This window comes from Phyllobates terribilis, unplaced genomic scaffold, assembly GCF_046119375.1.
Source record: "Phyllobates terribilis strain yellow unplaced genomic scaffold, ASM4611937v1 Scaffold_1__5_contigs__length_1240528914, whole genome shotgun sequence".
Classification (NCBI taxonomy): Eukaryota; Metazoa; Chordata; class Amphibia; order Anura; family Dendrobatidae; genus Phyllobates; species Phyllobates terribilis.
In genome coordinates, this window is record NW_027362761.1 from 1,096,105,140 (window position 1) to 1,096,177,228 (window position 72,089).

General features: G+C 44.9%; 1 protein-coding gene across 1 annotated transcript; it reads left to right on the forward strand.

The window, feature by feature from the left end:
* Positions 1 to 2,456: 2,456 nt before the first annotated feature.
* Positions 2,457 to 43,055, forward strand: KLB (klotho beta). The gene is made up of 5 exons (XM_073646005.1): positions 2,457 to 3,380; positions 31,686 to 32,196; positions 34,100 to 34,368; positions 36,615 to 37,758; positions 41,055 to 43,055. Exons 1-5 carry the CDS (start codon positions 2,649 to 2,651, stop codon positions 41,459 to 41,461), a joined length of 3,063 nt encoding a protein of 1,020 aa, XP_073502106.1. The 5' UTR covers positions 2,457 to 2,648; the 3' UTR covers positions 41,462 to 43,055.
* The last annotated feature ends 29,034 nt before the right edge of the window (positions 43,056 to 72,089 follow it).

Below are 72,089 nucleotides of genomic sequence, written 5' to 3' on the forward strand. Positions count from 1 at the left end.
AAAACTTTTGGCCATGACTGTACACCCCTAGATGAATTGCTCAAGAGGTATAGTTTCCAAAATGGGGTCATTTGTGGGGGTTTCTGCTGTTTGGGCAAATAAAGGACTCTTGAAATATGACATGGCATCCACTATCTATTGCAGCCAAAACTGCGCTTCAGAATTCAATTGGCGCTTCTTCCCTTCTGAGCCCTGCCATGTGCCTAAACAGTAGTTTTCCACCACATATGGGGTATCGTTATACTCAGGAGAAGTTGCACAACAATTTGTATGGTCCATTTTCTCCTTTTATCCTTCTGAAAATAAAAAATTTGGGTGTAAAGCAACATTTTTGTTGGAAAAAAAAAAGTTCAAATCACCCCCCCTTTCACCCCATTCAAAATAAAACAATAAAAAATACATATATTTGGTATCACTGCATTCAGAATTGCCTGATCAATATATAAATAGAATTAATCAGATCGGTAAATGGCGTAACGAGAAAAAAAATATCAAAATGCCAGAATTACGTTTTTTTGTTGCTGCAATGCAGTAAAATGCAATAACGGGCGATCAAAACATCGTATCTATCCCAAAATGGTATCAATAAAAACGTCAGCTCAGCTCGCAAAAAAACAAGCCCTCAACCGGCTCAAGATCCTGAAAAATGGAGACGCTACAGGTCTCTTAAAATGGTGCCATAAAAAATAAATAAATAAAATTAAACAAACTGTTTTTTTTTTCACCACATAAATTTAAAAAAACCTATACATGTTTGGTATCTATGAACTCGTAATGACCTGGAAAATCATAATGGCAGGTCAGTTTTAGCATTTAGTGAACATGGTAAAAAAAAAAAAGCAATTGTGGAATTGTACGTTTTTGCAATTTCACCGCACTTGGAATTTTTCTCCCCATTTTCCAGCACGCTATACGGTAAAATCAATGGTGTTGTTCAAAAGTACAACTTGTCCCACAAAAAACAGGCCTTCACATGGACATATTTACGGAAAAATAAAGAATTATGGCCCTGGGAAAAAGAGGAGTAAAAAACTAAAACGCAAAAACGGAAACACCCAAGGTGGTGAAGGGGTTAAAAATTAAGGGCTTTGATGGCTGCAGTTACTTATTGTGTCATTTGGAAAAGATAGATATCTAAAAAAATTAATTGACAGACGAGGAAAGTCCAAGGAACATAGTAGATTTTTTTTATAAATGGTAGGAATAAGATTCAGGCATAATCAAGCACTTCAAATATCCTTATAAAACCATTTCACCGGATTGTCGAGTGATAACTTCATGATCGGTGGGGGTCCGACCACTGGGACCCTCATCGATTGTCAGAACGGGGAAATTTATTCCTTGTTAGCATGGAGTAGTAGTGCACATGCTCGACCATGGACCACTCCTTATGGAGCTGCCTACTGCTGGGCTTGGCTTTTTCTGGCATAATAGAGAATGAATGAAGCAATCGGTTGAGCGTCCTAGCTACTGATTCATTTTGTACCAGGAATGAAAGTTCCTCATTGGGAATAGAGGTCTAAGTAACGTTTCTCCTTTTGGAGAGTGACATACCAGCTCTGGCATGTCAAGGTAAGGAGGCTTATTCGCCATGCAATGCTCCTCTGGGAAATTTTATATGCAAATTGCCTCTACAGAGAAAAAGAGGACTTGAACTCTATAGCGCCACCTGCCAGAGCAGGTATGTCACTCTCCACAAGGAGAAACGTTAAATTTCCCAGAGGAGCATTGCACGGCGAATAAGCCTCCTTACCTTGGCATGCTAGAGCCGGTATGTCACTCTCCACAAGGAGAAACGTTACCCCTTAGACCTCAGTTCAGAGCCTCTCATCTAGCCAAATCAGTTCTCATACTTTGCACTGATGAGGGCCAACAGCCCGAAACACGGTGTCTGCAAATTGAGATTCTGATTTGGCTTTTATCCTAAGTCTTATTGCACGACCCTTTAAAAGGTTGAATCATGTCTTGTAGGATTGCTGCTTCCAATAGGTGGCGCTATACAGTTCAAGTCTTCATTGGGGATAAAAATTGGGTCAACCACTGACCAGCAAGTTATTTCTCATGCTATTAAAAACAACTCCTTTAGGTCAAAAATGGCACATAATTAACAAAGTTAAAATCCCCCAAAACACCACTGTGTTTCTGGTGGCTATACCACTCTTACTCTTGGCATAATTGGTGGGAATGCGATCAGCATAAAGCAGTGGCTGTTCCGTGCAGAATGCACACTATGTATACCTTGAATTGTGTGCACAGTCTCATTCAGTCAGTTTTGCCTATGGCTTTTTATGCTGTTGTAGTCTTTTGGCATGTATAAGGTTAAGCGTATGTAGATATAGGAATAGCTCAGTGCAATGTAAGAAACATGTTCCCCAGAATTATGAAAGCAAATGAGGTTCTGAATAGCTGGTGCAAGGACACACCACCCCCTCTTTCAGCGACCCCTCCTGAGCTCACAGTTCAAGCTAATCATTGACAGGACTTTTACAATCCAGTTCTATAGAGCAGCTGAGATAAGACAGTCCTGCGCTGGGAGCAGAAGACAGCAGAGGGATCTCAACTATTCTCTGCAGCAACTGAATGGAAGTCTCTCCATCCCTACACATGAAAGGAGCCTCATAATAACCAGGAGATCTGGAGGGGACACAATGGCTGAATTTTGGCTGAAGTGCTACTACTGGATCTTATTAGTTTTGACTAAAGAAGCCATTGGAAATCCTGGAGAAGGCATGCAAGTCTGGGAAAGACTGAGTCAAGTAAACCCTTTAAATGAAAGTCAGCTTTTCACCCATGGAACATTCCCTCCTGACTTTCTTTGGGGTGTTGGAAGCTCTTCATTGCAGATAGAAGATGACCACTCCAGCAGGGGACCTTCTGTATGGGACCATTTTATGAAGACCCATCAGTCTTCAAGAGGCATGCCTTCCATGGACCAGCCTGCCACTTCAGGCAACTTCTCAAGAAAAGAGATGCCAGCTCTGGAGTTTTTAGGGGTGAATTTTTACCATTTTTCAATTTCTTGGCCAAGACTGTTCCCACAAGGAAATGATGTCCCAAGTGAGCAGGGTGTGCGCTACTACAACAGCACCATAAGTTTGCTGATCAGAAAGGGCATTCAACCAGTGATCACCCTTTACCACTGGGACTTACCTGTACCCATACAGGAAAAATATGGGGGCTGGGCAAATGAGAGTGTCATCCACCTATTTAAGGACTATGCCACGTTTTGCTTCCTAAAGTTTGGCGATCGGGTCAAGTATTGGATCACTATGCACAACCCTTATCTGATTGCCTGGCATGGGTATGGCACAGGGATGAATGCCCCTTGGATTACAGGAGGCGATGTAGCTGTGTCTGCAGTGGCACATAACCTCATCAAGGTAAATCCCTGTATAAACCCCTGTATAAATGCAATCGTTCAATGTTTCTGTGCTTGTTACTGATGTCTACAGAGATGCTGGATTATAATAGTAATAAAATTATATATCATCGGGTGATATGGGATAATGGAATAATATTCACTTGAAGCTGTGTCCAGAACACAACTAAAATTTCCATAGCTGGTCATTTTACATTCCTGCTATCTAGCGCACTTGTAAGACCAAATTATGGGAAAATAAGTTCTCCCAAAATAGTTTAAGAAATGGTGCAGAATTTTTTTTATATATCTTTAGAAATAATCCAAAATTAAAAAAGGATGATTTACTGGATTTACCAAATTCTATGTCATATTCATTGCATGTTTGTATATACACGTCTTTCTGGTGAAATATTTAGTAAGGCAACATGATGACCAACTGCAAATGTGCATTTTATAATTACGGTCTATTATCGTTTATTAGTAACCCCAAACAGTAATTTGCATAAGGGTATGTTCACACATGACGGATACGCTGTGAAGTTTCTGGATTTGTTAGCAGAAAGTCTGCAACAGTAGCAGCAAATGTGGATGACATTTTACCAAGTCTCTTGCACACACAGCTAAAGAATCTGCAGTGAAAAGCTGCTGAGATCTATAGTCAAAACTCAAAGCAAAGCCACAATAAGAAGAATTAAAATTACCCCAATATTCAAGAAAAAAACACAGCAAAAGTGTTTACCTGCCAGAACTCAGAACTAGTGCACTACCAGGATGCAGCAAGCCCATATAATAAAGATGGCGGCAACACAGGTGCAAAATACTGATGAGACAATCACTCACAACCTACCATTTCATGGAGGGGGTGATTGCTTAGTATTAAAATTGCACACAAAAAGGCTTGTATAGGGTGATGTTCACACATGGGTGGTGCACAGTATCTGGCTTACAGCCTATTAGTTACGCCCATACTATATCTAATATTAGAAACTGACAAGTCCACATCATGTCAGTTTATGGAAAGGATTCTCAGCTGATTTATGAGGGTAAAACATACGCAAATCCTCATTACAATCTGTGACAGATGAGAATCTGTGGCAAAATCTGCTGTGGAAAATTAATTAGTTTGAAAGTATCCTAAAATTTACTATGTACTCACTTATAGCAATTGAATAACATATACTCACATTAATCAGTAGGTTTCCCAGGGTTACATTCTATATTGATATGTAAACTGCTCAAAAAAAATTAAGGGAACACTTAAACAACAGAATATAACTCCAAGTAAATCAAACTTCTGTGAAATCAAACTGTCCACTTAGGAAGCAACACTGATTGACAATCAATTTCACATGCTGTTGTGCAAATGGAATAGTCAATAGATGGAAATTATTGGCAATTATCAAGACACACTCAATAAAGGAGTGGTTCTGCAGGTGGGGACCACAGACCACATCTCAGTACCAATACTTTCTGATGTTTTGGTCACTTTTGAATGTTGGTTGTGCTTTCACACTCGTGGTAGCATGAGACGGACTCTACAACCCAGAGAAGTTGCTCAGGAAGTGCAGCTCATCCAGGATGGCACATCAATGCGAGCTGTGGCAAGAAGGTTTGCTGTGTCTGTTAGCGTAGTGTTCAGAGGCTGGAGGCGCTACCAGGAGACAGGCCAGTACACCAGGAGATGTGGAGGGGGCCGTAGGAGGGCAACAACCCAGCAGCAGGACCGCTACCCCCGCCTTTGTGCAAGGGGGAACAGGAGGAGCACGGCCAGAATCCTGCAAAATGACCTCCAGCAGGCCACAAATGTGCATGTGTCTGCACAAACGGTTAGAAACCGACTCCATGACGGTGGTATAAGGGCCCGATGTCCACACATGGGGGTTGTGCTCACAGCCCAACACCGTGCAGGACACTTGGCATTTGCCACAGAACACCAGGATTGGCAAAGTCGCCACTGGCGCCCTGTGCTCTTCACAGATGAAAGCAGGTTCACACTGAGCACATGTGACAGATGTGACAGAGTCTGGAGACGTCGTGGAGAGTGATCTGCTGCCTGCAACATCCTTCAGCATGACCGGTTGGCAGTGGGTCAGTAATGGTGTGGGGTGGCATTTCTTTGGAGGGACGCACAGCCCTCCATGTGCTCGCCAGAGGTAGCCTGACTGCCATTAGGTACTGAGATGAGATCCTCAGACCCCTTGTGAGACCATATGCTGGTGCAGTTGGCCCTGGGTTCCTCCTAATGCAGGACAATGCCAGACCTCATGTGGCTGGAGTGTGTCAGCAGTTCCTGCAAGATGAAGGCATTGAAGCTATGGACTGGCCCGCCCGTTCCCCAGACCTGAATCCGATTGAGCACATCTGGGACATCATGTCTCGCTCCATCCACCAACGTCACGTTGCACCACAGACTGTCCAGGAGTTGGCGGATGCTTTAGTCCAGGTCTGGGAGGAGATCCCACAGGAGACCATCCGCAATCAGGAGCATGGCCAGGCGTTGTAGGGAGGTCATACAGGCACATGGAGGCCACACACAATACTGAGCCTCATTTTGACTTGCTTTAAGGACATTACATCAAAGTTGGATCAGCCTGTAGTGTGTTTTTCCTCTTTAATTTTGGGGGTGACTCCAAATCCAGGCCTCCATTGGTTAATAAATTTGATTTCCATTGATGATTTTTGTGTGATTTTGTTGTCAGCACATTCAACTTTGTACAGAACAAAGTATTCAATGAGAATATTTCATTCATTCAGATCTAGGATGTGTTATTTGAATGTTCCCTTTATTTTTTTGAGCAGTGTATATACCTATATACAAATGGGATCAATGTGGATGTTTAATCCTTTACCCCGGGAAACCTTCTTATCTAAAACATTGAATATATTGCATATTCTCACAAGCACTAATTTAAAGGAGGAATAATAAAATCAATCATGTAATTTTTTGCATGTAAATTGTGTGATTGAAAATGGATGATGGTTGAGAATACTAAAAATATTACTGTCTATCATTTTTTAATCACTAAAGATAATTGTTTTCCGTTTCATATTCAGATGTATAATAAAAATTTATATTGTGGTATTGTGTTAGCCCAAAAAATTTATGTAAGTGCTTTTATGAAAAAAAAAAAATATTCATTGAGTGATTCTTTTATTTATCAGCCAGAAATATTAAATAGAAATATAAATTTTGTGGTTTGCCAAAAAAGGTATATCTCATAGAATGCTTTTGTCTGTTTTGGCTTAAAATTATTTATATACCCTCTTATTCAAAATTAATGGCTATAACTGTTTGAATCTTTTGAAATTCAAATTTGCCTGGTTTGACAAACTTTTCTGCTAAATTGTTTTTCATCAAATCAGTTTGCCATGAATCTCAATATTGCAAAGCCTGAAATTTCCCATAAAAGACATGTGTAACACTCTCAGGTCTCATAGGACTGTATCCAACCTCGTTCAAATTCCTTAACACAAACACAGGCTTAGTATTGTCAAAGTGACCTCATCATACAAACAGATGACAACCCAGTTGTAACCAACATCCCATTTAATAAGTCAATGAAGTTCCAGACATTTCATGATTTTTACAAATTAAAAAGCAAATTGTCTCTTCAGAGAGGAAGAGGACCAGAACACTAGGACCACCTACAGGAAGTAGCAATCCTAAAAGTCAATAGTGACCCTTTAATGAGCCTTATCACATGACTTAGGATAAAAGCCAGAACCAGAAACTCAATTTGCAGACAAATTAAAAAGAAATGGTCTAAAAATTATCACTCTTAGTCATTTGTAATCAGGCAGACCATTACATACAGAAAACTGATTCAAACTGACAGTGTTGCTGGCAGAGGTAACATCATCCTGCTGTGAATCAGACGAGTGATGTGCCACGTAGTTCATAATACCCAGACGCAAAGGAGAACTACTGTGACCTTTGGTTGGTAGTACTGCTGTCTGGATGGCTGGTGCCAATTGTAGTTGTTGTGATTCTGCTGCTCATAGTGGCTCCCACATTTTTAGTCGTCATGTATTTTTTTCTTTTACCATACATATTGGTCTGGCATTTTCAGATGCAAAATAGATATGCAAAAACAAAATTGTTTGTAACACACACACACTTTGTGAGGTAGACAGTCACAGTTAAATGTCTGGGTTATGGGAAATTTTCTTTTGTATTTAAAAATAACCCAAACAATTATTATTTCACAAAAAAAAATTGAAAATATAATGCAAAAACTTGGTGCAGTCACTTGTGAAAAGCTATTTTTTTATGTAAAAAATATTCTACTGCCCCACTGCTGCTTTCCAAAACATTAAGAACTAAGAAAAAAATGTGTAATTGTAATTTAAATATAAGAGGACAGATGCCAGCTATACAATATAACTGATCAATCACACTGAATCTAGAACTGAAATTAGCACCTCTCCCCCTTTCAATATGTGTATTATTCACAGGCTAAAACACTTATCTGCAGTTGGAGAACACATTATTGTCTGGAGTATTTGTCCAGTATTTTAGACCTTTCTCTTTCTATCTCTTGCTGAGCTGTGAGCTCTGCTCTTTTCTCACTAACCTAAAGCACCCTAAATGGCTGCTGCATTCCTTGCCTCCGCTTTTATACAAGCTATGATAGTCCCTCCTGTTGGTTGCTATGCCATATGATGTGATAGCTGCAAAGCTTTATGGGGAAGCCTGCACGGTTGTTCCTGAGGTCATGTGAACTTTCTGTGGCTGATGCAATCTTCTGCATTGTGTAAAATGGAATTTGTTTTTGGTGATTCGAGCAAATCAAATCACAAATTGTTTGAATTCGATGGGGCATGTGAATTTCATAAAATTCAACACAAATTCTATTCACGTCCAATTGAATCGCTCATATTTAGCTGTAACAATTGAAATCCGCTTTATTATCTAGAGCACACATTAGTCATTCTTCAAAATTCTTCATAGCATTTATCTTAGCAACTGAGAAAAACACAGATGAGATCTTTTCTATATGCCCATTAGAAGTTCGAAGAGGGTTGGCAGGTCTTGTTCTCCAGGAGCTGCACTTTATATTTTCCTAAAAGAATGTACAAAATAAAAACGACAAGACTTTAAAGATACTGTACGTCTTATGCGCTCAGTGTATATTACATCTATCTAGAGGTGTCCTTGATGCTATGTAGCGCCACATAATCAAAGCAATACTTCAACTGCAGTGCAATCACCCAGTTTTGATTTACATCTATCATTGAGGTCACTGATGAATGATCAGATCCAACTATAAATCAGTCACGCGGAAGATATCACATACTTTATTGTCTCTCCCTTTATTGTTGCATCCATTGTCCGTGTGGGCAATATGGAGTGGCTGTCGCAAGATCATCCATCTCTAAGACACATATGGCCATTATTTCCATACGATGTTTAACATGAATGCCGGATAGAAACTTGTCCGGTGTATCAGTTGTGTTGCTGGATAGGTGCAGGTACCGATCCAGAGGCTGGATCACAATATTTCATGTAACATTTATGATCCATTGGGGAGTAAATAGGGAAAAAGTGTTATTTTTGCATAAGTTGTTTTCTGATTTGAGTTGCATTAGGCTAAAAAACTGAGCCTGATGCATCGGATAAATGTGAACTCCGCCTAACAGGTATTTTTTACAGCTGTGCAGGTAGGTAAACTGCTTTGATCATGTCTGTCTGACTGTGTCTATTCAATTTTTGGGGGGGAGATAATATTTATTCCCTGCGTTACCCCATAGCTTATTTAGAGCTTATACATCCAGTATTATTACAGCTTTGTGGCTGTGCGCATTAACCTAAATACATATACATTGCTTATTTGCAAAGCTTAATATTTGCATATGCAAAGTCCATTTTTGCAGAATGACTAACTTTTAATGAGGGAATTATAGCAATATTTATTATCTGTATATTAGTAATACTGAGACTAGAAGAGCGTCCTGATAGAAGAGATCTAAGTACATTATTGTTACTATTATTCTTATTATTTTTTATTAATCACAGCTCTCAGATCACTAGTTGGTGTTGGCCTTCATTGCACATAGGGTTCTCCCAAAGAAATCTTGGTTGTTGTAATGAATCGGCATAGGATGAGCTTTCTGCAGTTGACTGATGGTAATTTTCTTGTTATTTTATTATTATTATTATTATTATATAATATATTATCATTTTTTTATTATTATATTATCATTTTATTATTACTACTATAATATATATTATTATTATATTTATTATCATATTATTATTATTACCAATCAGCCATAAAATTAAAACAAAAAAAAAATTAGAAAAATTGATAAATGTAAAAATCTGAGCAATTTTGACAAAGGCCAAATTGTGATCTTTAGATGACTGGGTCAGAGCATCTCCAAAATGACAGATCTTTTGGGTGTTTCCAGGTCGGTACCTACCAAAAGGGATTCTAGTAGGGACAGCAGATGAACTTGCAACAGAGACATGAGCGGGCAACATCGTTGCTAACTGCCCAGAAATCCCAGGACAGTCCGTAAAAATAGGACACTTTTTTGACTGTAATTATGATTTTACAGTCCACATTGAATGCAGTGGATATCGTCATATCAGAATTATCGTCTGCAAACACGTATCACCTGTAATCATAATGATCCATTATGGTATTTCAATGCGTCCATAAAAAATATGGACGCATTGATTTTTTGATAAGTTGTCCAGAAAAATTAAAGTCAACTTGGCAAATCTGGCAGCCAAGGCTCATTGATACACGAGGGGAGTTAGGGGAAGCCAGTGTGCTCCAATCCCGTAGAAGAACTTTCATGCCAAAATCTGGAGTGGACGTAAGGAAGAGCAGAAGTTTGACTTTCCATTATATTTCCGTTGAGTCTAGGAGCCACTCCTGAAGCAAATACTGATCAAATCTGCAATGTATGATGAGGTTGTGATCTCTGCTTACAGTGCAACTGATTATTAATCTTTGTAATACCCGCGGACTGTTGTATCCTTGACTTTTGGATCTTGTGTGCGTTGTGCTTACTTCAGATTCTCCATGTTGACTTTGTTAGGGCCAGCACTGACCAGTCTCACCGGGTAGTAATGGAGATATAAAGTAAGCAAGATTTGTTTTTTTTCATCATAACGCTAACCAGTTTCTTCTAAGAATTGATGACCATCCAATATACTGTATATCAGTGATCTGCAAAATGTGACTCTCCAGCCCTTGCAATGCTGGGAGTTGTAGTTTCACAACTATGACACTGGCTTTTTTTCCAGCATTTAGTATGTTTGAAGACTTCTTTCTCTGCTCCATTTCTTCTTATCTCCACTGTTTACACGTAAAGACAAAGATCTTGTTTGTTATGATCAGGAGAGGAGTTACAAAATTGTTCATCCTGATTTTCCTGGTTAATCAATAGAAGGGCAGAGCCACAGCAGAGAGGCAGGAAAATAGGAAAGAGAAGAAAGAGGGGCTGTTTGTAACTCCGTAAATCAAAGTACATGCATACGATGTTCATGGACTGTGGAAAGCATGGTGCCAACCAGTGTGGCTACTGCAATGACTGCCAATATTGGTCGTTCCCCAGGATAACTATTCAATAGGATATTTAAAATATATCAAATTATGATGCCAGAATTTTTTTTTTATTTAAGCTGAAATTAAATACATTTATTTAATGTATTACTTTGAACTGATCATTATAGTTTACTGGGTTCATGCACTATCTGTCACGGGTATGTCGCCCTGCAGTTGGTTGCAGGAGATCTCTACGTTTGACATTACAGACATCTTCTTAGAGGCTGTCTCTAGGACCCAGCAGCTACCTCCCTCTGGCTAATTAACTCCCTGGCCTGGGTATATAAATATCTGTTCTAGAGGGAGGTGCCGGCGATATTAATTACTTGTGAAGGCTTTAGCAAGAGCAGTACTTTGTCCTCTCTGGAGCTTGAGGCCGAGTTTGCATTTGTCTGGAGTCATCTAAAGCTAAGCAATTTCCCCCTGTTTGTCCTTCCTTGTTTCTAAAGTGATTAGTGGAGATCGACTAGTGCTCATCTCCTCCCTTCCCTAGCCTGAGCCAAACGCCAGGGAATGACAGGGCGAGGCATGCGTGCAGTGATTGGTGAAGAGCCAATACAGGGAAGTTAGGGGAGACAGGGTGACGCTAGATCAAGCTAGGAGGTCTCCACTTCCCCCTTTCCCTAGAGTCTGGGCTCCCTTTCCCTCTTCCCTTTGTGTTGCAATAAGTCTTTCCCACACCTTGCGTGACACTATCACTGCTATAATTTTTCCGACTTCTATTTTAATCTGTAGATAACAAATTTCTAATGCCTACCCTTGTTATAGGTCACCAATATCAGATCGGTGGGGGTTTGACCCCTGGCACCCCTACCCAATTAGACAGAGGCTGGATGTGAACGGAGAATGGAGTGAAACACCGCTGCACCGTCACACTGTTTAGTGGCCACTGCCGGTACTGCAGCTCAAATAAAAATGTAATCCGGCACTCTTTGCATGATTTTATTCAGATTCTAGTATAGCTAAAAATAACATTTCTGTCAAGTCGACCTTCTTCAGGTTGTACACTAGTGATCTATATACACGTATGTGGAATAGCGATTCCGGCTATTTCAGAATTCAAAAAGCTGTCCACTGATTCCAGGATACGGGGGCATAGCTTCAGGTGCTGCTGTGCAGCTATTATGAGGAATACGGTACGTAGTTGTCCCATGTGTGGAACCAGGCGTCTGTGCTGTGGGGTGACCTCAGTTGTTATGAATGTCCACGTGGACAGACAGCAGAGGAACATCCTTGCAAGTCATATACCTAAACATGGTTCTCTGTTATCCCTCATAGCATCCACAGGGAGCCCTATACACGGATATTGCTGCATTGCTAAAGTCAAGTATCTAACCACCTGTGTACATGAGCCAACTAGGATGCTACTGAGTAGTTGTACATATTACTTTGGATTTTTTATTGCTTTAGTTCCATGATTTATGAAAATGGTTTGTTAAGCTATAGACAGAACAAACATCAGGTTAAAAACTCCCTCTTGAGACATCACATGGGCGGCAAGCAAGATATCGCCTATCGGTGAACCTTGAGTGCACACCTGTTGTGTAAGAGCAGTTCTCATTATAGTAAGCCCTACTCCTAACCAGGAGCTTATCCCTTTGGCTCTAGAGGACAATATCTCCTAACTTCATCTACTTTAGGTTTCATGATTAAACTGATTTTAATTAGGTGAATGTTCTGGACGGGCTGTTTTGATGCAGTGTTCAGCTTAAAAGGTTGTTCTCTTCATGATAAAAAGATACATTTCAAAGTGGTTGTAAAACAAACAACTTTGCAATTTTACTTTTAATTAAAAATCCTCTCCATTCTCAAGAACAGACCCCCACTGCAATCGGTGGCAAGTATCTTAGGCTTGCAGTGCAGCACTTACAAGCTCTTTGCTATAGAGCATGCAAGTGCCGCCGCTATGAAGCTGGCTAGATATCTGTACTAGTGCCCTTGCAGTCCTCCAATGCTACAGAGACTAAATTGATTCTGCTTGTAGCTTTGGAGAGTGCACTGTTTTGGCCAGCGGCACAACCGTGGTACTGGTCTGAACTGTCAATCAATCAGTACTGCAATGACATGCAGAGAAGAGGAAGCTGGGAGGCATGGGAGCGATATGCTCCTGAAGAATGTCCTTTGTGTCCAAACCATGCCGTTTGAGCCTATGACTCTGTCTCTAGACTCTTTGCAGTGTTCGACAATTCTGGCTTTCTTTGTGCTGAATCTGTGTCCCCAAGATGATACATATGAAATACAAATAGTTTTCATCAGGCCATAAACATTATATTTTTTTTCATGCCAATCTCATTGATTCCAATAGGTTTCAATGAGTATTGGGCCCCTGAAAAAAGAATGAGGAAAGTTAGGGTTTTTTTTTTTATTTCTATATCTGGAAGTGTGAGTGAGAGTTTTTGAAAAAATGATCATTTATTTAACAGCTCTCTAAAAAAAGAGATTTTTTTTTACAACAGATCTATTTCTACTGGATAAGTGATTAATGTCTGATCAGTGATCCCTGAATGGCCCACGACTGAGAATGGAGAGGCTGTCGAGCAGACACCGATTGAGCAAAAATGGCCAGTTATACATTTATAAAAGTATTTCGTACTCTTGTATATCATATATCCTGTACATAGATCATGCCAGGTTTGATACATTTAGTGTTCCATAAAGATAGATCAATAGTACCATTTTCATTACTAATCATCATTATTATTGCATACCAGTAACATTATTATTATGTTACTATACAATTTGTCTCTTCAAGAAAGGAAGAGGACTTGAACTCAAGTGCCACTTATTGAAAGTGCAATCCTAAAAGTCAATATTGACCCTTTAACAAGCCTTGCCATATAACAAGCCTTGCCATATCAATTTGCAGACACATGTTTCGGTGTGTTGCTCCTCCTCAGTTCAAAGCATAAGATCTCATTTGGCTGTATGAGAAGTCTCAGACTGGGGCCTAAGGGGTAACGTTTCTCCTTGTGGAGAGTGACATGCCTGATATGCGAGTGTATGGAGACTAAGGCCGAGTTCACACGATGCGTTTTTAATGCGCTTCCGCGGCGTTTTTGCAGTTGCGTAAATGCCGCAGAAACGCATTAAAAACGCATGGTAGAAGGGCAGCAATGTTCCCCAATTGAAATCCGCATGTGCTGTGCCCATGATGCGGATTTTTCCGCAGCGTAAACGCTGCGCTCAAAAATACGCAGCATGTCAATTAATTTAGCGTAAACGTGGCATTTTCGCCGCCATTGACTTGCATTAGACCGCGCCAATTCCGCAAGACTGCATCTGTACTTGCCTTATTGGCGCGTTCTAATGTGCGGATGGTACCCGGGTGTAGATGAGAGGAGAGTCTCCTCCACACCCAGGTACCATTAAAAAAGCTGTAAAACAAGAATAAAATAAAAAATAAATGTATACTTACCTTCTGTCGGCCCGCGCACCGCTCCTGCTTGGTTCCCTGCACTTTGCAGTGAAGTTCCTGCGCTGACGTCAGAGTCATGTGACGGGTCACGTGACGCTGACGTCGGCAGGTCTTTCAATTCAAAGTTGCCGGCGAGGGAGAACGGATTGAGCAGGACAGCGCGGGCCATCAGAGGGTAAAGTATACATTTATTTTTTATTTTTACCATTCTCTTGGGTCACACTATATAAATCCATGCCGGTTGCATGGATTTATATAGTGTGACCTAGTTGTCAAGCACTTTCCAAGTGATGCTAAAATCGGTTGGAAAGCGCTTGTCAACCCGCATGCGGAAATGCATGTGAATCCGCATGTATTCCGCAGGAAAAACGCATGCACAATCTGCATGTGTTTTTTCTGCCAGGGAGATGCAGAAATGATGCAGAAATTTTCTGCTTCATTTCTGCATCGTGTGCACATACCCTAAGGCTATGTGCCCACGTTGTGGAAATGAAGCAGAACATTTCTGCTTCATTTCCGCATGTGCTCTCCCGGAAAAACGCATGCGGAATTCCGCAAGCGTTCATCGCGCTTTTATCGTGCGTTTTTCACGCGTTTTCGACATGCGAAATTGCCTTGCGTTTTTTCATGCATTAAATAAGGCAATTCCGCATGCGGAAACGCAAAATTAATGAACATGCTGCGGATTTTTGAACGCAGCATAAACGCTGTTGAAAAATCCGCAGCATGTGCATAGAACTTGCGGATTCTCATTGGGGACCATGGGGTGCGGCTTACCAAGCGTTTTACAAGCGTTTCCGGTGCGGAAATTCCGCATCAAAAACGCTTGTAATCCGCAACGTGGGCACCCTTATAGGCCATGCAATGCTCCTATGTTATGTTTCTATATTATGTTACTATAATTCATCTTAAGCACTTCAGTATAGTATAGACCAAACTTAAGGTCCATTTACACTGTGCAGTGGTGTGCAGCCTTTCACAGCCTCTGACCGGCAACATGTTTTTTTATTTTAATAACCTTTTTTCAGAAGCGTATGCTGCTTCAGATGCTCACTGAATGATCAGTAATAAATCATTCAATTCTCATATACTACCATTGTTCACATAGCCTGCTGAGAACATTACTTTTGTGCAAACCAAAAGTTCATTTCACCTAACGAACAAGCATTATGCTCGTTCTTCGATTGATTGGCAGCTTTTTTACACTGCGTAATAATCGTTAAATGAGCGTTCCATGGAATACTCAATCAAGGTAATCGTGCAAGGTTAATAATATGTTAAAAAAAAAACATAAAAATAGGGTATGTACTTTCAAAAACAATGTGCATTGGCAGAAAGCATTACCTAACAGAGTTTACATTTATAGGGCTTTCCTATTTGTCTATAGACCAGGCTTGATATGTGATTGTTAGCTGCAGTTTTTTATTCCTTATCTGAAGAAAGCTGTTATTTTTCATTGTAATTAGCAGCAGGAACAAAGTGCAGATAACAAACTGTGAGGGTTTTGGTGTAAGAATTTACAACTTGTGCCCCATTGAAGTTCATTTTGCCAGAGTTTACCAGAGATAAGACACCACATTTTCTTTGCTCTGTTTTGTTTCCTGACCTGCATAGACCTTCCAGGCTCCCAGCTGTCAGATCCATGCATCAATGTCGCCATATCTAGAAGCTTGTCAATGAGCAATGGGCTTCCATAGCTGGCCTTTCCCTTGCAGCTATGTTTGACAGATACATGACTGAGGCAGTGAGTAGATTTAAGCTGGGTTTATACAAACTGCATACACTGGTTTACATACGATCCGCGACTAAAAATGACCGCCAATCGGCTAAATGTTTGCCAGTTGGCGGTTGTTAATAACCTCTTTGAATGGGCCGACCACGATTACGATGTGCACAGAGTGATCTGTAATGGATCGTTCTGTGCACGTTAACTATCATTGTTCTCGGTAGCGCATCCTGGTTACACAGGACAATGTGCTGCCGAGAACAATGCTCTTTAAGCAAGCTGATTTGTCGGGTGATCGGCAGCCTGTTTTTACTGGCTGATTATCAGTAAGCGCACATTCATAGGAACACTCGGTCACAACAATCAGCTAGTGTAAATACACCCCTAGTGCACGCTTTAGAACATTGCCAATCCGGGCCTGCCTAGAACATTTCTGTATTACTAGAATTTCATGCTATACTATATCACCCACAGTGTCTATGCAAACACAAGGAGAAATTTATTCAGATTTCTGGATATTTCAAAGGGCATTTAGACCGCAATTATAGAATAGCAAATAAAAAAATTAAGTTGTAATTGATTTATCATCTGTAACATACCTGGCGGCGTCCTTGCATGGTGGTCCATCTCCCACTGTGCAAGAGCGCGCACTTGATCTCCAGTCCAGAATGTCTCTCTGGCTTCCCTCCTTGCTGTCTGTTTGTCTGTTTTGGCTGCATAGGGCGACGCCCGCTGAACTTCCTGTTTCTTGTACCTGCTGCGGACACGCCCCTGTTGCACCTTCAGCCTATTGCTGTCCATCTTTGGGTATTTATACCACCTTCTTCCTCAAGATGGCGCCTGAGCATTGTGTCCTGTCAGTCGGCTTTTTGTCTCTGACATGCCAGGTCCTATCCTGTTTTCCAGTTCTGTGTCTGAACTGTGGTCTGTTCTTGTGAACACGCTTCTTGCCTGTTCTTTTGCCTTCTAGGGGCCGTATTCCTAGATCTGCCTGTCTGTGCCTTGTGGTATCTGTTCCCGTCTGAACAGAGTCCTGTTTGTGTCCCTGCCTTGTGGTATCTGTTCCTGTCTGAACTGAGTCCTGTCTATTTCTCCTGTCTTGCAGTATCTGTTCCCGTGTCTGAACTGAGTCCTGTCTATGTCTCCTGCCTTGCGGTATCAGTTCCCGTGTCTGAACTGAGTCCTGTCTGTGTACTCTTGCCTGCTGCCTTTCCTGGAGGCTGTATTTCCAGGCCTGTCTGAACACGCTCCTAGCCTGTTCCTCCCGCCTTCTAGGGGCTGATTACCTAGATCCGTTCCTGTATCTTGTCTGTCCTGTCTGAACACGCTCCTTGCTTGTTCGTCCCGCCTCTCTGGGGGCCGTATTCCCAGACCCGCTCCTGTATCCCGCTGCAGTGTCGGTCTCTTCCGTACACTCAGTTCCAGTCTGAACTCTCTCCTATCCTTTACCTGTTTTGCCTCTATGTCCGTTCCTTTCCTTTTTCTGCAGAGTCTGAACTCGTACCTAACTCCTGCTTGTTGTCTCTGTACTCCCGTTTGTGAGCTTGTGGTCCCCTCGCTACTTCACTGCAAGTACCCTGTGGGTATCTGGCTCTGCCTTTCCCTTCCTGTCTGTTCCGTGTGAACAGAGCCCTGTCCGTCCTGCTCTGACTCCTTGCTCACTGCTCCGGCAGTCCTGTCCTGCCCTGCTTCTGCCCGCTGCTCCGGCAGTCCTGTCCTGCCCTGCTTCTGCCCGCTGCTCCGGCAGTCCTGTCCTGCCCTGCTTCTGCCCGCTGCTCCGGCAGTCCTGTCCTGCCCTGCTTCTGCCCGCTGCTCCGGCAGTCCTGTCCTGTCCTGTCCTGCTTCTGCCCGCTGCTCCGGCAGTCCTGTCCTGCCCTGCTTCTGCTCGCTGCTCCTGCAGCCCCGTCCTGCTCTGTTCTTGCCCACCGCTTTGGGCGTTCCCTCTCTGCTGTGGTTGTCTACCGCATCTGCGGTTCTGTGACCCAGTCTGTACTGGGTCTTAACCTTTCTGTGCTCCAGCCCGTCCTTTCGGCCAGTACCTCCCTGCCTGCATACTCGCCTGTATCCACCCATCTGCATACCTGCCGTGTTTGCTTACATCCACCAGTCTGTGCCAGCCTAACCTGCCTGTTCCAGTAATCCCAGTGTGGGTCAACCCCCGTGTCCGGAGTTTGACCTGGAGTAGCACCTGGTCCCTCTGCCCGGTTTCTCCCTGGTGCACTGGCGTCGTATGCCGTCGTGCCACCTTGGTCGGATCGGCCAGATACTTAGTCACGCCCCTCCAGGCACTCTCCGGTCCATGGTCCAGTGGAACCACAACACCCGCACACGCCAGTCAGTCCGGGCGTGTGCATAACATCATCTACTATGACTACTATGAAGTTGCCTGATTCTTGGTTAAACTTGCTGTATAACTTACAAACAAAGTAGCACTCTGCAACGCTAAGTATGCAAACATGAAATATATGAAATTTGGATAGCATTACTGCTGTAGAAAATAGGAATAAATGAGAAATCTTAGTGCATAAATTGGCCAATTCATGTGTACCTGGTAGCCAGGTTAAGGCGTCTCTCAAAATACCAGGACCCTATCAATGTGAATACCTCTCTAAGAGACACCAGTCTGCTTATGTGTGGGATAATAAGATCCTGCTGTAATTAAAACCACCTGCAGCATAGAGGCGGAGTGCTCAGTCAAAGCTTATACATAGAAACAGAAAAAACTGTCCGGCACTTCCAAAACAAGAAATAGGTGCGAACAGGTGCTTACTAGGAGCAGCTACCTCCATATACAACTAACAAACAAAGCAGCATACTGTAAATTTGCTGTATAGTAATTCCATTATGATTTAAAGGGGTTGTCCAATCAAAAGCAATAAGTCTGCAGTCACTCTTTGTGACTGCAGACTTATGAATCTCCCCAGCACATGCACTGTGCGCTGCGGGGATTCGCTGGTTTCAGACCCGGTAATGGAGGGTATGTGTGAGCTATACATACTCCGGGACAGTGGGCGCGACCTCGCTCTCCATACACTTGTATGGAGCAAGGTCACGCTCACTGGCCGGGTGTATACACACCCTCCGGTCATGGGTCAGAAACCGGCGAATCCCTGCAGCGCACATTGCGTGCACTGTGGAGATTCATAAGTCTTCAGTCACACAGAGTGACTGCAGACTTATCGGTTTTGACCGGACAACCCCTTTAAATTTTGCTGCTTATGAAAGCATTTTGCTTGCTTGGGTCTAAAAACTCTGGATGGCTTTTTTTTATATATCTTATTTATTGGGGGAGGAATTCCCCTAATAATGATTACATATCCTTTTACATACAGAACATGATCAGTGTGTAATACACGTCTTCATGGTTTTAAATAAGTCATAAAACTCATTGGCCCAACCAGTGTACAGCAGGGAAAATGTCAGCTGTAATTTAATGTGACAAGAGATCCGGTTTCTTTGAGAAAAGTAAACATTTAGCTTTGATAAAGAAAAAAAAATGATACGGTTGTCTGAAGAGCTGATTATATGTAGCATTTACTTTTTTTTTTTACATTTTGTTTAAAAAAGCAAAAAGAATGTATTTACAGAAACACGTGTGCTAGATGTAAAACTTGTTATGAGATGTTATAATAGTGTAGCTGCTCACTCGGGAAATATAGGTAACACACTAAAAACTGCAACTGACCCTGCCGATTCCTGTACAGAATAGAGATCCTGACCCCGCAGTCTCTAGTGGTTCCTGCGTGAGCTGGGTTAGCGCTAACCACAGACTAAACGATGGCAACTCGGATCTATGCTGCCTGAAAGGCCGTCGAGTGCTTTGACTCGCCCCCTGGGCGTGGGGCACCTGGAACCGGGCTTCAGTGCGATGCTGGGAGTAGTAGTGGCAACCTGATCCCGTGGCTCAGGGTGGTCAGACCAAATGCTGTGGCAGTCTATTTGTAGAGCTATGAATGTCCGACTACCAGGGGCGTACATAGGAATCAGGGGGCCCCATAGCAGAAGCTCTAATTGGGCCCCCCCCCCCCCCCCCAAAAAAAAAAATGTAAATAATTGTCGGGGTCACCAAAGATCAGATCTCACAACTTTCCATCCTTTACATAGTCATTTTCCTCCTGCTGACGTCCTAGATCTCTCTTTCATTGCCCCATAAAGTGTGATGCCAATAAAAGGGCCCCCCAAACACAGTATGAAACCCCCATGGTGAATTCCTCCACATGCACAGTATGATGACCCTACTGTACTCCATCTCAACTCCCAGGGTAAAGTATGCTGACCCCAATACAGTATGATCCCCCAACTGTGAGCCGCTAGAGAGGATGGTAGATAACAAGGGTGTTATACATAATAAAAGAGGAAACTATATAACTAAGGATGGCGCTATACATAATAAGTGAGTACACTATATACTAAGGGACTGTGCTATACATAATAAGGCTACATTCCTGCATCTGTGTGCAGTGTCGGTGTGCTGCCCTGTTTTACTGACGCATTGAGCATGTCCTATTCTGATCCTCAATATTGGATCAGAACAGGACATTCTCTGACCCTCTTAGATCTCATTCTCAGATCCGTGATTTTCATGGATGTGTGAATGGATCTATAAAACTCTACGAGTCCGTGGATCATCTGATAAAAAGATCTGGCAGCACACGGACATTTCACACAAATGTGAGAATGTGGCCTAAGGGATTTTACAGAATAATTATCACTCCAAGTCACACAGTGCAGATATAGAATAATATTTACATCCAGGCACTTACCGCTGACGTCTAATATGATCAGAGTCGGTTTCTGCTGCTTCTTCTCCATCTGGTCAGACCTTCATGTCGACATCTCCCAGCCACGAATTGTCTTGTCACGATGATCTCCAGCCTAGAAAATAACAAGGTCACATATATTGTATGCATACATGTGTCTCCCCCGCTCTGCGTCCTCGAATACAGATATGTAACCCCTCAATTAATATACTATTAGCCACTTAGTAATCAAAATATAAAGTGATAAGCAGCACTGTGCCCCCAATTAACTATAATCTGCACCGGCCAATAATATAAATTATTCAGTCTCTGTGACTCTCCCCAATTAACTGTAAGGCTATGTGCACACGGAAAACATACAAGGCTTCACAGTACAAGCAAAGTGAAACCCCCATAATTGCTCTCTCCCAGCACCCCCATCATTGCTCTCTCCCAGCACCCTCGTCATTGCTCTCTCCCAGCACCCCCATCATTACTCTCTCCCAGCACCCCCGTCATTGCTCTGTCCCAGCACCCCCATCATTGCTCTGTCCCAGCACCCCCGTCGTTGCTCTGTCCCAGTACCCCCATCATTGCTCTCTCCCAGCACCCGCATCATTGCTCTCTCCCAGCACCCGCATCATTGCTCTCTCCCAGCACCCGCATCATTGCTCTCTCCCAGCACCCGCATCATTGCTCTCTCTAAGCACCCGCATCATTGCTCTGTCCCGCCACCCCCATCATTGCTCTCTCCCAGCCCCCATCATTGCTCTGTCCCAGCACCCCCATCATTGCTCTGTCCCAGCACCTCCATCATTGCTCTCTCCCAGCCCCCCATCATTGCTCTGTCCCAGCACCTCCATCATTGCTTCTCCCAGTACTCCCATCATTGCTCTCTCCCAGCACCCCCATCATTGCGCTCTCCCAGTACCCCCATCATTTCCTCTCAGCACGCCCATCATTACTCTGTCCCAGCACCTCCATCATTGCTCTCTCCCAGCCCCACATCATTGCTCTCTCCCAGCCCCCCACCATTGCTCTGTCCCAGCACCCCCATCATTGCTCTCTCCCAGCACCCCCATCATTGCTCTCTCCCAGCAACACGTCATTGCTCTCCCCTTCCCCACCATCCCCATCATTGCTCTCCCCAGCCCTATCAGCCCCATTATTGCTCTTCCCAGCACCATCATTCCTCTCCCCAGCCCCATCAGCCCCATTATTGCTCTTCCCAGCCCCATCATTCCTCTCCCCAGCTCCATCAGCCCCATTATTGCTCTCCCCAGCCCCATCATCCCATCATTCCTCTCCCCAGCCCCATCAACTCCATTATTCCTCTCCCCAGCCCCATGAGCCCCATTATTGCTCACCTCAGCCCCATCAACCCCATTATTCCTCTCCCCAGCCCCATCAGCCCTCTCTCCAGCCCCAATATTTCTCTCCCCAGCCCCATCATTGTTCTCCCCAATCCCATCAGCCCCATTATTGCTCTTCCCAGCCCCATCATTCCACCATTGCTCTCCCCCCACCTCCCCTCCCCAGCATTTCAGTAAAAAAAGCAAAAAAAAAACAACTTACCTCAGCTCGCTCCCCTGCAGCAGCATCCTCCTGGTTGCCGGCAGCTTTCTTCCTGACCTAGTCGCGCGCTGCATGATGACGTCATCAAGCTGCGCTCGCCTTGGTCAGGGAGGAAGCAGAAGATGAACCCTCCAGCTCCGCTGCTATTCTCCTGCTGACAGCAGCGGAGCTGCAGGGATCGCTCCCTGACCGCCGCGTGCAGGGAGCAGCTGCACCTTGCGGGCCCCTTGGTGCAGCTGAATAGTGGGGACCTGGCGCAGCTGCACCGGCGGCGGTATGTCCACCCCTGGACTGCTATGGGGCCCCCGCGGCTCATGGGCCCCATAGCAGTCGCGTGGTCTGCCGCCATTGGCGGTACGCCACTGCCGACTACACCACCCGTGGATGGTGGTCAGGGATAACCGCCGCTGCAAGGCCGACCGCTGAGGCTGGTGTTGGTGTTCAGCACAGGGATAGGATAACTCCCCACGGGAAGAGTGTAGCCTCAGGGTAATGTAGGTGGATGCTGGGGGTGATGGTGTAGGCCGCAGTAATAAGAGTTCCGAGTCCGCTTCAAACAGTCCAGGGTCTTTATTGTAGGTATTACTACTGACCCAACAGGAGTACCGGGCAGGAATGGGCCTGGGTGTCTGAGGGCATTCGGGCGAGCCCCACTGGTCAGGGTGAGTGTGAAGGCCTACCGTTCTCTCTCTGCCCTTGCTGACTATCCCCCTTTTCGTGGTGTAATAGCCCACGTCCCTGTGCTGGCCGTGTACTTCGCCTGTATGGCTTGCGACTCGGGCCTTAGATACCTTTTGCTTTTCCGTGCTGTACCGGTCCCTCTGTGTGGCGGAGCCTCCAGGCTTCTTAGGCCAAGGAACCTGAAATCCCTTGCGGGTTGGTTATCTGCTGCAGGGCTTGCAACCCTGACAGCCTCGGACCCCAATGTCCGGTGGTGATTCTCTCAGCCAGGACCGGCTCTCGTCGCCTCTGTCCCTGGCTCGCAGCTTCTCCTCTGCCTCACGGACTCCTTGGCTACAGCTCAACTGTCCCTCCTTCTCTGGGACTAGTCTCAGTCCTGAGCTAGGTCGTCAGTTCTCTCTAACCCTGCCCTCAGCTCCAGCTTTTATAGGGGCAGCCTGCTCCCCCTACTGGCCTGGGACAGGAGGTGCTGTATGCTAATTGTCCCTGACCAGGGAACCTCCCTCCTGCTCTCAGACACCGCCTTTAATATTTGTGGCATCCAGGCCTAGGGTGACACAGCTTCAAGTTCCTTCTAAAGAACCTGAGGGTAGAGCAGAGTGCGAATTACCTACAGAAGGGAAAGTGTGCTGAAATGGAAAGAGATCCCAGAGTGAGAGAAACAAACCACAAAATACAAAATAAAGGATTAAGTATGGACAGATAGAGAATATGCTGCCTATGTTCTAAAAAGAAATAGAAGAGAAGTGCAGGGTAAAGAACATAAGCAGCAGAGAGATAAACCCTAGCTGGTCTTTCACTTACTGGCTTAAACCACAGCAATATGGCTGGACATCCAAATGAGACTATCACCTTTCGGAAATACCAGCAGGGGGAAAGTATAAAAAGCCACACCTGAAAAGTGATAGGGCAGACAATTGAGTAAATGAAAACACCTGTTGTCCTTGCTTCAGTCTTTTTAGGGTAACATATACTAAACACCCAGAAAAAAAGGTGTATCTGCTGTGGCTCGGCGGACAGAGAAGCCGATCACAAATCACACGATCAAGAGTTCAAACCCAGCATGACAGCAGATATACAGGATAGGACAAAAGAGGGGTGGATAGCTGTAAAGCAAAATATATGGACCACTTGTGCAAATACTATACATTGATCTTCTGCAGCTAAGCAAAATGTTTCAAAATTGAACTCGAGGTTCTTAGTTAACAATTTGATCAAAGTGTATAAGCCCATTGCCACTTCATGATGACCTCTTTTTAAGCTGATGCACTGAGGCAGTGTAGCACTGAGGGTGGGTGCCAGAAGGTCCTTTTGGCTCATATGAGAAGACCAATACTATCACAGATCTGTAAAAATGGTGGGTTCTGTTTGAAGTTTTCCACTGAGGCCCATAAGTTTCAAGTTATGTCACTGACTGCTGCCGCATGTCAATCACCGTGTGGAGGATGGAGTTAGGCTGTGTGCCCACTATGCATTTTTTAAGCGTTTCCGCAGTGGCAATTCCGCTGCGGAAACGCTTAAACGCTTGGTAGAAGGTCTGCAATGCTGTGCACATGCTGCGGAAAAATCCACAGCACTAATATTAATTGTGCGGAATCGCGGCGTTTTAGCCGCCATTGACTTGCATTGGACCGCATAACATCCGCATGACTACACGTGCACATGCGGATATTATGCGGTTCAATGTGCGGATGGTACCCGGGTCTGGAGAATTGGAGACTCTCCTCCAGACCCGGGTACCATAGTACCTGTAGTTAAAAAAGAATTAAAATAAAAAAAACCCTTCTACTCACCTTTCCGGCGCCCCCCAGTCTCCTCTGAGCGGCACTGCTGTCTCCTTGGCTTCCGACGGTGGTCTGCAAGGACCTTCCGTGACGTCATTTAGTCATGCGACGGTCACGCGACTGCTGACGTCAGCAGTCAGGTAATGGTCGCGTGACCATCACATGACTAAATAACGTCATGGAAGGTCCTTTTTAGAGCACCGCGACACGCCGAAGATACCAGACGCATCGCTGAGAAGACCGGGGGCCATCTGAAGGTGAGTATAATGTTTTTTTTTATTTTTTTTTACTATTGATTCTGCATTTGCCGGTTGCATGGATTTATATAGTGTGACCAAGTTGTCAAGCACCCTTTCCAAGTGATGCTAAAAAAGCGCTTGACAACCCGCATGCGGAAATGCATGTGAAAAAACGCTTCACTTATGCTTGTCCCTGGCAGGAAAAAAGCATGTAAAATCCGTATGCGTTTTTTCTGCCAGGGAGATGCAAAAACGCTCAGGAAAAATCCGGAGCATTTCTGCATCGTGGGCACATAGCCTTAGGCTGAGACTGGTGCTGGGAGCCAAGGCAGTTTTTGATTTTGTCTCAATTCATTATAAATGAGTATTGGCCCAGAGAAGACAGCCGTTTTTCTGGATTGAGGTCACATATTTCTTTTTCTTTGCATGATGGCTTTTTACCTTGCATTTGTGGATTGCACGATGAACTGTGTTCACATAAGTGAAGTATTCCTGAACCCATGCATTGATTTGCATATCCAAATCTTGCCTATTTTTAATGCAGTGCTGCCTGAGGACCCGTAGATCCTGTCGGCCTTGACCCTTGTGCATATGGATTTCTCCCGAATTTCTGAATCTTTTGATGATATTATGTTCTGTAGATGGTGGGATACGCAAAGTTTTTCCATTTTTACATTGAGGATCATTTTTTCTGAAATTCTTTCACAATTTTTCGACTCAGTTGTAAAATTGATTTGATAAAATTTGCTTTAGGGAGGCTCTGCCTCTCTAACGTGCTCTTTTTATAGACAGTCATTTTAGTTGAAAATTTACTCTCCAGCTGTTTTTCATTATTACCACTTTATTTTCCAGCCTTTTGTTAACCCAGTCCCAACTTTTTGTAAGTTGTGCTGCTGCTATCAATTTCTAAATAATATTTTTAAATGAAATTGAAAAATGTCTAACTTTCACCTTCTGATCTATGTTCTATTGTGAATAAAATATGGATAGCTATATTCACCTCCGGTGTGGGCATAGTTCCAGAAATGTCAGTGCCTACTATCTTGGGGCTCATATGACATTGCTATGTCAAGTGAGCCCTGCAGCTAATGTCATGCGAGCCCCGGGAGGCTAGGTGCTGACATTGTCTGCATAGTAGCGGAGTATAAGTGTTATTGTTTTACGTGGGGGAAATATAGTGATTGAGAAGGGGTTGTCTGAGTAGTGGACAACCCCATTATGGTATGATTACATAATCTATATGTATAAAACTCAAGTATATTTGAGAGGATCAGTGAACAGCCAAGTGCACTGATCCTGCATGGCATCACACAAACTTCATGTTTCTCAATTATAGAGTTGTCGCTATATTGGGTGTTCATATGGCAATGTATTATAGGGATATTCACCCTTAGAAGCAATACTTTTAAGGGACAGTAATGCATCTAATGGATGAAGCTCCAATCTTTTTTTATGTAGGAATACAATTTTATATCTATAGAATAGCTCCTTAGACTTCTAGGGGTTTTGTGATACAATTATGCATTACCAGTGCGTGGCGATTATTCGGTCATCAGCATACAATATTAATAGATATAAGCCTCTTACAAAAAATGCCTTCCTTACTAGTACATTACATTGTTAAATCATGTGATTTTAATCTCCCAAGTTTTTTAACATAAGTAATGTAACAATGCAAAATTAAGTCAAAGTCTTATTTTCCATTCGTTAAAGCAACACAGCGGTTTGCTGATAAGCCGTTTCTAATGACCAGCACGGAAGGTAATCTACTTCCTTAATTAAGCCTAGTGATTGTTGTTTTTTTCCTGGAACAATAAAAATCTGATTTATCATAATGCCGTACCACCATGACATTTGCCAAATATTTTGGTTGTTATTTCTTTCTCTTTTACAACACAGGTCTCATTTTCTTCTTTAGATTCATCATTAAAGACGTATGCAAATATACTCCCATTCATCTGTGTATACACCTGAATTAGCCCAGTAATATGCACACCGCTGTATTACAGATACTTGGTGTATAGATCCATAATTTGCAGCAGCGCACTGTATGTGCCAAGATATATACAAACCTTGAATATGTGAAATGGAAGCTGCTTAACTGCTATATATAGATTATACTTATAAAACGAAGGTACTGAGAGCACAAATTGGCCAATTCATGAGACCCCACCAGCCACGACACTGCAAAGTTTCTCTGATGGGACTCTAACTATCTATCAGATTTGGTCAGCTTGTCATGGCCGGTGAGAACACACGAATTGGCCAGTTTGTGTGCGAAGGAACTTCATTTTAGGCTGTGTGCCCACTATGCGGTTTTTATGTGTTTACGTGGCGGTATTTCCACCGCGGAAACGCATTAAAATCGCTTGATAAGAGGTCATGGTTACCAATGATAATCCACATGTGCTGTGCACATGATACGTAAATATCCGCAGCAGATTATCATTGCAGAAAAATCCGCAGCGCAGCCAATTTAGGCGCGATTTTGCGGCAAAATCGCACCCATTTATTTGCATTGAATCGCAGCAAACCCGCATGTATAATATCTATACATGCGGATTTGCTGCTTTTCAATGTAAATCAATAGGCACAAAATCTCGCCGGAATCGCGTCGTGGCTTGTACCCAGGTCGGGAGAGGAGGCTGCTACTCCTCTCATCCGACCGCTGCTCTGGCTGATAACAGCGAGAGCAGCGTGGATTGGAGAACCGTCAGCCTGCTTCTACCAGCCCACGTGCCAGCGCCAGTAAAAAAAAGAATCAAAAAGTAAAAATAATAAAATAAACCTTCATACTCACCTCTCCAGCGGCCCCCGGTGTCCTCCTGGGGGTTTCCGTCCCGTCGTCGGCTTGCTGCACACTGTGGTCACACGACCATCAGGTGATCAGTAACATCACCGATCAGCTGATGGTCGCGTGACCATCAGGTGATCAATGCTGCAGCAATCAGCTGATGGTCACGTGACCATCAGCTGATTGCTAAAGCCAGTAATTAGCTGATTGGTCTCATGACCAATCAGCTGATGCTGAGCATGGGAAGATTCACAAGAATTTTCCCATGCTCTCTATCTCACTGGGGTTCATCATCTGATCTTCAGCTGATGAACCCCAGTGACCCCCTGCAGCAGTGTATACTGACAGGGGGTGATTTTACACCCCTGTCAGTATACAGTGCTGTATTCTACAGCTGTGACATCAGTGATTGCTGATGTCACAGCTGTAGAAATTATTTGGATCGTCGTGGGACCTTGGCGTTACGTGGATTACGTCGTTGATGGTGGACAGGTGAGGAATATTGTTGTTTGTTTTTTTATGTTTTTTTTCAGGAAATCGAGGGCTTCGCGGAGGCGTGTAATAAAAAAATTGTAGAACCGTGTCTGTTTTATTTCCTTAAAATTCTTTATTCTCGTCGTATCTTTTATTGAAAATGCGCCAACCATTTCAATAGATTACAGGGGGATTAGATTGCAGGGGGACACCACGTCAATTTTTTTCTGGGGTCCCCCTGTAATCTAGCCAGTAAAGGCTAAACAAACAGCTGTGGGCTGATATTAATAGCCATGGAACATTGTTGGCTAATGGCCCCTTCCGCGGCTACTAATATCAGCCCCCCGCAGTCGGCTTTCCCTGTGCTGGTTATAAAAATTACACGGGAGCCCACGCCATTTTTTTTTATTTTAGGCTTTGTGCCCATAATTCAGACATAGCACCGCTTTGGATGCAAATTTTTGCTGTGTCCAAAATGTTGTATTCTATTGAACGCAGGTAAATCCAGATGTGTTCACTGAACCATATGGATTTACTGCATTCAATACTTTCTAGTGGTCAAATTTCTGTTGTGGAGACTAGCGACTCCACAAGAAAATTTTACATGTTGCTGTGCTGAAAGATGCACCGCATGACAGTGTCCACGGGTGATCCGCAGCCTCTGATGCATGCATAGTGTACATGGGATTTCTAGAGAGGCCATCCACTATGCTGTAACATCTGGATGCTGCTGGTTTGACGCTGTATATTCACGCAGAGTCAAACCTGCAGCGGCTCCTGACCGTGGCCACGTACCCAAACTCACCCACAGCATGTCAATTTCTGTAGCGGACACGCTAGTCTCTGCTGCAGATTTTGACCGCTTGAAGTGTCATTATATGCGGTGGATTCACATTTACCGACAACAAAAGTGCGGCATTAGAACACCGCGTTTTGGACGCAACATAAATGCATTGTGTCCAAAGCGCTGCTGAGTGCTGATCGGGGAGGGGAGACGTAGGAGCTAAGGAACCAGCTGTGAGATGTTAATTATGGCTAGGGAAAATGTTTGCCTAGTGGCACATTCCCAGGCTAAAAAAAACAGCTCACAGCAGTCGCATAAATTACGTGAATAGAAATGCTAATGAAGATTGGGTGAATGGGACTAGCTAACACCCAGCTCTTTTGTTTGGTGATGTCAAGGTGTCAATCAGACTTTTTCATGACCAAACAAAGTAAAGAAACACACAGACACAGTGTAAACACTGTATTTGAAATACAACAGACCCATTCTTTAATCATTTAAATGAACCAATATACTCACCCCAGTGGTAATCCAATGGCTTAAGCAATGCCCCACCAACTTTATTTAGCTCCAAAAATAATTCATTGATGCTCAAAAACGCTTAAAAAAAACAGTTAAAAGAACACATGTAAAAACGCGTCAAAAACGCATAGAAAAACCGCATGCGTTTTTTTCTGGCAAGGAGAGACAAAAATGCTCAGGAAATTTCTGCTTCATATCTGCATCATGGGCACATAGCCTTATAAGTATATTCCATGTAGTAGTTATGCAGTTTAAATGTCACATATTCAATGTTTGCATAAACCTTAGCGCATACAGTGTGCTGCTGCACACTTTGGTTTGTATATATTTTATAGTCACAGAAGCTTGCGCCTGTTCACACTTGCTTCATCCTGTTTGATCTGTGCTGGTCATTTTTTTCTGCAGATCTATAATTTAGCACCCGGAAAAATCTATGGGTCCATACATCTATTTGCCTCCAATTTCATATATAGGTTTTAAAACCTGCCTTTAGGGAGTAATACAGCTTGCTTTGCATGGAACACCACAGGTAACTCATTGATAGCTCTGAGCACAGAAAATGTTCTAGATGTCAGGGTCAATATACACTTCAAGATTATCATGAACCAGTGTTCCTAGGAATGTTTGTTTTACCATATTCCTGACGTCTAAACAGGCAGCCGATCACCCAATGAATGAGGATGAAACGATCTTTTGTGCACAACAGATAAATGTTCTCGGCAGCGCATCATATTTGTAATCAGAACTTGCTCTGCTGATAACAGTGGCAGCCCAGGCGCACTGAACGATCTATTGCAAATCAATAAGCGCTGTCTGCCTGTGTAAACGGATTATTAAACAACCGCCGATCGGTACCAATTGGCGGTTTTTTAAGGCTAAATTCCCACGATGAGTTCTGTGTGGATTTTTTAAACTGCGTATTGTTGAAAAATTGCAAGTAACATATTTTACTTAATGGGTGCGGAAATGGCGCAGAAAATCTGCAGCATCAAAAACTCACCAAAAGCTCATCGTGGGAATGTAGTCTAAACCTCCCTTAAGACTCAGTCAACGTGTAGTTATCATCTGTTTGTAATAGTTCCAGGAGTAAAAAAAAAGGATCTTCTTTTAAATGGAGCAAAGACAGGTTCAAAATGGAAACCATCTGTTACGATTTGTTTCCTATAGCCTTCAGTGTTTTTTTTAAAAAAAAAAACAGCAATCTTTTATTTTTGCATAAATGTTATGTAGACTGCTTGTATTTTTGGGCTAAAAAAGCATCAGATGAAAAGGAGGTAAATGGAAAATATTTTTCTTGACACTTTTTGTTTCCATTTAAATGAACAGAATGGATCCAAAATGGAAATAACTACTGGACATGTGAACACTGCCTTACATGCAGTCCTATGTAACACCACAGATGACACACATTGATAATTCTCCGAGTACAGATAATGTGTTAATGGTACTTACAGTCCTTTTTGGCTTCCGAAGGTAATAGTGCCCTCCTTATGACTCCAAACAGTACTGCCTGACGTCCTCCATCGCTCCAGACCTTTACAGGACAAAGACAGACCCTTTATCAAGCCTAACCAGGTTCTTCTCCATAATGAAAAGATACCCATCAGTAGATTGCTGTTTTTCTTGCTCATCATCAATACAGAGCAGTGTACTGATTGGTTCGGTGAAAGAGTTTTGGCCTTTTTCTCAGTGAACATTGCCAGGCCTATTAGTATCGTTATGCTTGCTGGTGGTCTCGGTAAGGAGATAAAGGAAAAGTGTTCCCTAGACCTGTCTGCAAATGGGTGTCTGTTTCTTTAGATTTTTAACTCAAACTAATAAAGTAGCTGCCACCAACAGGAGGCACTAGAGAGACAACTTTCCTCTGGATGACAGCTAATTTGCATAACTGATACTTTTAATATTCATAGTAAGTGAACAAAAAAATTCCTAGTTGGATTTGTTATCTTCTTCAGCCTAATATCCACATGAGGCGCACGCTATAATACATGTATTTGCTGTTTTGGTTAATAAAGCTACATTTTTATTCTAGGCTCATGCTCTGGTCTGGCATACCTATGACACTGATTTCCGACAATCTCAAATGGGATACTTGTCCGTGACTTTGGGCTCTCACTGGATAGAACCAGAGAAAAAACATATTGACTCATCAACAATTAACATGTGTCAAGAATCCATGGATACTGTACTTGGACGCTTTGCGAAGCCTATTCATATTGATGGGGACTACCCAGAAAGTCTAAAAAGAAAATATGGCTCCATCCTTCCCGTATTTTCTGAGTCAGAAAAAGCTTCTATTAAAGGAACAGCAGACTTCTTTGCATTCTCCTTTGGACCCAATAACTTCAAGCGATCCAATGATTCCAATAAGCTGATTCGTGCCCTAATTCATTTAAGAGGGGTGTTAAACTGGATCAGAATGGAATATAACAATCCCAAAATCCTGATAATGGAAAATGGATGGTTCTCAAACAGCAACATCCAAACTGAAGATACGACGACGGTCTACATCATGAAGAAGTTCATCAATGATATCCTACAGGGTAAGCAGATATCCATTGACCTCAGTAACATCTATTGTATTAAAAGACAACCTGCCAGAACTTTTCTACCGTGCCATGCTAATAGGGAAGTACAAATCTTTTGGGCAAGCTTTTATTTTGTAGCCTTCTACAGATCAGAGCCACCATATAGTGTAATTCCTGTTTCCTAGGTAAATTATATTTGTTCCACCATTCTTGTCAGGTGCCTATGTTTAGCCAAATTACTTGATCTCCAACACTCCCATTGAGAATGAATGGAGCAGAGGTGTGCATGCTGGATCCCCTGTCTATTCAGTCAGAGCTCTTTAGAGCCCCTTTCTCCAGAACATCGGAGGACCTCCAACAATCAGGGAGTTATCCCCCATCCAGCATATAAGGGGATAACTTCAATTCTGCGTGCAAACCCTTTAATGCCCTGCTCACACTAGTGTGCAGGCTTCTGTTCTAACAGCAATGATAGTTCTGTTTTCTAATGGGTTCCAATAAATTATAATAGAACCTATCTTGTATATAACGCTGTATGCGTCCTTCTGTCTGAGGCTGGGGTGGGTGACGACTGCGCAGTGTGGCGCCAGAGTCAGCACATGCTCATATCGCACTACGGCGCCATTTTATCAACAAAATGGCGCCGGATATCACGGGATGCGCACATGTTGACTCCGGACCCATTTTATGGAAGGATTTACTACAACGTCAGCATAGCAGTGCACACGCACTGGCCATTGCCATGATCCCTGTGGCCGGCGCCTACGCACTGCTATGTTGACTTTGTACTATATTACTTCAATTAAATGTCCCTGGAGTCAGCGCGTGTGCATACTGTGATCTCCAGCGCCATTTTATTGAAGTCACTGTATATGCGAATTCGCAAAGTGTCTTAAAAAAAAGGCGTCGGATAGCGTGATATGCGCACGCACTGACCCTGTTTTATTGCTTTACAGAGAAGTTTTTACACAATAAAAAATTGTTGTTTTCAGCTAATACTTTAATAAAATTAAAAATGTACCAATAAAAATGCTTGCCACCCGGGCATAGAACGGGTTCAATAGCTAGTTGACTTATAATGAGGTTTATCATATTCTTTCGGTGGGTTTCATCTTTGATGGCAAGAACAATGTTGAAGATCTAGACCTTTTTGCTTAAAGGGAACCAGATACACTACTGACCTGCAATATTAGGATAATCTGCAGGTAAATAGTGTTTAAATCCTATTTAGCTGTTAAAGGAAGAGGGTGGCTGGGAGAAAATTAAGTTTTATTCTTCTTGAAGCCGCTTGCTTCTGGCACTTTGATTGACAGCCATCTCTGCTTTGTGTATGTGCAGAGCAGGCTGTCAGTCAAAGTGCAGAGGCGTGATTACAGTATAGGGAGTCATGACTGTAAGAGGTCCCTCACTGCCCCAATGATGGGAAGCGAACCGCTGCAGGGAGATTAAAAAGTCATTTTTTCCCTATAGCCGCGGCTTCAGTGAGACATTTAAGCAATATTTAAATGCTATTTACCTGCAGATTACCCCTATACCGGCAGGTAAATAGCGTTTTGAGACTTTATAAATTTCCTTTAAGTCCTCAAAAGTACAAGAACCAAGGATGCAAAGACCATAGTGCGGAAGGAAGAGAGCCTGAACAATAAAATAATGAAAAAATGGCAACTTTTTTGGTTTCACACATTTAGCAAATAATCAAATGGGTGACAGATTGTCCAAGTTGTCTACAAACCAAGGCTGCAGGAAAGTTAGTGACAATGGAGAAGAATTGTAATGGACAATTATAGTAACACAAAAACAATGACTTTGTCATTTTGATATTATATACAGGGCTTTGTCAGTGTAAACGCAATGTGAAAATGTTTTACCTTTTAGCTCTTGATTAACATTTTTGTTTGTTTTTGTGGACTGTTTACAGCTATTACATATGATAACATAAACGTGTTTGGCTACACCGCCTGGTCCTTGATGGATAGTTTTGAATGGCAAGAAGGCTACAAGATAAGACGTGGATTATTCTATGTAGATTTCACCAACAAGAGCAACGCAATAACTCCAAAATCTTCTGCATTATACTTCAAACAAATCATACAAAAGAAAGGCTTTCCAGATGGCGCCCCAGAATCCGAAATTCGTGGACAGTTTCCCTGTGACTTCTCCTGGGGAATAACAGATTCTGTACTAAAGGTAAATATAATTAGGAATGATACTATGGAAGTGGAGATGTATGCAAAGTCTTAAAGCACCAAGTGGTGCTTTAAATGTAAGTCGCCTGCCCCCTGTCATATACTCACCTTCTGCCGCCTTCATTGCTTTCCCCCGCCGCTCCGGTCCATCTACAGTGAAAAGGGACCTGCCAGCTCTCCAGTGTGTACTGGAGCGCGTCGGAAGTCACCTTTCAATACAAGTCTATGAGAACCTCGTACTGGCTCTTATAGACTTGTATTGAGAGCTTGTGAGCGGATGCTTCTGACTTCTGGCTATCAGAAGCTGTGCTCACAAGATGGCGCCGCTGGACCGGAGCGGTGCAGAAAAACGGTGAAGATGCCAGAGGGTGAGTATATCACCAGGGGTAGGGGACTTACTCTTAAAGCACCACTCCAGTGCTGAAAACCCCCCGCTGGAGTGGTGCTTTAAGCCCACATGCACATTACACTAATGTCAGCCGCACCTGCCGATATTGACAGGTGCAGTCAACAGTCTAGTGTGTATGGAGGAGCCAGCCGACTGATAGTCAAGGGAGATGCAGATTGCCATGTCCTATTTCAGACTACTGTTCTCCCAGACATAAGCCGCCGATCTTTGTGTCAGTCGGCGGCTTTGTCATAAAGAGCACAGGAGCACTCGACTGAATGAGTACTCCTGTGTATGGGAGAGTCGGCTGAGAGATGGCTGTCATTTGTCCGACAGCCATCTAATGTTTATAGGGGGCTTTAACTGTATTAAACTTGTATATTCTCACTATCAGGCAGGGCCCCATAGGAATTCATCATTTCTTCTGAATACTGCACTACCATAGTTTTGCATTTTATAGTACAAATGATGGCAAGTTCAATTCCCCTATGGGGTGGGGACTAAATAATAAAGCAAAAAATAATTAAAAAATATTTAGAAAAAATAAATAAATAATAAAAGTTTAGATCACTCCCTTGTTCCCTTTTCCAAAAAAATATTTGGTATCTCCTTTTCCATAAAACAATGATCTATGAAAATATAACATTAATTAACCCATATTGTAAATGCCTTAAAGGGAACCTGTCACCATGTTTGACTGATATGAGATACGGCCACCGCCTTTCAGCACTCATATACTGCATTCTATAATGCTGTATATAAGCCCCCGATCCAACCTACAAGCAAAAGAGCTTTTATTATACTGACCTGCAGGGGGTCCGGTCCGAGGAGTGTCACTTGTCTTGGTCTGGCGCCTCCCTTCTTCCAATGCCGTCCTCCTTCTGTGCTTCGTGTGGATGACGCGTCCTGCGTCATCCACACAGTCTCCCCGGCATCGCGCTCCTGCGGAGGTATACTTCTCTGCCCTGACTAGGACAAAGTAAAGTACTGCAGTGTGCAGGTGCCGGGGCTCTTTGACCTTTCCCAGTGCCTGCGCACTGCAGTACTTTGCTCTGCCCTCGTCAGGGCAGAACAGTACACCTGCAAAGGAGCGCAATGCTGGGGAGACTGGGTGGATGATGTAGGGATGCTTCATCCACACGAAGCACTGAAGGAGGACGGCATTGAAAGAAGAAGGGAGGCACCGGACCAAGACGAGTGACACCCCTCGGATCAGACCGCCCCCCAAGTGAGTATAATAAAATCTAATTTTCTTGTCTTGCAGGATGGATCGGAGGCTTATATACCACATTATAGACTGCCATATATGAGGGCTGAAAGGTGGTGGCCTTATCTCATATTGGTCAATTCTGGTGACAGGTTCACTTTAAAGAGAAAAAAATTCAATAAAAAGTGAGGATTACATTGTATGTACCCCAACATGGTGTCAATAAAAACATCAACTTGCTAGAGGACATAGATGAAAAGTAAAAAAAAAAGTGACTGATCTTTGAAAATAGTGACACAAACTAAAATAAGTTTTTGGTTTTACAAATTTCTGAATTCTTGTTAACCACTGAAGTATAAAAAAAATATACTTTGATATTGCATTAATTACACTAGGTAATTTATACCTAAATGCCATTAGAAATGACTCCCAAAAAAAAACAATGTTGGAATTGCTTTTTCTCACCATTTCATGATACTTGGAATTTTTTCCCGTTTCAGTACATTACATGATGAATTGAATGTTGTCATTCAAAACTACAGCTCATTTTGAAAAAAAAAACAAGACTTCATACGGTTACATCGAAAGAAAAAAGATAAGTCATGGCTGTAATTATGTTATCTTAAAATTTGACTTTCTTGTCTCTTCACAGGCAGAGCTGGTCCCATCATCTCCTCAGTTTGTGGACCGTAAATTGTATGTGTGGAACATTACAGGGGATGGCATCCTACATGCAATAAAAGGAGTGGAGCTGAAGACCCGGGCGGCCCAATGTACGGATTTCATTACCATCAAAAAACAACTAGCCCTACTGAAAAATATTAAAGTCACATATTATAGATTTGCTCTAAATTGGTCTATGATTATGCCAAAAGGTGACTTGTCCTCAGTTAACCGAGAAGTTCTGAGATATTATCGTTGCATAATAACTGAGGCCTCCAAACTTGGTATAAAGATAATGCTAACGCTTTACTACCCAACACACGGGTCTATAAGTCTTCCCGCACCATTGTTAGGAAATGGAGGCTGGTTAAACAGAACCATTACTCAAGCTTTCGGTGACTATGCTAAGCTTTGCTTCCATGAATTTGGTGATCTGGTGAAACAATGGGTCACGATTAATGAGCCAAACCGCCTAAGCCAATATTACCACACTAGCAGTAACAATACCTACCAAGCCGTGCACAACGCACTCATCGCCCATTCCATAGCATGGCACTTGTATGACAAGGTATATAGACCTCACCAACATGGTCAGATATCCTTGTCCTTGCATACAGACTGGGCTGAACCTGCAAATCCCTTTCTGCATTCCCACACGGAGGCAGCAGAAAGATTCCTGCAGTTTGACATTGCTTGGATTGCTGAGCCAATTTTTGGTTCTGGTGATTACCCTATGCTCATGAGGCAATACATAGTCACCAAAATCCAAAAGGGAACGTCAAAGTCTTTTTTGCCCTATTTCACAGAAGAAGAGAAAAAAATGGTGAAAGGAACAGCAGATTTTCTTGCCTTGAATCATTTCACCACCAGATTGGTGATTCATGAGCCAAAGAATGATAGCAGATTTGAATCAGATCGAGACATTCACTTTCTGTCAGATGCAACACGTCTCACATCATTCAGCGGACTTGCTGTTGTGCCATATGGGATTAGACGTCTTCTGAATTGGATGAGGAAGAACTATGGAGACATTCCTATCTATGTGACTGCAAATGGAGTGGATGACAAAGCAGTAGAAGGCGATGAACTTAGGATGTATTACCTACAGAAGTACAGCCAGCAGTTATTACAAGGTGGGTGGTTATCCGCATAAGTAGATTACTTCTATTAAAGTACTAGAGTACTACATAATAGAAGTCCATGTGTGAGCTATCTTCTGCCTAAAATCCACATTCTTTTACTAACCATTCTCCTTTTATCATAAAAAAATGAAGATAAACAGAATTCTATGATGTGCGGTCTCTCTAAAGGAGCATTACACGGCAAGATAATCATCAATGAACATTGTTAAAAATGCTCATTTCATGATTATCTTGCCGTGTAAACAGGCTGACGATCACTCGATAAGTGAGCAAAACGCTCGTTCATTGGGTGAAATGATGTTTTGTGCACACAAAAGATCATCATTCTCAGCGGTGCATTGCCCTGTGTAAACATGACTCACACTGTTGAGATCTATGGCAGCCTATGCGCACTGAGCGATCTAGTACTGCCTGTGTCAGCAGACCATTAAACGACCGCTAATCGGTAAAAGTTTACCGATCGGCGGACATATTGTTCCTCCGGTCCGTCCATGTAAACGATCCTTAAAGAAGTACTCGCATTAAGTTTTTTATTCATTAAATGTGTATACAGTTATATGAAAAAGTTTGGGCACCCCTATTAATCTTAAGCTTAATGTTTTATAAAAATTGGTGTTTTTGCAACAGCTATTTCAGTTTGATATATGTAATAACTGTTGGACACAGTAATGTTTCTGCCTTGAAATGAGGTTTATTGTACTAAAAGAAAATGTGCAATCTGCATTCAAACAAAATTTGACAGGTGCATAAGTATGGGCACCTCACCAGAAAAGTGACATTAATATTTAGTAGATCCTCCTTTTGCAAAAATAACAGCTTCTAGTCGCTTCCTGTAGCTTTTAATGAGTTCCTGGATCCTGGATGAAGGTATTTTTGACCATTCCTCTTTACAAAACAATTCCAGTTCAGTTAAGTTTGATGGTCGCCGAGCATGGACAGCCCTCTTCAAATGATCCCACAGATGTTCAATGATATTCAGGTCTGGGGACTGGGATGGCCATTCCAGAACATTGTAATTGTTCCTCTGCATGAATGCCTGAGTAGATTTGGAGCAGTGTTTTGGATCATTGTCTTGCTGAAAGATCCATCCCCTGCGTAACTTCAACTTTATCACTGATTCTTGAACATTATTGTCAAGAATCTGCTGATACTGAGTGGAATCCATGCGTCCCTCAACTTTAACAAGATTCCCGGTGCCGGCATTGGCCACACAGCCCCAAAGCATGATGGAACCTCCACCAAATTTTACTGTGGGTAGCAAGTGTTTTTCTTGCAATGCTGTGTTTTTTTGCCGCCATGCATAACGCCTTTTTGTATGACCAAACAACTCAATCTTGGTTTCATTAGTCCACAGGACCTTCTTCCAAAAAGAAATTGGCTTCTCCAAATGGGCTTTTGCATACCTCAGCCGACTCTGTTTGTGGCGTGCTTGCAGAAATGGCTTCTTTCGCATCACTCTCCCATACAGCTTCTCCTTGTGCAAAGTGCGTTGTATAGTTGACCGATGCACAGTGACACCATCTGCAGCAAGTTGATGCTGCAGCTCTCTGGAGGTGGTCTGAGGATTGTCCTTGACTGATCTCACCATTCTTCTTCTCTGCCTTTCTGATGTTTTTCTTGGCCTGCCACTTCTGGCCTTAACAAGAATTGTCCCTGTGTTCTTCCATTTCCTTACTATGTTCCTCACAGTGGAAACTGACAGGTTAAATCTCTGAGACAGCTTTTTGTATCCTTCCCCTGAACAACTATGTTGAATAATCTTTGTTTTCAGATCATTTGACAGTTGTTTTGAGGAGCCCATGATGCCACTCTTCAGAGGAGATTCAAACAGGAGAACAACTTGCAAGTGGCCACTTTAAGTAGCTTTTCTCATGATTGCATACACCTGGCTATGAAGTTCAAAGCTCAATGAGGTTACAAAACCCAAAAAAGTGCTTTAGTAAGTCAGTAAAAAGTAGGTAGGAGTATTTAAAACAAGAAAATGATAAGAGTGCCCATACTTATGCACCTGACAAATTTTGTTTGAATGCAGATTGCACATTTTGTGTTAGTACAATAAACCTCATTTCAAGGCAGAAACATTACTGTGTCCAACAGTTATTACATATATCAAACTGAAATAGCTGTTGCAAAAACACCAATTTTTATAAAACATTAATCTTAAGGTTAATAGGGGTGCCCAAACTTTTTCATATAACTGTACATGTGCATGTAATGTAGTGTGAGTGTATTGATATACTCAGCTACCACCGCTCTCTCCAGGATCCAGCACAGTTTTATTCCTCAGCTCAATGACATCCCCACAATTGCGACTAGCCGGCTCGCTCTATGTGTGAAATGGAAGTCTCTTTTACAATGAAAGTCTATGAAGCCTTGTTCTGACGCTCCTTAGGTTTACATTACAAGAGTCATTTCCGGGTCACAAAGAGCTCAGCATGACCCGGACAGTCTGCAGAGTGTTGACATCGCTCAGAAGACAATAACGGCGCTGGACACCAGAGAGAGTAGCGGTAGGTGAGTATATTAATACACTGACACTACATTACATGCACATATACACAGATTTAATGAACAAAAAACTTACTGGGAGGGCTTCTTTAAATCACTGTCCTCCAATCTGTGGCTCCATCAGGGCATGATGAAACTTGTGGTTTTGCAACCACTGGACAACCACAGATTAGGGAACACTACTCTATTGGATAGAAGACTGGGTGCATCTAATAATTACCTAGTCTCCTCATACTGGCATGCCAAACCTGGCTTGTCAATCTCCACAAGGAGAAACCTTACCCCTTAGATTCCAGTCTTAGCCTCTCACCTAGCCAAATCAGTTCTCATACTTTGCACTAACAAGGGACAATACCCCGAAACACCGTGTCTGAAAATTGAGATTCTGGTTTGGCTTTTATCCTAAGTCATATTGCACGACTTGTTAAAGTGTCGATATTGAATTGAAGGCTTGCTACTTCTGTTAGGTGGCACTAGAGTTCAACTCCTCTTCCTCTCTGAAGAGGCAATTTGCATATTTAGAAAGTAAAAGCGTATTGCTACAAAAGTGACTCCCTCTTGAAAAATGGTGCTGCGAAATGAAGTCCAAAATGAGCCTGGTCATTAAGGGGTAGGTGGTCAATCAGATTTTTCAAAACTTGTAAAAAAAATAAGTTTAGAATATTCTCAAATTTTAAACTAAGAGCAATAAAAAAGTATGAACATGTTCTGATTGCTTGTATATAGAAAAATAATACGGTGGTAGCACTCATCTTATGGTCTTGCGATTTGTTTTCTAGCCTACCTACAAGATAACATCAATTTGAAAGGATACTATGCATTCAAGCTGACTGATAAAACTAAACCGCAGTATGGATTCTACAAGTCCCCAATTTACGACATGAAAGCCAAGGCGTCCGTGAACATGTACCGGGCACTAATTACCGCCAATGGCTTTCCACTAGACCAAGTTTGGACTTCTTGCAAAATGCAGAGTGAAGAAAACTCATGTTCATTCTGTACATTTCTACAGCAGAGGAAACCTCTCATCTTTTTCAGCTTCTGCCTGTTTTCCACGTCCACTCTTTTATTAACTGTTACAATAATCCGAAAGTACAAACGAAAAAGGAGAAAACTACAGTCTGTTAAACACCAGCATAACGCTTGTTTCCTCATTAAAAAGAAAGATGGTTTCAGCCAATGCTGATTTTGGATAGGACCTAAAATTGACTATTTTACCCTAAATTCACTCCATTTGTCAACAATGTACAGTAGAAACTTTCACATGATCCTGATCGTTCACAGGAGCAACATCTCTTCATCATATTTATATCTCTTTACTTGCTTTGCCGGAGCAGGACCCTGATGTTCTAATGCGGATCCTACACAGAAATTAATTTATAAACTGAAATTTTATTGTAAATTTTCTTTATTTAAGAAAAGAAAAAAAAAAACTACCTTTCCAAAATGCGTTTTTTATTTTTTGTTTGTTTGAATTGTATCTTGATGTCTAACAGATAGGTAGCACTTTTTATGAAACTACTGTTATGTAGTGTGAATGCTGCTGGTTTCATCGCTTGAGATGAGGGGGTTACCCCTTTTTTACCCTTGACCTTTCTTATAGCCCTAATCACAAGGGTGCTCTGTGATTCATGTACCTTCTTTAATAATTTTTAGACCATTGACAAACTTTAGTTTAACATGGCTAAATGGATATGAGCGGTTGCTAGACTTTGGTGTTGCTTATCTTGTGGTTTGCAATAGGTTCAGACAGGTCACAAAAGCTGAGACGCCCTAAAAAATACTTTACTTTACAACTTGGGTTGTTCCTAGTCATGTGGATTAATTAAATAGCACCATACCACAAATAGTAACAGTATAAACATGTGACCATTAGATGAGTTGGGGTTGAGGACATCCAAGTCTATTAGTCTGTGGGCTTCCGAAGACAAAATAAAGCCTAGTTTCCAGCTCAACTCATCTGGACAAATGAAAATGATATATGAATGCAGTATTGGAGTAGCTTTCTCACTTTATAACTGGTTCTGAAGATATGAAAAAGTTAGATGATCATGCTGGATGATGATGGATCTGATCACATCTTGCTTGGGGTATTCGTTGGGTATAAGTTGAAACTTTTCCCCCACTTATACCTCTGACGTATGTCACTGTATGGCCATCCATTGGTATACACTGGCAACAATGATATCTTGAAATAGAACCATTTTATTTTATTTATTTTATTACAGTAAAAAAAAAAAAAGATACCACCTTGTGGAGGCCATAACAACATTTATTTGGCCTCCATAATGTCAGTGAGGGCCTCCAACTGTATTCGACATATGCACTATTAGCTTTCCTGGTACAACTCCAAATGTGTTACCTAACAAGTGATAAAACACTTAGGTTTGGTGAAATATGATACTTAAAGGGATTGTCCCAAGCATATAATACTAATGGATAAATCTAGTTATATGTTCTTCTTCTTACGATAAGTCATCAATATCAGATTGGTTGGGGTCCGATCTGATACTGATGATCTATCCCAATGATGGGTTATCAATATTAAATACCTGCACAACCCCCTTTCAGTAGGAGTAACATTACCCATGGAAATTGACTATATTCATTGTATAAAACCCTACTGATCGTGTACGTAGTCATATTCCTAACCCATATCACACAGATTCAAAGTACACTGTCCACAGCTTACAACGATTCCACAATATTCTTCTTTGATGCCTCTGATTTTGTAAAAATCTGTGAGGAAATAAAGATTGTGCTCATGCAAATTGGAAGAATTCTTCTGGCCTCATCGTTTGTGTCACTTTGTTTTAAAAACAATTAGGAAAGGACTAACATTGTCGTTAACTATTTACCGGAAATGTCCTTTAATGAAGATATTGTCTGGGATTAGTTCTGAATTATGAAATTCTGGTTTAGAGGGTGGGTATCAAATGAGGATATCTACAAAATGAAAGAGGTTATTGAATACCCACTGTAGTTATTTATTTTATGATAAATTTTATCTATTCATCATATACATATATGTCAATAGCAAACTGGTCTCTAAATACATCTGCAGTAAGTACATAGCCATTTCTAGAGGCTCCTAGATGCGAAAATTTGTAACATGGCCCCATAATACTGGTGTCTTCTTATGTGCATAGGGGCTTCTGGGTTCCATCAAGCACCAAGGTCCAAAACTTCACCACAAAATAATGTGTAGGTGTTTATTTCTATTGATAAGTGACTTTTATTGAAATTGTAATTCCAACCATTGCTTTGGGGTTCGGAGAACATGTTTTCCAAGAAGAGAGACGTCATGAGAATATCGTACTCATAGACTAGTTTATAGCCTCAGTTAAGCTTGGACTGGCACACAGAAGAACAGGTAAAATTCCCAGTGGACCCTCATGTAGGAACAAGCCACTTATTCCCGAAAATGAGCAGTAGTTGACCCAATACATTCACTATATAAAGACAAAAATAGCATCTCATCATTTATTATTATTGTATAGAAGCATAGGTAACTTTGTAAAAAACGAAAATGTAATATTTGCATGAAGTTGAACAATGGTCCCCCAGAGTCAATGTTACTGGTGGCGCTTGCCAACTTAGTCCGACACGGGCTTAACCCCTCAGCAATACAACTATAGCCAAAAAATGATAAAATGAATTAACAAGAAATGCAGTGGCACATCTCTTATTATTGGGTTCTCTGGGTTTGTGCGGATAAGTATATTGAATTGAATAGACAATTAGGTCATTGTGTTGTATATTTGTCATGTCTAGTGGGATACTGTGTCAAGAACAGCGCTGTTTTTCAACATCGTGAACAAGATGTGAAGATATAAAGTTCTATGTACACATATCTCTTGCTAATAAATACACAAGATTAACTAAAAATAGTGCAAGGCTAAAGTGAAACAATTATCCATGATAACCAATCAGACCCCCACCTCATTTTTCAAACGTCTTTTGAGAAACTGGGGCTATGTTCTCAATGAGTTTTTTGAGGAGTTTTTGAAGCACATCTGCTGCAAAATCCTCCTTAAAACACTTGACAAAACCACCCTATTAATTTCAGTAGGAAATCTTTGTTGCTTTTTATATGAAGAATTTTTTAGGTGCCATTTTTTTCCAGCGGATCCTGTTTGAGTCCTATACAAAACCTCCCCAAAAAGAAGCATCTCCTGAAGTAGTTTGCACTTGAAAAACTTAGTTTGAACATAGCCTTAAGCAGCCACTTCATTGTTTTATCACGTGCAGATCCCCAATTTTATTCTTCAATTAGTGTTGATTAATCTCCCCCAGTGTGTATATAAAGAATCAGCCCTATTTCTAAAACCGTAGTCATGAAATATATATATTTTTTCAATTAAGGGCTTGTCTGGTGAAAATACAAGGTTATCCAGAGGACTGGATGTGTAAAAAATAATAAACTCATTAATACCCACCTACTGGCACCAATGTGGGTCCAGTCCAGGCTGCATGGTCTTAGTAAATGGAGACATCACTGATCATCCAGACGTAGGACTGCTGCAGCGCATGCTTTTATGATGAGCGTTACTCTGCATCACCTGACTGCTGTAGCCAGGCTTCGACTGGCCCACAGGAGAATAGGAGAATCCTCCGGTGGGCACCTGTGCAAGATCGAGCCATCACCCCCTTATATGTGCAGTACTTGGCACTATATACTTGAATCACTATGTATAAAGATAAAGGCAGAATCTTATTAATTTAATCTACCCAGTTCATTGTTATATAAATTTGTGATTGAGGATAATGTCACATTTGCATGTAGCTGAAAAGTGGGGCCCTGGACTTGGTTACTGGTGGGCCCTTGGCACCCCAGTCCAATACTGGCTGTGGCCAATCACAAGCTAAGGTGGTCTGTCATTTAGTTGAACAGTGACGTCTCCTCCTCCTTTGCCCAGTTTCTTGCCAAGCTTTTATGTTACGCTCGCGCCCGGACTGACTGGCGTGAGCGTGATTAGTGATCCCACTGTACCATGAACCGAGGAGTGCCTGGAGGGGCGTAATTAAGTATCAACCCGATCCAACCAAGGTCGCATGGCGGCTTAGTCGACTCCATGGACCAAGGAGGAACCGAGCAGAGGGACCAGGTGCGACTCCAGGTCAGACCCCGGTCACAGTTGTTGACCCACACCGGGGAATGCAGGAACAGGCAGGTTAGACTGGCATACAGGCAGGTGGGTATTGGCAAGTACGGCTGGTATGCAGACAGGTGGGTACTGGCAAGTACTGCTGGCATGCAGACAGGTGGGCACTGGCAAGCACGGCTGGAGAGCAGACAGGTACTAGCAGGTTGGAGCGCAGGCTGGATAGGGTCCAGTACAGACTGGGAGACCGGTACAGAGCCGCAGATGCGGTAGACAAGCAGAGTAAAGCAAAACCGCCGGAGTGGAGGACAAGGCAGAGCAGAGAGGAACTGCTGGTGCGGTGAGCAAGCAGAGCAGAGCGAAAACCGCAGGTGCGGTGGGCAAGGCAGAGCAGAGCGGAACCTTCGGAGCGGTGGACAAGGCAGAGCAGAGAGAAACCGCAGGTGCGATGGACAAGGCAGAGCAGAGAGAAACCGCTAGTGCGGTGAGCAAGGCAGAGCAGAGAGAAGCCACCGGAGCAGTGGGCAAGTCAGAGCAGAGAGAAACCGCTAGTGCAGTGAGCAAGGCAGAGAGAGAGAAACCGCCGGAGCGGTGGGTAAGGCAGAGCAGAGGGAAGCCGCCGGAACGGTGGGCAAGTCAGAGCAGAGAGAAGCCGCCGGAGCGGTGGGTAAGGCAGAGCAGAGGGAAGCCGCCGGAGCGGTGGGCTAGTCAGAGTAGAGAGAAGCCGCCGGAGCGGTGGGTAAGGCAGAGCAGAGGGAAGCCGCCGGAGCGGTGGGCAAGTCAGAGCGGAGAGAAACCGCCGGAGCGGTGGGCAAGACAGAGCGGAGCAAAACCGCAGGTGCGGTGGACAAGGCAGAGAGGACAGGGCTCTGTTCACATGGAACAGACAGGAAAATGCAGGAAGATGGCTAGAACACAGGAGGAAGATACGGAGGAAGGGAAAAGGGACAAGCAGAACCAGATACACGCAAGGTACTTCCCATGAAGTAGCGAGTGGACACAAAACTCACAAACAGAAGTACAGAGACAACGAGTTGGAGTTAGGTGCAGGTTCAGATACTGCAGGAAAAGGGAAGGTACGGACATAGAGACAAGCAGGTATACAGCCCCCAGAATGGCAGAAACAGACTAGAAGTCAGAGATAACAGATCTGGGTATGCAGCCCCCAGAATGGCGTAAACAGACTAGAAACAGGACAGGACCTGGCAATTCAGTAGCAAAGACTAACTGAGTGAAGGTGTTGCTCAGGCACCTCCTTCTGGGTGGAGGGTGTTTAAATATCCAGTGACTCACAGCAATAGGCAGGAGACGCATTAGGGGTGCGCCCACAGCAGCTATAAGAATCAGGAAGTAACCGGGCCGCCGCCCTAAGCAGTCAGTCAAGAGACATGCACACAGCATGAACTGGAGCAAGGTTTGTAGGCTGGACTGACAGGTAAGATTGCGGTCTTGCATAGTGGGAGGTGGTGCACTATGCAAGCACGCCGCCAGGGATGTTACATTTTATTTTGCCTGGACAACCCCTTTATCTTAAATTTCATAAGTTCAGAAAACATCTCTGCAGATTTTTCAAACTCTCCAAATGTAACACAGTCTTTACAACCCACAACAACCAATCACAATGTAGTTTTTATTTTCTCAGAGCAATTTACAAAATGATAGCTGAGTTCTGATTGGCTACTATGGGCAGCAAAGACAGATTTTTTTTACTTATTATTTTTTTTTTAGAAAAGTCATATTTTCTAGATATTGCTGGTGTATATGAGGGTTCTCTTTTGTTTTAATTTAACTGTATATATGTATTTAAATTTTAATTTTAGTCTCTTACCTTAGAGCCCTTTTTATTAACAAGATGTTTGGACAATCATTTCTACAGACATGACAGGGACAATTTATTTTCCTTTTTTTGCCCATTGATCCTAAGGTGTCCATATACCTTCAAAAGCTGTTGGCTAAATGTTCGTCGGTGAAGAGCTAGTCTTTCCAATTTCCTTATACACATGTACGTTGGTCTTGAATGAGCAGCATGCATCTGTTTTCAATGGGAAGAGGTAAGTAAGCTGCTGGTAGAAAAAAAATGATAGTAGCTTACTTCCTTTAGGAACAAAGAATCAAACATGTTGAAGTCAAACATAGAAGATTTATCTGATCCCTGACATCTGCCGTTGGCAGGGGGTGCCTTCATATGGGGCAGACATATCATTGGTTCAGCTTGTGCAGCCACACAGGGGCCCAAGAGGTAATGGGGCCACTACCACCTCCAAAGCACCAGACAGCTCCTGTCATAGACAGAACTATTGTACTTTCAAAGGGCCTATGTACTATCCTTGCACAGGGGCCCTTTTCTAAGTGTGTCCGTGACTGGCTCCATATTCATGAGATAGTAGGCTGATCCTGACAAAATCGATAGATTTAGATAACCTTCCAATAATGTATATGTATATGTAGCGCCCCGAGGGTTCGGCCGCTACAGGGGTATTGCACCTCAGACCGGAGGTGTGATATTCCACTCCCAGGTAAGGATGGAGTATGGACCAGGGCTCAGTTAGCTGCAAGCAGCACACACACCCCATTTCCGAGGGACAGCTCAACGGTGCTCTCACTAGACATAAGTGCAGGCACGACCGACTATGTCCCTGTCTGGAGTGGGGAGGGGGGTGGAACACCCAGTGCTGTAGGAGCAGATAGGGGTTGGTTCCTGAGCGTAGGAAGGAGCCCATTGGTTGCTGGTCACCTGGGCTCATGGCTAGAGGGAGGTATAAAAGGTGGGCACCATCTTAGATCTAGGTTCGTTCTGTGGAGAGGAGAAGACAGGGAGCAGCAGCTCAGGCTGAGTGCTGCTCCAGAGGCAGGCCTAGGGAAGAGGCCGGGGCCTGAGAGGAGAAGGAGAAGTGGGCCTGGAGAAGAGGCCGAGGAGGAGGTGAAGGGGAGCTGAGATTCTGGCTCATCTCAGCTCCAAGAGAAAGGAACAGAAACAGAAAGGAACTGCAAAGAAGGAGAGACAGAGAAACAGAAGGGCTCAGGAACAAGAAGGTGGAAGGGACCCTAAGAACCCACGAGAATTCAGGGTGCAGGGTCAGGCAGATTAAGGGTACCGGATCCCAAGTTGGTGGAGGAGAAACAACCCTCAGCCAAAGACCGGTCGTCGTGATCATATATTGGTGCGACACCTCATCAAACCTGCTAGGAAGGCACCATATAGGACAGCGGAGGACGGGGCCCACGTTTAACCGCGCAGGTCCGCGGCAGCTGGACAGAAGTGGGTCGCTGGTGAGGCAGGCCAGAGAAAGGATAAAAGGGGGTCCTGTGCCATGCTCCTGAACTGCCTGGGAGTTGACCGAGCCCCTCACCTGGTGGACGCAGCACGGCTCAGGCGGTCACTGCTGGCCGAAGTGACCTGGAACAAACGAACTGTGAGTAAAGACCCTGGACTGTAACTTGTTGTCTGTGTGCTCCTTCGCGCCTCCAGCACTATCAGCACCGGGACTCGCACTACCATCACTCCCAACATCCACTACACTGCCCTGGGGCTGCACTCTTCCCGTGGGGAGTCACATCACCTCAGCTGCACCCATCATCAGCCCCAGCGGACTGCCTTTCAGCGGCGGTTCCTAATAACCGCAATCCACGGGTGGCGTAGTCGGACATTATTTGGAGCGCATAGCAGACTACCATTGGCCTGACCATCCTGAGCCGCGGGACCGGGCCGCCACTACTACTACCCCCATCGTTCCCCTATCGCCCGGATCCGCGTGCCCCACGGCCCAGGGGGCGAGTCAGCTTTGGCGTAGTCGGCAGGATCATTACCAACCCGCCACAAGCGGGTATTGCGTGCCTGAAGAAAATTGCACATGTACCTTAAAAAGAAGTTTCCCGCCGTCCGGAGTCGTTTCCCGCCATCCGGAGCCGATTCCCGCCATCAGACGCCATCTTGGACCGTTTCCCGCCATCTTCATCCGTCTTTCCCGCCCTGGCAGAGCGGACGCCATTATGTGTGCACCAAAAGACAGCAGGAAGCCACCTCCCATCGTGGGCCAGGTCCCAGAATGGCGCCAAAGAAGGAGCCCGCCCCCACCAGCCATGAATGCAGCAGTGGAGATGTCCATCAACATGGGGGGGCTGCCCCTGAAAGTGATTGTCAGCAGAATGCCCCAGGACCACCCCCTCTGGGGGCGGAGAGAGAAGAAAACTGTGGGGCAGGGCGCAGTCTGGATCAGTCTGGCCAGGCCGCACCCGGAGATGGAGGGAGAAACCAGTTCCGGTACCCTGGCAAAGGGCCTGCTGCAAGCTACACCACCATGCAGCCTCACCGAGCTGTTAGCCCATCTCCCCAAGGAGGACCCCGAATATACACGGGCGGCGTTGGAAGAGCTGGACCGGAGGATGGTCCGGGCGCAGCAGGACGTGATCGCCGGATGGAAGAAGGAAGTGGCCCGGCGGGCTGTGATCCTGCAGCCGAAGGCGCCATCGACGAGCAGCGCACCAGCCACCGAGGGCAGTGAAGGCCGAGCGGAGGCCGAGGACGCCGCCGCGGAGGAGGTCGCGACAGCAGAGGCAGGTAACGGAGACGCCCCTGCACTGAATCCTGAGGCCGCCGACCTGCCCCTGCACCCCGTCACGGAGCCCAACGCACCGGGACCCGCCGTCGACACCGTGCCCCCGCCGCCATCAACCGGCCCCCAGGCCGTCGACGCTGCCGGTGAACCCCGCCCCACGCCGTGCCCTCTGACCCCGGGCGTGATCAGCAGACCACAATCACGGGCCTGGTCGCAAGGTCACGTGCCCCCGGGCGCCGCCAACCCGCCTGCGCCCCCTGCTGCTGCAGCACCACCACTGGGCGCGGATCTCTTCGCCCAATACACCACTCCGGATGGGCTGCCTTTCATCTGGCCCCCCGAGTTTGTCAACCCCCTCTTCCGGAGGAGCCCGTCCGCGGAGGTCGAAGTACCCTCTGAGCCCATCATACCTGCTCCGGCGCCTCAGTAAATCCCCCAGCTGCCATTGGAAGATGCCCAGTTTGAATGGGACCCCACAGGGGAGGACCTGATGGGGTTCACGAAAGAAACGCGAGCGGGCGCAGCTGAGCGGCGGGAGGCCTGCCGCCAACAGCTGGAGATGTTTGAGAAGGAGCAGCGAGAGCGGCGGGTGAAGCAAGAGAAGCTGCAGGTCCAGAGCGCGGAGCAGAAAATGAAGGCGTGACGAGATCCCCGAACTGCCCGCAGACCCCGAGTCACCGGAACTGTGGTGAAGTTCCAGATGGAGCGCGGCTGGGGCTTCATCCGAGACCCCGAGACCATCAGTGACGTGTTTGTGACAAGGAGAGATGTGGAGAGTCACCTACCGGAAGGCCATCGTGGGCGGGATCTATTCCCAGGCGACGTGGTGTCTTACACCCGACACCAAGGCGTGAAGGGGTGGTACGCCCTACACGTCCGCCGAGTAGTAGAGGAGGAGGAACAGCACTACTCGGACGCTGAGTACCAGGAGGGCCCGGACGGGCCTGAAGATCCGTATGAGGAGGAAGAAGGAGCGTCACGAAGACACCATTACCAGTGAACGATCAAGTGGCATTGTAAATAGTTACCCGTAAGGGTGCAAAGGAACTGTGTGGGACTGTTTCAAATTGCGTGTGGTCCCCGTTGGGACTGATATAGGACTGTGTGAACGTTATGCCCTATCCCCTAAGTAACCTGGCTGTGGACTGAGAGCAGCCATCCCTCTTCCCCTAACAGGCTGAGGACTGTGAGCAGCCATTCCCCTATCCCCACCGGCCGAGGACTGGGAACGGCCAATCCCATGTATATAGTTGCGCTTCTTAAAGCGCCCCCTACTGGTTTTATACAAGAACCGCAACGTCTACCTCAAAGTTAAAATGGACTGTTGCACCTTTAAAAAGAAAGAACACCTGGTCGCAAGTTGCACCGCCGCCAGGATCCAAGAATGTGCTTTACTTAAAAAAAATGTTTTATGTGAAAAGGTTTTATATGCTGCTAAATAGTCATGTGAAAGTTTTCTATAATGTTTTATACAAAAGAGTTCCGGAAGTATTGGAAAAGTTTTCTATAATGTCTAGTGAAAAGAAAAGTGTGTCCCATAAAGGGAGTTGAACCGTAATGTCTGTTTCTAATGTAAAAAGTTATTGAAAAAGTCTTTGCATGTCCTGTAATCAACTGTTTTTGCTCTTTTCCAGCCCGAGGGCGTGCTGTGCTTTACCAGGGGGGAATGTAGCGCCCCGAGGGTTCGGCCACTACAGGGGTATTGCACCTCAGACCGGAGGTGTGATATTCCACTCCCAGGTAAGGATGGAGTATGGACCAGGGCTCAGTTAGCTGCATGCAGCACACACACCCCATTTCCGAGGGACAGCTCAACGGTGCTCCACTGGACATAAGTGCAGGCACGACCGACTATGTCCCTGCCTGGAGTGGGGAGGAGGGTGGAACACCCAGTGCTGTAGGAGCAGATAGGGGTTGGTTCCTGAGCGTAGGAAGGAGCCCATTGGTTGCTGGTCACCTGGGCTCATGGCTAGAGGGAGGTATAAAAGGTGGGCACCATCTTAGATCTAGGTTCGTTCTGTGGAGAGGAGAAGACAGGGAGCAGCAGCTCAGGCTGAGTGCTGCTCCAGAGGCAGGCCTAGGGAAGAGGCCGGGGCCTGAGAGGAGAAGGAGAAGTGGGCCTGGAGAAGAGGCCGAGGAGGAGGTGAAGGGGAGCTGAGATTCTGGCTCATCTCAGCTCCAAGAGAAAGGAACAGAAACAGAAAGGAACTGCAAAGAAGGAGAGACAGAGAAACAGAAGGGCTCAGGAACAAGAAGGTGGAAGGGACCCTAAGAACCCACGAGAATTCAGGGTGCAGGGTCAGGCAGATTAAGGGTACCGGATCCCAAGTTGGTGGAGGAGAAACAACCCTCAGCCAAAGACCGGTCGTCGTGATCATATATTGGTGCGACACCTCATCAAACCTGCTAGGAAGGCACCATATAGGACAGCGGAGGACGGGGCCCACGTTTAACCGCGCAGGTCCGCGGCAGCTGGACAGAAGTGGGTCGCTGGTGAGGCAGGCCAGAGAAAGGATAAAAGGGGGTCCTGTGCCATGCTCCTGACCTGCCTGGGAGTTGACCGAGCCCCTCACCTGGTGGACGCAGCACGGCTCAGGCGGTCACTGCTGGCCGAAGTGACCTGGAACAAACGAACTGTGAGTAAAGACCCTGGACTGTAACTTGTTGTCTGTGTGCTCCTTCGCGCCTCCAGCACTATCAGCACCGGGACTCGCACTACCATCACTCCCAACATCCACTACACTGCCCTGGGGCTGCACTCTTCCCGTGGGGAGTCACATCACCTCAGCTGCACCCATCATCAGCCCCAGCGGACTGCCTTGCAGCGGCGGTTCCTAATAACCGCAATCCACGGGTGGCGTAGTCGGACATTATTTGGAGCGCATAGCAGACTACCATTGGCCTGACCACCCTGAGCAGTGGGACCGGGCCGCCACTACTACTACCCCCATCGTTCCCTTATCGCCCGGATCCGCGTGCCCCACGGCCCAGGGGGCGAGTCATATACGCATATGTAGTGCTTTTGCAGTGTGACATGCAGAAGTAGTGCTCGTGCATTAAAAGCATCCAGCAACAAGAGGGGTTAGCACAGTCATAGGAGAAGGGGAGTGTTTTAGCAGAGCCCCAGGGGGATTGTGGGGAAGTTGTTTACTGTCTGGCTGGAGCCAAAGAGAAAGGTTGTGTGTGTGTTCTGTATCTCACAGAAGCGCCCCTGCAAGTGAAAAGGATTCAAGTCAGGAGTGAAGCTAAGCACAGGTCAGGTAGAGTTCCTCAACTAGCAGTGCAGAGTATTGTCAGGCATAAAGATAAGGACTGAAAGAAATGGTGTCACAGGGAGCATCTCCCTCAGCAAACCCTCCACCCCTCTTCCATCTCACTGTGCTGTAAAGAATGCTGTGTTCATTAATCTGCCTTTGCATTAGAACTGTGCTGACCTGTACTATTGGGGAGATTGTGAACTGCTGTGCTGCTAAGGAAACTGTACTGTTTGTCACTGGAGCCTGTTGCTTATAAGACTTAACTTGCACTGGCTGTGCGGCTTCTTATTAAATGCTACTGCTCTACCGTTTATGAGGACTCTTCTCAAGTGTGTCTGGTCAGCAAGTGAAACAACCTACGTGTCTGTGCCTGAGGGTCAATACCCCTGTGTGCCTGAGAGAAGCTGCAGCACATGGTCTATGGTTGCCCTGAGTAACGGTTTCTCAAGATTCCAACAAATTAATGTAACCTGTCTCGCCCCTATCTGAACCTAGCGGCATGCATGTAACAATGGCCACCACTAAGATTTTCCTTACAAAGTAACTTCCCTTAGTAAACTAAGGCTGTGAGTGACCCTTAGGGCTGTTTCAGATGTCCGTGATCAGTCCAATGTTGGACCACTATGCACGGGCTGGCCGTATATCTCCTGAAAGTGACAGCTTCATAGGAAGATGTAAAGTCAGCCCGTGCATTGCAGTCCAACATTGGACCGATTAGCACAGACATCTAAAACAGCCCTAACGCTGCCCATTGTGATTCAGATTGTCTTAAAAGTAATGATATATGTGTTATCATTTGTTAGTGTTTTTTTTAATGTCAATGTGATATCTGTAAGACTGTATTGACCATAAGAATAAAAATTCAGTGAATTTTGATGAGTTAAATAAAACAGCAAAATATGAATCACTTCCACGCTCTCATCCTTTGTTCCTGATGAATGCCATGAACCTTAAAAACTCAGCCATAATTATGTTCTTTCTGGAGTTGGACGTAAATTCTGCATACACCTTTACTGGTCAGAAGTTGAAATTGTCATACCTCACTATTCTTCTCCGTATTATTCCTGGCCAACATTTTTTCATTATTTCATATCGCAATGCAAAAAAGTAAAAAGATACCCTAAATCAGGGATGTGAAACTCAAACACACAGAGGGTCAAAATTAAAAACTTGGACAAAGTCGCGGGCCAACCATTATACAGTATTATGGGCCCCACATAGTCCTGCATACAGAATAATGGCCCCACATAGTCCTCCATACAGAATAATGGCCCCATATAGTCCTCCATACAGAATAATTGGCACCATATAGTCCTCCATACAGAATAATTAGCACCATATAGTCCTACATACAGAATAATGGCCCCACATAGTTCTCCATACAGAATAATGGCCTCACATAGCCCTCCATACCGAATAATAGGCCTCACATAGTCCTCCATACAGGATAATGGGCCTTACATAGTCCTCCATACAGAATAATAGCCTCACATAGTCTTCCATACAGAATAATGGGCCTTGCATAGTCCTCCATACAGTATAATGAGGCTCACATAGTCCTCCATACAGAATAATTAGCACCATATAGTCCTACATACAGAATAATGGCCCCACATAGTCCTCTATACAAAATAATGGGCCCCTCATAGTCCTCCATACAGAATAACGGCCTCACATAGTCCTCCATACAGAATAATAGGCCTCACATAGTCCTCCATACAGGATAATGGGCCTTACATAGTCCTCCATACAGAATAATAGCCTCACATAGTCTTCCATACAGAATAATGGGCCTTACATAGTCCTGCATACAGTATAATGAGCCTCACATAGTCCTCCGTACAGAATAATGGCCCTACATAGTCCTCCATACCGAATAATGCGCCTCACATAGTCCTCCGTACAGAATAATGGCCCCACATAGTCCTCCATACAGTATAATGGGTCCCACATAGTCCTCCATACAGTATAATGGGCCCCACATAGTCCTCCAAACAGAATAATGGGCCCCACATAGTCCTCCATACAGAATAATGTGCCCCACATAGTCCTCCGTACAGTATAATGGCCCCACATAGTCCTCCATACAGAATAATGGGCCCCACATAGTCCTCCATACAGAATAATGGCCCCAACTCGGCTCAATCTGCCGATATTGGGGAGAATAGATGACTCTTCCCCACTGCAAACACATGAATGCTCGGCCTAAATGTTCATGAGAGATAAGCCAGTAAAAGACAAGTGTTCAGCCAAACGTCATCTAGAATGTTTAGGCAGCTTTACCCTTTATGATAGTGTTGCCATAAAGCCTCAATCAAGTTGGGATATTCAAAAGCCTTTTTAGCGAGTCTCAAATATGGTGCCCCTAGCATCGCAAAGGGCACCACCTGGTCACACACATTGCAGTCAGGGTTGCCAACCACCCAGAAAATTCAGGACAGTCCGTAAAAATAGGGCACCTTTTTGCCCTGTCTGTAAAAAAAATCTAAAGACGTCTATGATTTTTTTGAGGCCGAATAAATTTATACAGATTATTTTGACTGTAATTATCATCATTTTACAGTTTACAGTGAATGCAGCTAATGTCTTAAAATGATTTAAAATGCTTTTCCAATGTGTCAGTAAAAAATATTGTCGGTCCTGGATTTTTTGAAAGTTGTCCAGAAAAAAATAAAAAGTCAAGTTGGCCACCCTGATTGCATTGTGGTGCTTTTATGCACATTATGTCCTACAATAGGCTTAAATGCTACCTGAATCTATGTACTTAGCACAATTGACTAGTCTCAGACTAAGTTAAAAAAAAGACAAAAAAATAAAAAATCATAATCAGTAAATAGGCAGCTTCTCCAGATATTTTTGCATCGGATTATCATATACAATACTTGCAAAGTCGCATAGTATTACCACTCCCTTCCTCCACACAAATACTTAATTTCTTTTACCCCAATTTTCCTTTACTCTTCATTTTTATTGTATTTATGCACCTTCACCTACAGCTGTTTTGTCACAATTTTTTCTATGTCTTTTTTTTGACAGTTATCGCTGCTGCCAGATGTTGGCTGGAAGAAGAAACAAAATACAATATACTTGCTCAGTTTTTCTAGGTCATCTTTTTTTCACTTCATTTGCATTTCTTGCTATTGTTGCTTTTTTTTTTTTTTTTTTTTTTAAATCCAGCATGCACTTGTCATGGTATTTTTTTTGCCATTTTTTATCTTTTATTGACCTCCATTTTTTTTTCTCTGCAAAAATATTCGTGTTAGGCGGCGATCACATGACCGTGTCTCACGGCCCGTGTGGGTTTTGTTTTGCTTCGTTCACCGCGTCGTAAAATGACAACATCATTCTTCAGGTCAGTATGATTACACCTACATGTATAGTTTATATTATATTATAGTAATTAAAACCCAGAAAAATAGCTGTTTTCCTTTTCCGTCAATGGATGTGTATGAGGGGTTTTTTTTGCTTACATTTTTATTGATAACAATTTTAGATATTTTTGATCTCTTTTAAATTGCAGTTTTAGGCGGAGGATCAGTTCAGCGGCCAAAATAAAATGGCATTTCCTGTGTTTCGATTATCTCTCTCTTTATGGTGTTAGGCTGTGTGCCCACGATGCGTTTTTTAAGCGTTTCCGCAGCGGCAATTCCACTGCAGAAATGCTTAAAAAACGCTTGGTAGACTGCCTGCCATATTCCCCAATGATAATCCGCATGTGCTGTACACATGCTGCGGAAATTTCCGCTGCGGACTATCTTTGCGGAAAAAAACGCAGCACTACCAATTATTTTGCGGAAGCGCTGCGTTTTCGCCGCCATTGACTTGCATTAGAACGCATGGAATCCGCATCCCTGCATCTGCAGATGCGCATTCCATGCGTTTCAATGTGCGGATGGTACCCGGGTCTAGAGAAGAGGAGACTCTCCTCCGGACCCGGGTACCATAGAACATGTAAAAAAAAGAATAAAATAAAAAATAGATTTTATATTTACCTTCTGTCATGTGACGGCAGGTCCTTTCAGTGTACCGCGAGCTGCCGGCAAGCCAGGACGGATCGAATAAAGACTCCGGGGGCCATCGGAAGGTAAGTATAGATTTATTTTTTTTATTTTTTAACATTCTTTACAGTCACACAATATAAATCCATGCCGGTTGCATGGATTTATATAGTGTGACCAAATTGACAAGCACTTTCCAAGTGATGCTAAAATCGCTTGGAAAGCGCTTGACAACCCGCATGCGGAAATGCATGTGAAGAACGCTTCACATCCGCATGTCCCTGGCAGGAAAAACGCATGTACAATCCGCATGTACAATCCGCATGTACAATCCGCATGTACAATCCGCATGCGGAAATGTCAGTGAATAACGCTCCATTTCCGCATGTCCCTGGCAGGAAAAACGCATGTACAATCCGCATGCGGAAATGTCAGTGAATAACGCTCCATTTCCGCATGTCGCTGGCAGGAAAAACGCATGTACAATCCGCATGCGTTTTTTCTGCCAGGGAGATGCAGAAACGCTGAGGAAAAAATCCGGACCATTTCTGCATCGTGGGCACATAGCCTTAGGCTATGTTCACACATGTTGGGTTTTTCAGCGGTTTTTGCTGCAGATTTTTATGCAAATTTTCAGCTGCATTTTGCAGTACCAGTAAAGTCAATGAGAAACCAGAATTCTCTGTTCACACATCATGTTTTTTTTTGCTGTGCATTTTGTGGCTTGGTTGGGTTTTTTGGAAAATAGAGCATGTCACTTCTTTCAGCATTTTTTCAGCGTTTTTTCTCCCATAGGAAGTAATGGGTGGTGAAAAAAACGCATCAAAAACGCACCAAAATTTGCATCAGCGTTTTTTCAGCGTTTTTGGTGGCAAAATAGAATGGGGTTCTTTCTTTCACCGAACTTTATGTACGTGCATAAATAGAGACAGAAGGACAGTGAAAAAAATACTGAAAAAACACACAAAAACGCAGCAAAACCAGCGTTTTTGGCGCAGCTGATTTCCTGCCAGAGATCAGATTTGCTGCAGGTTTGTGAAGTAAAAAAACCCAACATGTGTGAACATAGCATCAACCATACAAGTTTATTAATTTTATAGTTTTATAGATCAGGCATTTACAGACATGACACAAGATCATCAGCATAAAAAAAAAAAAAACAACTAAAACTTCAACACTTCTCTTTATTTTGTTGTATATGCTGCAGCCCAATGTTGGGTGAAAATAGGTAAATCATTTTGAAACTGAGTACACATGCTGAGCTTTTTCACTATACTTGCCTTTTGTAATTGCTAACCTTTTTTTTTAAGAACTTAACATGCTTTTTCTGACACTTCGTGGCTGGTTTCTTCTTTTGACTTTCCATTTATATTTTGTTCTCTTGAAAAAAAATGTATGTGCCCTGCATTTTTGGTTGCGTTTTTATTGTATTTTAACATCACAACTTATGATGAAGAAATCCTGGAATCACATGACTTGTAATGTTAAATAAAATTGAAAAAAAATGCTCCAAAAAAGCACAGTTACTAAAACACATTTTGATTAAAATAAGTACACAGGAAATAAATACAGAAGAAATGTAGGCTTTTATACCACTACATTTTTTTGCGCTAAATTGTAGTAATGGTAGCCTTATTTTATTTTATAGCTTAAGATTGAGGTCCATATACTTTTATGTGTTGACTGTACATGAATGGTACTGTAATGGATGAGCTAGGTCCCTGAAACAGTGATTGTGAAATAAATGGAATGGTGTGACATTTGCATAGTTGTGATAACCTTCCCAGGTCATCTCATCTGATAAAACCACCTACTGGTAGCAGGCACATTGCAAACATCACCCAAGATAAGATAGACCCCTGTAGCAATGCACAGAACTGTGAAACAGTGCAGAGGTTGGGACCATATCTCTCCATCATCTACCAGTCAGGAGGAATTCCAACCAGTGAAACTAATAAATACATCTCTGTTGTGTGGGTATAACATGGGGGTAGTAGTTCAGTGATGTCTGCTGGTCATTCTGCTATAGGGTTGTATCTGCATTGTGTCATGGCAGAGAAGATTTATTACAGGACTGCTTCAGTCATAGCTTGAATTTTTGCCTGATAGTGTTGTAAATTTCTTTGTTTTGACTGATGGAATTCCAATTTAGGTATATGACCCAATGACATTCCACAGATAAGAGAGGCTCAAGATAACATTGTGCTTATTCCTCTAAGGTTTAAGAACAAAAGGTGGACTGCTTATGTACATAGTGTATCCAAAGGTGATAGATTTCTTAGCATGGCTGCACACTAAAGATCGATCCATGGAGGAGTTTGAGTCGAATTTCCTGAAATTCTTAGATCCACGCGAATTCGAAGAGTTTGAGATTCGTTTCGCATTTCGCAAAAAAAGATTGCCTGGCACTAGAGATGAGTAAAAATATTCAAGTGGGATTGAATTCTACTCAAATATTACAAAAATCTACATTTGCCAAAATGCTGATTTTTTTGTAATTCTCTTACGCGCTGATTCAGCAGAATGGAAAAATGGAGGCTGGCAGGCACCGTAAAGTGCGATCAAAAGATTAAAAAGTAAAAATAATTATACTCACCTCACAGCTCACCTCTCCGGCTCCTTCGCTCTTCACCGTCCTCATCCAGTCTTTGGCGCATCTTCTTATCTTCTCAGCTAAGCCAGGTTTTCCATATCTGATGAGTTCTGGGACTTGAGGAGGTCCGGGGATAAGAAGATGCACCGAGGACTTGACGGGGGATGGTGAAGAGCAGAGGGGCAGGAGAGGTAAGTGGTGAGTACAAGAATTTTTTTATTTTTTACATTTTACGTGTATTATTCTCTGGGGTCTGGAGAGGCTCCAGCGCTTATTAAGAGTCATTCAATTCGCGGAGAATAACGATGAGCGAGCGTGTTCATTTAACCCTTTTGCCGAGAACGCTTGGGTACTTTCTGAGTATCTTTGGCGTGCTCGTGTATAAAGTGCATGAGTTATGGCTGTTAGTCAGCCTCAACACATGCAGAGATTGCCTATTCCTGCCAGGGACATGCGGATGTGAAGCGTTTTGATCATGCGATTTCGCATGCGGGTTGACAAGCGCTTTCCAAGCGATTTTAGCATCACTTGGAAAGTGCTTGACAACTTGGTCACACTATATAAATCCATGCAACCGGCATGGTTTTTATATAGTGTGACCAAGTTAGTTAAAAAAAAAAGAATACAAATGGTAAAAAATAAAAAAAAAACACATACTCACCTTCCGATGGACCCCAGTCTTCCCCACCTTCCGATGCGTCCAGTCTTCCCGGGGTCTCGCAGTTGTGTAAAAGGACCTTCCATGACGCGTGACCCGTCACATGACTAAATGACGTCATGGCAGGTCCTTTTCGATGATCGCGAGCTGCCGGGGAGCCATGACGCATCGCTATGGAGCTCGGGGGCCATCAGAAGGTGAGTATAATGTATATTTTTTATGTTAATTCTTTTTTTTAACAGGTACTATGGTACCTGGGTCTGGAGGAGAGTCTCCTCTTCTCCAGACCCGGGTACCATTCGCACATTGAATCGCTTAATATCCGCATGTGCACATGTAGTCATGCAGATATTAAGCGATTCAATGCAAGTCAATGGAGGCGAAAACGCAGCAATTACGCAAAATAATTGGTAGTGCTGCGGATTTTTCCGCAATGATAATCCGCAGTGGAAATTTCCGCAGCATGTGCACAGCACATGCGGATTGTCATTGGGGAACATTGCAGTCCTTCTACCATGCGATTTTTAAGCGTTTCTGCAGCGGAATCGCCACTGCGGAAACGCTTAAAAAGCGCATAGTGGGCACAAAGCCTAACAGTCATAAATCATGCAGATGCAGAGGCTTGAACTTAATATACGAGCATGCCGAAGATACTTGGAAAGCACCTGAACTGCTTGACAAAAGGGTTAAATGAACACGCTCGCTCATCACTAGCGGAGAATCATTTGAATTCTGTCGGATCCACTCATCTCTACCCAGCGCCATTTATCACATTGATGAAGTATCATTTAGCAGGCTAAAGTAATTTTACCTGACTACGGTTGCTTCCCCTTAATGTCCTACATTACATCCAGCGGATTATCATACCTTGTATATTGGTGGTCAGTCAGAGATCAATGTTCCCAGTGGAGAAAAGTCGGACCCAGAACTTTCAGCCTCTACTGCAAAGTTTTCTAAATTTATTCGCTGCAAATGGAATATCTGAGGAAATTCAGCGAAGTTGGCAAATTTGAATTTCACGCGATCCGCTCATCTCTACTGCACCCTCTCAATTCTTTGCTTCTTTCTTGAATCTCTCTTTTTCTCCAGTTAAACATAGAGTCCTAGTTAGCTTAAAGGGGTATTTTCAATATGTATCTTCCTGGTTTGTTGGCAGTTGTGTGCTCCCAAATATTGACAGTTTGAGCCAGCAGCATGGTCGCACCACTGGTCTAAACTGAGCATTTTCCCATGTTGCTAAGCAGTCAGTTTTACCTCTGCAGCATGGGAGAAGCACAGAGGACACTGAACTTGGCCAGATCCAGTAATCTAGATTGATAGTGGCATTTTTGCTGCGTCCAAAACGCTGTGCTCTAATGCCGCAATTTTGTTGTCGGTACATGCGAATCCACCACATATAATGACACTTCAATCAGTCAAAATCTGCAGCAGAGACTAGCGTGTCCGCTACAGAAATTGACATGCTGCGAGTGAGTTTGGGTACGTGGCCACAGTCAGGAGCCACTGCCGGTTTGACGCTACGTGTTTATACGGCGTCAAACCCGTAGCGTACAGATGGTACAGCATCGTGGATGGGATCTCTAGAAATCCACTATGTCCACTATGCGTGCATCAGAGGCTGCGGATCACTCGTGGACACTGACATGCGGCGCGTCTTTCAGGACCGCAGCATGTCAAATTCTCTTGCGGCGTCGCTAGTCTCTGCAACAGAAATGTGACCACTAGAATGTGGTAAATATGCATGGTACAGTGAACACATGTGGATTTACCTGCATTCAATATAATACAGTGTTTTGGACGCAGCAAAAAATATGTGTCCAAAGAGCTACTACGTCCGGATCGTGGACACAGGCTAAAAATTAAAAAAAAAAATGGCATGGGCTCTTGCGTCATTTTTATAACTAGCAGAGGGAAAGCCGGTCACTGGGGGCTGATATTAGTTGTGTTCCCACAACAGCCCTCAGCTGTTTGTTTAGCCTTTACTGGCTAAATTACCGGGGGACCCCAGAAAAAAATTGATCTGGGGTCCCCCTATAAAATCTAAGCAGAAAAGGCTAAAGAGACAGCTGCGGGCTAATATTAATATCCATGAATACTAGCCCCCTCCGCAGCTATTAATATCACCCCTCAGCAGTCCCAGAAATGGCGTATCCATAAGATGCGCCAAATCTGGCGCTTAGCCTCCACTCGTCCCACTGTCCTGTAGCAGTGGCGAGTGGGGTAATGGGGTTGGAGTTCAGGTCAGCCTTGTATTGGCGGCTGACATGAAGCCCAGGTTAGTAATGGAGGGCGTCTATAAGATGCCCCCATTACTAACTGCGTAGTAAAGTTATCGCCACCTTTTCAATAAAAGACACGGCCAGAATAAAGTATTTTAATGAAATAAAAAACACATGGTTTTAAAAAAAATTTTTATTGTACTTTTTTATTGTACTCTGTCTGCGAAGCCCTCGATCTTCTGAAAAAAAAGTAAAAAAACAAACAACCGTATCCCTCACCTGTCCGCTGTCACGACACAGTCCACGATTATGCCAACGATTGTTCCTTGGCGATCCGGGTCACTTCTACAATAGTGACATCAGCAATCACTGATGTCACTGCTGTAGAAGACAGCAATGTACACTGCCAGGGGTGTAAAATCACCTCTGTGAGTATGCATGCTGCTGCAGGAGGTCATTGGGGTTCATTAGTAGTGTTGAGCCACCCCCGTAGTGTTCGAGTTCGGTTCGGTTCGTCGAACACCTTCGAACACCGTTAAAACCAATGGCAGGCAAACAAAAACACATAGAAACACATAGAAAACACCTTCAAAGGTGTGCAAAAGCTGACAAACTGCTCAGAAGACACAACTAACACATGGAAAAGTGACAAGTACATATAGTCATGCGAAAAGAAAAGAGGTGGAGGAGTAAAAGGAGGGGGAGACACAGATATAGGCATGTCATGCCCTTCTAAAATCCAAAAAGTGAGAAGCCGACACGGCCAGTTCGCTCCTGCCCGTGCCACCTCTGTGTCGCCGGGTTTGTGCCAGAGCCGCGGTGGACCCGGACGGCCAGCCCCCCTATCCCTGTCCGCCGGTTGGTCGAGGCCCCCCACGGTGGGGGGGGAGTAACATCTGCAGAAGAAAGACCATCTTCCAGCCAAACTAAGATGTCGACTTCTTTTCGTGGACAATGTGATACGATCCCATTCTTACGGACACGCCCATCGCTACAAATTCTAAATGAGGCACAAAAACAGCAGGTGCTTCAACGGATATCAAGTGCTCCTTCAAGTGGGCTCTCCATCACCTCAATTTCAACATCACAAATACTCCAGTCCTCAGAGGTGTCACCCCAATCGCACTTGCTTCCTCACAGCTCCCAAGTCTCCAGCTGCCCGTCTGAGTATGGGGTAGCACAGATGGTTGAGTCTGCACAGCTGTTTACTCATACTATAGCCTGGGAAACGGAGGTCTGCTCCAGAGCTTCTGTTAATCCAGATGAGGAAATGATCTGATCTGATGCCCAGAATCTTTATAAGTCGGATCCAGGACCAGATGAAGAAGGTTCTGAGCATAATGTAGACCCTTGTTCCCAAACTGTAACTCCTGTTGGTGGAGACAATGATGAAGACGATGATGAGACTCAAATACCTGATTGGAGCGACAACTTGACTTTTCGGTCAGGGCAGGAAGAGGTTGGCTCTGAGGACGACGGGTGTGATAACACACAGGGTGATGATGACGAGGTTGGAGATCCCACTTACTGTCAACCCACAGTCAGCCAGTCGATGAGGTCAGCAGAGGAGGTGGAGGAGGATGTGACTAGCCCTGGGGATGGGGATGACTCGGTACCCGGGCATTTGCCTGGCCTTGGGGATGTCGCGGTGGTCGGCTCCCTGGCCCGTACCCTGGGGTCTCTCTTTAAAAGGGTGGATAATTGTTAATTTTATAAGAGTTCATGACGCCACCTGTGGTATCTGGTGACAAGCACCAGCGCTGCAGCAGTCCACTGAGGCCGGTGATAAGGCAGCTCGATGGTATAGCTCCCCACAGGTGGACCTAGGTCTCAGGGCAGCGTATGCAGGGGGAATGCAGGACAGGCGAGACCCAGCTGGGTCAGAGCAAGAACGGGAACGGACACGGTAGTCACTTCAGTACCTTTTACTGGTGGAAATTCAGGCACATCCCGGAGCACTGTAGGGTGAAGGGTGCATATCAGGATCCTCCCCAATGAGCGGGTGTAGGGCCTCCTGTTTCTTGCCTCTGCGTAGTAAGTTTCTGACCTGCCTGGAGCTAGGCCTAACTTTGTCTCTGTCCTGCGCTGGCTGACCTTGTGGTAGGGCCTTCTCTTGGAGTTCACGCTCCCAGTATGCGGGGCCTAAGCGTCTCCTGGCTCTGTTACATATCAGCACCTTAGCGATCCTGGGACTTGTAGTTCTCCAGGGATTCCGGTTATGCCTTACTGGGTCATAGAGATACCGGTAAGCTCGGATCCTGTGTCCGGTAAATGCTTCGGGGTGAGCTGGTTAAGCTCCTCTGCCCCTTATGTACTAACTCGCCACTCGCCTTCGGCCTACTCGGGCCCTCACTAGGCTATACACACTAACGGCAGCTTGCCGCGCTTCACTGATCTTACGGCACCGGCACACCTTAAGCTCTATCTGGGCTCCCTGAATCTAGCAAGCAGGAGCCTCGTGCTCCACTGCTGAACTATTAACTGCGTTCTCTAGACTAGACTGAGCTCCACTGCAGACTGACCTCTCTTAGGCTTCTCTACTGCAGGAACTCTTCAGAGGAACTGAACTGCCTAGCTCCACCTTCCCTATTTATATCCCTAACGGGCTCCCTCTGCTGGTCTGAGGTGGAAGGTGGAGATGTGTGAATGTTTATGGGGGCCTCTTGTGGAGGATTCCATCAATGCACTCTTCTAGGATCTGTGATACCAAGCGCAGCGGGGCATCACAGATGCTATTGACGACGAGGTTAGGTTGCGCCTTCCTGAACAGAGACGGAGTACTGGAAGCACGTCAACAAATGCATCCTCAACCACAACTCTGCCTCTGACCACAAGTCGTAGTGGCTCTTCAGGTCACATGGGCTCTAAGCCTTGCATAGCCTGGGCATTTATTCAGATCGATAAGGATGACCCAACTCGTGTTATCTGTAATATTTGTCAGCAAAAGCTAAGTAGAGGCCAAAAAATCCATAGTTTGAGTACTTCATGCATGTACCGTCACATGGATATGAAGCATAAGTTGCAGTGGGAAGCTCACTGTGCTACAATGCGGCCTAGCCGGCTGGGCCAACCACCGTCTGCCCCATCTTGTGCATCCGCAGCCTCTTCATCCTCTGTGACTGGGGGGACAGCAGTCACACATGTTTTTGGACGCAGACCTGCCACCTCTTTACCCGCAACAGCCAGTGTGATTGGCAGGTCGTCAGTTCATTGGGAAGTGGAAACACCTGCTAGTGTTGAGCGCTCTCCGACATCGAGAGCACCACCTTTGGATCAAGGCAACCTAACATGTCCGCCTGCATCTTCCTCACAGACCGGCAGTTTGCCGGGGACACCCTACTCAACACCGTCTAAGCACAACAGCCAGCCCTCGGTCCCTCAGATGTGGAAAAGTAAAAGACCATTTCCTCCTAGCCATGAGAAAGCTAAGAGGTTGAATTTCACCATCTGCAAGCTGTTGGCTACAGAAATGCTGCCTTTCCACCTGGAGGACACAGAGGATTTTCAAGACCTTATGTCCGTCACAGTGCCCCAGTACCAGATGCCCAGTCGGCACTACTTCTCAAAGAAAGGTGTGCCTGCGCTCCACTAGCATGTCGCACACAACATCACCGCTTCTTTGAGAAACTCTGTGTGTGACAGGGTGCACTTCACCACAGACACTTGGACGAGAAGGCATGGACAGGGGCGTTACATGTCGCTGACTGGGCACTGGGTAACTATGGTGACAGCAGGACAAGGGGCTGCTGTCCAAGTCTTACCGTCCCCACGAGTTGTGCGTCAATCCTCTTTATCTCGAAGTTCCTCCACTGCTTCTGCCTCCTCAACCTCCTCTCGGTCCTCCACCTGCACCCAAAGCCTGTCTGGTAATGCCACCTGCTTTCTAACTGCGCAGAAGGAATCCTGCACACCTCCTTACTATGCTGGCAGCAGGGCTCAACGGCATCAGTGTTTATTTTGAAATGTCTGGGAAATGTGAGTCACACAGCTGAGGAGTTGTGGTCAGCTCTGGAGACCCAGTTTCATGAAAGGTTGTCTCCACTGGACCTGCAACCAGGGAAGGCCATGTGCGACAATGCTGCAAACCTGGGTGCGGCACTTCGCCGGGGCAATGTCACACACGTGCCTTGTATGGCTCACGTGTTGAACCTGGTTGTCCAGCAATTTTTAGCCCACTATCCCGGACTAGATGGCCTTCTGCAGAGGGCACGGTCGCTGTGTGCTCACTTCCGCCGTTCGCATCCCGCAGTTCAACGACTTACATCTCTACAGAAGTCGTTGGGCCTGCCAGTTCACCGGCTGAAATGCGATGTGCCGACACGGTGGAATTCAACTCTGCACATGTTGCAGCGACTGTGGCAGCACCGACAAGCCCTGGTGCAATACGTTCTGACGTATAGCCTGGGCCAACGAGATCCAGAGGTGGGGCAAATCACGCTGCAGGAGTGGTCTCAGATCAGGGACCTTTGAAGTTGACGCGCCCCCTGGGCCATGGGGTACCCTGAGCCGGGCCGGTAGACGCTGGGGGTTGTAGTCACTGTGGCGGTGACCCAGTCCGTGACCCAGGGCGGTCAATCCAAGGGTAATTTGTATATATGGATTTTATAATGTCTGACTACGCCACCTGTGGAGTGCGGCCAAAGGGGCCGTCGCTGCGGAACAGTCCTCTGAAGCTGGTGGTTTTGCAGCAACGGTATTATTACTCACCACAGGAAGAGTGTAGCTTCAGGGCAGTGTGGGTGGATGATGGTGGTTGTAGTGCAGGGAGTCAGTAATGAACACAGAGTCCGTGTGATGCCGTCTCAAGATATTACTCACAGTTGTTGTAGTCCAGATTACAGGTACCAGAGCAATCTCCCCCGTCGTGCTGTGCATACTCAGTGAGGGGCTCAGTCCACCCCCAGATAGCTCCGGAGTACTTAGCAGGACCCCCTTCTGTGTATCCTTTCTCTGGCCTTCTCCCTGCACCTCACACCCAGTGACACTTCTATCCGGTATCCTCAGGCCTTGGCGGGTGACGTGTGTTCCGTCCCCTGGGTCCTATGTGGCTACCTTCTTAGTGAGACTGGTGTGGACTTTGGCCTGCAGTACATGAAATGCAGCAGCCTCCGGTTTCTAGTTGAGCCTTGCTGTTTCTCCGCTAGTTGAGGGACCGGTTCCCCTTATCTGGCCTGACCCCTCTACCTCCTGGTAGCAGCGGGAGTACGGGTGGCCTTCTGCACGGCCCGTAGCCATAGGGTCCCTTCGGTTCCTGGAGCCTTCCAGCTCCCACTCCTCTCTTCTCTCCTTCAGTCCTGGGCCTCCCAGGCTAGGCCCGCCTCCGGAGCAGAGCTCATGCCTAGTCTCTGCTCCTGTCACTTTTCCTCCTCTGTCTGGCTTGCTCTTTCTAAGATGGCTTCCTATTTATACTCTCCTTGTCATGTGCTCCCCTAAGCTGCTCCCCTAAGCACCCACTACATAGGACCCTCAAACCAGCTAGGGACCTGGGACTGTGCTCTCCCTTAGGAGCAATCTCGCCCTACCCCCACTGCGGGTATGTGTTGGATGCAGGAGTCAGGGTCCCGAGCCATACGCCTTCCTTACCTGAGGGTGAGATACCACACCTCTGGGTGAGATGCAGTAACTCTGTGGCGACTGAACCCTCAGGGGCGCCACACACCCTTCTGCACAGTTTTGAAATGGCGACGAAGATGTTTAGTGCTGACGACGATGCCATTATCAGCATGACTATTCCGGTGATTTACATGCTGAAGCACACATTAAACAGAATTCAGAGTCAGGTGGTGGGACAAGAGGAGGTGGAGGAAGTAGAGGAGGAGTCGTATGCGGAAGGGATAACATCTCCAAGGTCCAGACGGTTGGCAGCACCAAGGCGGCAGGCATGGGAGGGTGGGGGAGAGGGATTAACCAGGGCGCATGGTAGCAGCCAAACTGTTGAGGAAGGTGCAGGAGCCGAGGAAGAAGTGGAGGACGAACTGGCGATGGGCATGGAAGACTCATCAGATGAGGGAGACCTTGATCACATTTCTGTTGTGCGAGGTTGGAGGGAGAGGGCAGAGGAAGGAAGCATGATTCTTACCTCGCTACCAACACAACAAGGACTTGGTACTTCTGGATGCGCAAGACACATGAGTGCCTTCTTGCTGCACTACCTGCAACATGACCCCCGGATTGTCAGAATTCGAAGTAATCCCGACTACTGGGTTGCCACACTCTTAGATCCCCGGTACAAAAGTATATTTGCCGAAATAATTCCTGCCATAAAAAGGTATTGACGAATGCAGGAGTATCTGCAGACGCTGTTGCAGAATCTTACATGTGCTTTTCCACAAAACACCAGTGGTGCACGTAGTGAATCTCACAGTTCTAACTTGCCAACGGTGGGACTGTCGAGTCTTCATCACTCAAACAGTAACAGTAACACAGTATCTGCTGGTAACAGCAATTTTGTGGAATCGTTTCACCACTTTTTTAGACCATCCTTTGCAAGGCCACAGGAGACAAGAAGTCTGACACATAGTCAATGCCTAGAGAGGATGGTACAGGAGAATCTCCAAGTGAACATCGAAGCCATGACTGTGTCACTGGACCCTTGCTCATTTTGGTATTCCAATCTGGAATAATCGCCGGAGCTCGCCACTCACGCCTTGGAGATCTTGTCATGCCATGCAGCCAGTGACGCGCCCCTGGGCCTGAGTCGCGCTGCGTTGCGCACGCGGGAGCTTACCCGGAGCCGGATCTCTTTAGGGTTGTAGTCTCGTGGCGGTGACCCGGTCCGTGCCCAGGGAGTCAGACTAAGTGGCGGTCTATGGCAGTAGATGTTAACTTGATCGACTACGCCACCCGTTGAGTGCGGCTTTGAAGCCGCCGCTGCAGAACAGTCCACTGAGGCCAGGTGTATGAGGATGTGCAGCGTGGTGGTATAACCCCCAACGGGAGGGGTATGGCCTCAGGGCAGCAGGGATAGATGATGGGGGTGATGGTGGTACACGAGCGCAACAAAGACAACTCGGGAGTCTTGGTGGTGCAGTTCAGGGTCTTTACTCACGGTTACTCGGTTACTGCTCCAGGCCACCGCTGCAGAGGTGGCCGCCTGTGTCGCGCTGTGCTCACCAGGTGAGGGGCTCGGTTAACTCCCAGGTCTTTCTGGAGTGCTTTGCAGGACCCCCTTTATGTCCCCTGTCTCTGGTCTTCAACCCCACTAGTGACCACGCTTATGTCCAGCTGCCTCGGACCTTCTTGGTGGGCAAACGTTGGCCTGCGTTTCCCAGGTCCTATGTGGTGCCTTCCTAGCGGGTGTGGTGAGGGGCTGCTCCACATGTAATGTCGCAGCCTCCGGTTCTTAGTTGAGGGTAGTTTCTCTCCTCCACTAATTTGGGATCCGGTTCCCATCTTCTTGACCTGACCCCCCTACTCAGGTAGCGGCGGGCGTGTGGTGGCTACCAGCCAGTCCACACCCCTGGGGTCCCCTCTGTCCTTCCTGGAGCCCAGTCTGCTCCTCTTCCTCCTTCTTCCCTCTTCCAGGCTCAGGCCTCCTGACAGGGCCTGCCTGTGGAGCAGAGCCCATAAAGCAGCTCTGCTCCCTGTCTTCTCCTCTCTCAACTCACTCCCTTTCCAAGATGGTGCCTCCCTTTATACTCCTGTACAGAGTGCACCCAGGATCTACTTCCCCCACGCACACACTACCGGGTTCCCTTCTCTAGGTGTTCCCTCCCCCCACTCCAGCCAGGGACATGCTCACTCGTGCCTGCATAACTAATGGGAGCACCGTCGAGCTGTCCCCCGGAAATGTGGTGTAGTGCATGTGGGTGTTAGGGTCCTGAGCCACACTCCATCCTTACCTGGAAGTGAGATATCGCACATCTGGGTGAGATGCAATACCTCTGTAGCAACCGAACCCTCGGGGTGCTACACCAGCGTTCTCTCTGAACGTGTGTTCAGCGCTGCTGGTGGTGTGCTGACAGATAAGCGCACGCGGCTGTCCACTGAGAATGTAGACAGACTCACGTTCATAAAGATGAACAAATCATGGATTCGCAAGGACATTTCTACCCCTGTGTCATCCTTGGGAGACTAAAAGCTTGGGGATTTGGTAAAATCACCTCACCAACCGTTTTAAGCAACAGTGGGGCAATTGATGCCACTTAACCCTAGAACGCATGACCATAAAAATCTACACTTTCACATACCTGGGGCCCTTTAGGCCCGTGTGCAAATAACATGGAATAACTCAAACTCAAATGACAAACAACTATATACATGAAGAATACCTAGAGTTTCAAAATTCTAACTAAAGTAATCTTGCAGAAAATAGAAAACAATTAACTGGGTGGGCCTGCAAGGCCACAGGTATGCGTTCTAGGGTTAAGTGGTGTCTGTGCCACAATTTTGGGAGTCCCCTTGCTGTGTCTTACGTGACGTTGGCATCGTCAATTCCAGGTGGGTTGGGTCGCACCCCCCCCCTTTTAACTGTAAGAAACTACATACACTATGGCTTGGGGTAACACAGATGGTTGAGTCTGAAGAGCTGTTTACTCAGAGGTCTGCTCCAAATCTTCAGTGTCTGCTAGTCAGCGTAGAATTTTTAACTGCATCTAGCCTAGGCAATACTTTGGGCGTAGTAGCCCAGCTGCGAAGCAAGCTGCACCGCCTGTGTATCTAATAAGAATTTTTAAATGAATCTAGCCTAGGCAGACTGTGGGGACCCCCAACCAAACCCAGACGCTCAGCCCCCCTACCGCCCCCCTTTCATGGACAATACAATAATGTAACTCTTACAACTGGATGGGTGAGGATCGGTCACAGCTTTATTAACTCTTTATACTCATTCCATTAGAAAGGCATTTTATTTCTAAAATAATTCAGCTTGTTGCAGCATGCCCTGGGTCCCCACTCCGGCAAGTTGGCCAACAAGTGTAACTCTCCAACATGTCCTTTCTATTTCCAGGCCACGGAGGATCCAGCGTACTCGTATGCAGGACTCTGACCCCCACCCATCACTCTTAACGCTTGTTCCACTCCGTCCTGGAGTCCTGACAGGAATATGTCCAGTCCAATATCTATTAAGTGAACACCGTCGGGCCGTATGAGGCCTGCTTTATCTCCTTCCAGTTGTCGGTGTCGTATCACTACACCGCCTCTGTCTCTTCTAAATTTTGCCATCCGAATATTTATTACCCGCCTTGTCCATTCGATGGCCGTGATGTCTCGCGCACCTTGCCATACCGCTATCGGCACAATCTCTGACCATACTATAGCTAATTTTGTGAAAAATTCTCTGAAGCGCTCAGTGTCTAGTTTCATTATTGCCATTAGTTATGCGCTCTTGTGATGACCTAGGTTGTTTCCCCCGGCCTGTATAACTAAGATGACCGGACCTCTTGCCTCTCTCCCTACCTTGATTACCTCCATTAGTACCTGTGGCCATA

What these genes read in the sequence shown, in the direction of transcription:
- KLB (XM_073646005.1), top strand. Translation starts at nt 2,649, where the DNA reads ATGGCTGAATTTTGGCTGAAGTGCTACTACTGGATCTTATTAGTTTTG. An exon ending in TAACAGATTCTGTACTAAAG is followed by an intron (nt 34,369 to 36,614) that starts GTAAATATAATT and finishes GTCTCTTCACAG; the next exon opens with GCAGAGCTGGTCCCATCATC. An exon ending in CAGCCAGCAGTTATTACAAG is followed by an intron (nt 37,759 to 41,054) that starts GTGGGTGGTTAT and finishes TTTGTTTTCTAG; the next exon opens with CCTACCTACAAGATAACATC.